At 37.5% G+C, this 72089-nt stretch overlaps 6 protein-coding genes and 1 long non-coding RNA gene across 9 annotated transcripts; 4 read left to right on the top strand and 3 right to left on the bottom strand.

Moving 5' to 3' along the window:
* Positions 1-22859: 22859 nt before the first annotated feature.
* On the top strand, positions 22860-27286 carry LOC110873261 (probable prefoldin subunit 2). Of its 2 annotated transcripts, none has more exons than XM_022122194.2 (2): positions 22860-23003; positions 26680-27286. In XM_022122194.2, the coding sequence occupies exon 2, from the start codon at positions 26684-26686 to the stop codon at positions 27122-27124; it is 441 nt and encodes a 146-aa protein (XP_021977886.1). In that variant the 5' UTR covers positions 22860-23003; positions 26680-26683; the 3' UTR covers positions 27125-27286. The 2 variants fall into 2 exon arrangements, with proteins under 2 accessions (XP_021977886.1, XP_035832558.1); XM_035976665.1 differs by lacking the exon at positions 22860-23003 and adding an exon at positions 23064-23189.
* Positions 27287-28857: 1571 nt separating this feature from the next.
* LOC110873262 (preprotein translocase subunit SECE1) lies at positions 28858-29649 on the bottom strand. Its single transcript, XM_022122195.2, has one exon. It carries the CDS (start codon positions 29482-29484, stop codon positions 28984-28986), a length of 501 nt encoding a protein of 166 aa, XP_021977887.1. The 5' UTR covers positions 29485-29649; the 3' UTR covers positions 28858-28983.
* A 2351-nt stretch (positions 29650-32000) lies between these two features.
* Positions 32001-35249, top strand: LOC110873263 (protein DOUBLE-STRAND BREAK FORMATION). 2 transcript variants are annotated; one of them, XM_022122197.1, is made up of 5 exons: positions 32001-32108; positions 32190-32397; positions 32472-32615; positions 34626-34770; positions 34909-35249. In XM_022122197.1, exons 1-5 carry the CDS (start codon positions 32056-32058, stop codon positions 35019-35021), a joined length of 663 nt encoding a protein of 220 aa, XP_021977889.1. In that variant the 5' UTR covers positions 32001-32055; the 3' UTR covers positions 35022-35249. The 2 variants fall into 2 exon arrangements, with proteins under 2 accessions (XP_021977889.1, XP_021977888.1); XM_022122196.1 differs by having other exon boundaries at positions 32002-32108; positions 34904-35249.
* Positions 33860-34508, bottom strand: LOC110873264. Its single transcript, XR_002555007.1, has 3 exons — positions 34487-34508; positions 34150-34275; positions 33860-34013 (listed from the first exon to the last, which is right to left on the bottom strand). It is a non-coding gene; the product is annotated as an uncharacterized LOC110873264 (long non-coding RNA).
* A 1252-nt stretch (positions 35250-36501) lies between the features above and the next one.
* On the top strand, positions 36502-42537 carry LOC118481265. Its single transcript, XM_035976664.1, has 2 exons — positions 36502-41529; positions 41824-42537. The coding sequence occupies exons 1-2, from the start codon at positions 40834-40836 to the stop codon at positions 42082-42084; spliced, it is 957 nt and encodes a 318-aa protein (XP_035832557.1). The 5' UTR covers positions 36502-40833; the 3' UTR covers positions 42085-42537.
* LOC110870273 lies at positions 38226-39164 on the bottom strand. The gene has a single exon (XM_022119462.1). The coding sequence runs from the start codon at positions 39162-39164 to the stop codon at positions 38226-38228; it is 939 nt and encodes a 312-aa protein (XP_021975154.1).
* Positions 42538-70335: 27798 nt separating the features above from the next.
* Positions 70336-71643, top strand: LOC110873265 (LOB domain-containing protein 12). The gene is made up of 2 exons (XM_022122198.2): positions 70336-70606; positions 71163-71643. Exons 1-2 carry the CDS (start codon positions 70448-70450, stop codon positions 71517-71519), a joined length of 516 nt encoding a protein of 171 aa, XP_021977890.1. The 5' UTR covers positions 70336-70447; the 3' UTR covers positions 71520-71643.
* Positions 71644-72089: the final 446 nt, after the last annotated feature.

Genomic DNA, 72089 nt, shown 5'->3' with positions numbered 1-72089 from the left:
TGCAAGCAGGCGGGTTGTTCTGATTCTGATTCGCTTGTTGCCTAATAAACGAAAATGAAAGATACAACACACGGGTAAGAGTTGTGTACGCGACACAAGAATAAAGAAGATTTGGAATATATCGTACCAGCTTGATAGGCTGCCAATGCCTCAGCCACACGTGTGTTGATCAAGTTTGTCAACTCGGCCTGAGTCATCGCAATGTGACCACGTCCATGACCTCGTCCGCTCATGATTCTACATACGAGAAAAGGGAAATGTTAAGGGTCGAGATAAGGTAGGAGTCAAAGCTCACGAAGACTTCTACAGACTACTAAGTTTATATCAAACAACAGAGCGAAACCCCTTTCACATTCGTTAGGGCTCACTGGGACTCACATGCACCCCACATTATTATTATGTGTGCACCCATAATAACAATGCGATTTGCATGTTTATCTCAGCTCCCCCTAACTTATTCTAAAAGGTTCCTCAAATCCGAGTAGCAAGACACAAGACACCACAAAATGTAAACCACGAAAGTCTAACGAGATATCACACCGTGACTCTATCATTAGGCAAATACACGTGAGTTCAGTCTGTTGTGCTAAGTGTGCAATCACGTGCAACATCATGCATTAGTGTACCTTAGACATGCTATGCAATAAGTAAACGAGAAACGAACCTTGCAATCTGGAGCTGAGTGTCATGGTCGATTTTCGAAGCTGTTCGGTTATAGTCTGGTTTTATGAAAACGTTTTAAAACATAGTTCACTATAACTAGTGGCTCTGATACCAAACTGTCACACCCCCAAAATACCACATGTGGAAACAACGCAGGATGTGTGACGTACCAGGATCCAAGCCACCAATCACATTGAACTAATAATAAATATTTAAGTAAAACATTCGATTCATTTCATAACATAATTCCCAATCATAAGTTAAAACCAAAGTAAACGTTCAACGGAAGCATAATATAAATTGTTAATCAATTGTTTCAAAACAAGTGTTCAAAACCAACAAAACAAGTATCCAAGAGTCTCGTCCCATGACCACTCCAGCACTCCCAGATAGCAAGTCCATAACCAAGAATCTAACAACCTGCAAGCATGCAGACAAGTGTGTCAGATGACGCTGGTGAGTTCAAAGTTTGTTAACACGTTTTAGTTACCAGATATACGTATAAAACAATTCAATGATTTGATGTTGTTAATAACTCGATTACCGCAGATGGCTCCAGATTATTTGCCCTATTCCCTAAAGCCTCTATCAAAGCAATGGTCAAGATTGGGGTCATTAGTTCACTTCCGACCTTCCCCGGTGCGGTGTGAGGGTGCCAAACCTAAATAGCGCTATTAACTAATACCCTGTTGCCTTCCCAGAAACAATCGGTAGAAGGGACTTAAATGATACATATGAGTGTATTAACCAACATCCCAATAACCCGACATTCCTCCCCGGAACGTTTACCAGATGTCCCTCCCTGGGACGCATGCTTAGAAAAGAGTAGTGAACTCACCTTGGTTTGCTCGGTATTTATCAAGTTACCAGTTCCAGTTAATCAACCAACCCTACCGTAGTTTACAATACTTATCAGTCTCATAATCACCCAAGTCACATATCTTATACAAATTGCATTCATCACAGAGTTACTGTACAATTATTAGCATGCATATCACGAAATAACCAATAACATCTGTATTGTCCAGTCACACAAGTTGGATCATGCTGCTCATTCCTAGTTAACATCGTTAGCATGTAACAGATGGAGTTTCGAAATCATCACAGTCTGTTCTCATTTACAACACTCTCCACGAAAGACTGGTCTTTCGTGGAAAGTCTCTCTGGCGAAACACCCATGACGAAAGATGGTCTTTCGTCGAGAGAGTGGGTGACGAAAGATCCCAATGTTTCGTCGAGAGCCCAATTAACGAAAAACCTAGTTTTTCGTCACGACCCCTAACAGATACAGTTCCTTTCATTCAGCCGTAACGTATGCTATCAAGTTCATCAATACTCAACAGTAACCACAGATTAATTGATAATCATGCATTCTAGTTAAGAATCACCACTCATACCAAACGTATCAGTTAATCATCACGCATCAACCTTGCACTCTAAGCATAACAGTTTACAATCGGTTACTATGCAACCCTAGCCATTAACTTAACATGCGATCACCGTGATATAGCAAACAATTCATCAGTTGGACATAACACAGAATTACGAATTACGTATAAGCAATCATCAACCGTAGGGTTTTCTAACCACTACCTACAACATGAACTAACACCAAAATCATTCATCCATTCTAACGACATAACGACACAGACGAAACCCTAATGCATCAGAAACAATCATCCACAAAACAAACATTACATAACATTATGTGTGATAAAGTGCTAACCGATCGACGAGATAGTCACAAGAGTGCAAGAAAGGCTTCGAGGGATATGAGTAGCGCTGCCGACATTTACAGTGGAGGAGAAAGGTCTAGGGTTAAGCAGGTGAAGAAACACTAGATAAACGACCGGAATCGAAATATCTAGGGGGTTTGGATCTGCATAAAAGGGTTTGTTCTCTCTCGTTTGATTCGATGTAGCCGATCTTCCTCTCCGATAAACTCTGCAAAACAAAACACCGTTAGCCTCGTCAAGGGGAGAAGGAGGTTCTCTCCTTGACCCGACTCCGGCGTGAGAATAAGTATGTGTTTATGAAGAAGAAGAAGTATTGAAGAAGTGTGTGTGTAACTTGAATTTCATACATGAATTGTTCTCATATTTATAGCCGGGAGTTTTTTGGGTGGGAAAATGTGTTGGTGAAATGTTGACGGAAGATGTTAACCCCGTAAGCGGTTATATTTCCTTCCGTTAAGCTTCTTGATCCGTTGTGGGTGCACACGGATCGTGGTTTAGATCTATGGTTGGGGGTTTGCCACGTGGAAAGTGATCAAGTGGAGGTTTCTCTCCAATTACATGCTATCATCGTGATTTTAGAGACCCCTGAGGTGCTAACACGTGTCCATTCGGTTGTAACCGTTTAGTGGTGCACGATTGGGTCTCTTCTAGAAGATTACTACTGTAATCTGGTGTGACTCCTTATTGTGTGGAGTCAGCTGAATAAATAAATCCCAAATCTGGGTATTATTAAGCAGAAGTGCTTAACTTAGGGTTTTCATCCTTTGTTTATGGAAGAAAGCGCAGGGATTTATGATTTCCTTTTGGTGGGCAGGTGTTGTCTGCTATTTGTTTCTTAATCCCTTTTTTGTAGGACCAGTGCGCGGCCGCGCAAGGTCGAGAAGGGCTGAAAGACAAGGTTGTGGTATGGTCCTAAGTGCCTGTTACAAGGTTTTTAGGACCTTACCCCTTCAAGTCCCCCTAGTCTAGTGTTGCTCTTATGCAAGTAAGTGGAGCACTGGACTTTATGAGAGGGAAATGCTTTTTGGCGTGAAAGTTGGGAATCTTCTATGAGAAGATTTCTCTTTTGGTCATTATGAAGATTTTGGAAATCTTTGACTTTAGATGGGGCTGGTACAGTAAGGACTGAGTGACAGGCTATCACTGTCAGTTGACCCCTACTGTCCGTGCTTTGCACGCGCGCGTGTACTTGCGTTTGTGTTGATTGTTACTCGCTCCTGTCGCTTGGATAACTGTGATATCCTGAAAAGGTGCTATGGCAGTTACCGATGCTATTTATTGCGGTGAGTATATAAATTCGTTTGAGTTGCCCCTTTCTGTTCATTATTACTTTGTTGAAACTTTTCCCGTTCCTTTCTTCATTGTCTGTAAAAAAACTGCTACTTCTTCTTCTTATGTCAACCGGAGAACACCAAGGAGACTTATCCGAAGAAATGTCTGCTGAACTTCCATCGTTAAAGTGGCCCAGAGCAACTTTTGATGGTTTGGTTCGAAATTTTAGATTCCCGGAGAACTGGGGTTCCCTGTACCCTGAGGAGGGTCAGACGGCGGCAGATGCTCCGGCTGGATATATCACTCTCTTTTGGGATTTTTTCTGTGAAGGCAACTTTCGCTTGCCTGTGACGAAATTTTTCATTGAAATCCTTGAGTATTATAAGTTTCATATCTCCCAATTGCACCATATTGGTATGGTCAGGGTTCGACATTTCGAGTTTGTGTGTCAGACGATGCATATTGAGCCGACAGTCCTTCGATTTAGGGTTTTTCACCAGATGCACTATACCCAAGGGTTTTACTCGTTTGTGCATAGAGTGTCTGCAAAGAAGATTTTGCAGCATCCTCCAAAATCTTTCCATGATTGGAAACAAAAGTTTTTCTTTATTAAGGCAGGGGTGATTCCGATAAGGATGGTTCTAAGGGGAAAAGAAGACGTCCCTACTGAAACGATGCAGGCCCCTGTTGACGAGAATTGGTATCAAGATCTGAAGGACGTTCCTAACATTGTTTTGCGGCAGAAAGCCCTTGTCGGTGCTAGTATGAGTTTAAATTGGAAAATGGATCGTGATGACAAGCCAGTGTACATCGAGGATGGTAAAGGTAAATTTGGGATTTTTGCCCCCTTTTTTTTGTCTTTTTCCTTCTCTTCATTTTCTTTGAAACTCTTTTTCTCCTGCAGTTGTTTCGTTTATGTTGTTGCATATAGGAGATAGGGCGGAAAAAATGAGTACCATTCAGAAAAAACCTGATGAAGAGCTGTGGTACCATCGGATTGTTGGGAATTTTGTATTTCCTCAAGAGGCTGATTTATCTGCCCAACCTGCTGCTGGTGTTGGTGAGCTTGCGCATTTTGTTGGTTGTTTGCTTTCTGTTATGCGCCTGATCAAACTTTATTTTGCGCTTTCATAGGTGAATTGTCAAACTTGGGCATAGGCCCTGAGAAGAAGAAGCGCACGACAACCAGTAACGTCGCGCCTAAAAAGGGTGATGCAGAGAGCACTTATTCAAAAATGTTGGAAAAGAGAAGAAAGGTATGCGCCGTTCCTCTGACTCCTGGTGTGATTATGTGGTAGTTTCTGACTCTATGGAGGGTCTTGCGCCTGCAGTTACTGTTAGGAGACCAAAACCTGAACCAAGAGATACTGCTGATATCCCTCCGTCCAACCCAAATGATCCTATCGACTTGGAATCTAGTCCTGAACACTTAGTGCAGAGGAATGCTGGTAAAAGGAAACAGGTTAATACTGATGCTGAGGGTCAGCCCCCAAAGAAGATCCAGAGGAAGAAAATTACCAGGAAAGGCAATCTGGATGCATTTATTCCTGAGTCTGCTCCTAGTAGGTGTTGTTTTTGCTTTTTCCTCCTTATGCGTATAGATATTTGCAGGCTTTGTTGTTTTTTTTAGAAACTCCTGTTTCCCCTGTCCCCACGGAGCCGCAGCCTGTGGTTAATGAAGAGTTTCCACCCTCCCCTCCGCGTGCTCCTGTTACTGATCAGTTAGAGACTACGGAGGTTTCTGATGGTCGTGCGAAGAAAACTATTGAGGTTGACAAGCCTGTTGATGTTGCTGTGGAAGCTGAAAAGGTTGTTACTCCAGAAGTTGTGGATGGCGCTGATAACGCGCGAGCTTCTGAGACTGTTGCTCGAGACTTGGAGAAAGAAGAAATTGTTGAGGAGACTCCTGCTTCAACTTTTTCTCCTGAACCTTCTAATGTTTTACCTGAACGTGTTGAGAGGGTTAATGTTGAGGAGCCAGGTTCATTTTCTGGTGCTGACAAAAATTCTCCAATCCGCCCAGAGGAAACCCTGGGGGATTATTATTATAGAACTTATTCGGAGAAAGACGCTTCTGAGCTTCATGCCCCGGTTTGGAATTTGAAAAAAGGTGATACTTTCTCGGATTGGCGCGTGTGTCAAGATTGGTTGCAGGGGATATTTCCGCCTGGGGAGATCAAGTTGCAAGAAAGCCGGTCTCACGAGCAAACTTATCATGCTTACCTTGAGGAAGCTGCCTCTCATGCGTCGACTACTCATTGAATAGTGCGCAAATGGCACAGTATGCACAAGGAGTGGGATGCTTTCCAGGTATCGAAGAAGAAATTTGCTGTGGATGAAAACCGGATTGCTCAGTTAAAAGCTAAATTGGAAGCTGATCGAGCCAAGTTTGAGGCTGATCGAAAGACCGAGGAGTGGTCTGTTGCTGGTTGGAAGATGAAAGCGGAAGCTGAAGCTGCCCTCCTTTCTGAAGAACGCAAGAACTGGAAGAAGATATGTGAAAAAGATAACTCTGAGAAGATGAACATCCGCACTGCTATTAATAATCTCAAGGCTGTGGTTGAGAAGTTGAAAAGCAGGATGTGGAAATTGAAAGGCTGAAAAAGGAGAAAGCTGATGTAGAAGCTGCATTAACAGAGGCGCGTTCTCATAGGGAGCGTAGTGAGCAACGAGAGGTACAGACTTGCGCCACTTTTGCTCTTAGAGATAAAGAGTTGGAAGAACTTACTGCTTTGCTTTCTAATCCGGAACAACTCAAGAAAGATCTGGAACTTGCGCGTTCCGAGAAAACCGAGATCTCGCGCCGTTTTGAGGAAAAATTGGAAACTTCCGAAACGGCGCGGGCCACAATAGAGAGGGAGTTGGAGCCCCTGAACAATGATATGTTGTGGTTGAAAGAGCACGGGATTGCCTGTGTAAGTTACTTTTCCTTTCTGCTTTGCGCCTTCCTTTTATTTACCTTTGTTTTGTAGGTTGCTGAGTTAGTGTTGAATTCGGAAGAGCTGGATAAGACTGTAGCGCGTCTGGTAATTTCCGCGCAGAAAGATGGGTATTCCCAAGGTTATGCTGAGTGTTCTCAGCATGTGAATAGCGCTTTGAAGGTTGATTGGGATACTAGCAAGTCCGCGACTCATGGTGTCAACACTGATGCTGAGCTTACAGCTTTGAAGGCTGAATTCAACAACTTGCAACTTCCCGTTATGGATCTGATAAATGTGGCGCTGCAATCTGACGATCATGTGGCACAACTAAAGGAAATCTTTCCGGATGAGGGTGAAGATTTAGCATAGTTTTACTTTTGAAATTGTTTTGAACAATTTTCAATGGTTTTTGGGATGTGTATCCCTTTTTTGTTGATGCGCTGCTGCGCAAGTAACTAAAACACTGCCGTGTTTGATAGCTTTTGGGGCGTATTCGTACGCTGATAATAGTATGTCGTTTTTTTAGTTTACAATATATTGCATGAGTACAATTACTTTTATTGAGTAAGGCGAATAAAGTTGGTATTAAGCTCATGTGTGAACTTATGGTCATTTGTGACGTAATCACTGACTGTTCATGAGGCTTTGTTTTTGTAATTACCATAATGTTTTTGCGCTTAGTAAAAGAAATTGCATGCACTTTGTAAGAAAAAACACAATGATGATAAAGAAACTTTGTTGTTTATTTCTGGATAGGGCACATAGGCCATTACAAAGTTTGCTAATATAAATAGACGAAACTTAACTTACTCTCTATTTTTCCCGCTGTATCTTGATAACCATGTTTTCCCGCGGAGAAATCATAGAGTTGCTTTTTAAGTTTTCGCCCTCTTGCTTGGGCCCTCCTCACCCCGAGTTATCTGCTTTATTTCTTTGCGCACATTTTGAAGCAAATGTGTAAGCTCGCCGCTCTTAAGAGCTTTTTCTATTTCTGTGCGTAAAGAAATGCAGTTGTTAGTAGTATGACCACTGTCCTTGTGATACTCACAATATTGGGCAAGGTCTTGTCCACGCTTGTTTTTCATGGGGATCGGGGGTTTGAACTGATAGTCTTCAGTGCTCAAAACTTCCGCCGGGGTCTTAGTTAAGGGGGTCCACTGCCTCTCCCTATTCTCTTGTTTGGTCTCCCTCTGCGCGGTAAGTTTGTTGATCATTGCTCGAGCATCTTCGGATGAATGGTTTCCTGAGCCAGAATCACGCCATGATTTTTTAAACTTCCTCCCGCCAGTGGAGCCTAAGTCCGCGGGTCTATTATGTGGTGGCGGCGACCTATTTGTGGTAAGGTTCTTTTCAGTTTGAGCGTAAACCTTTGCCGCTACCATCACCTTCTCCCAGCTCTTTGGGAGGCCTTCTGTTCCGGATAAGACCTTAATCATGTCATCGCACCTAACCGCGTATTTGAATTGAGCGCGAATTAGTTGCTCGTGAACACCGCCAATCTCCAGTACCTCTTTGTTGTATCTGGTAATAAAGTCCTCCAGATTTTCGTCGTCGCGACGGCAAATGTTCATTACATCAGATGTATCGCGGATAGAACGCCGTTGCTGGCTAAAATGTGTCAGAAACTTTTCACGCAGATCTTTCCACGATGTGATTTTTCCAATTGGTAAGTTATCGAATCAAATTCTTGTTGCGCCGGTTAGGGTTTGTACGAATAGGTGGCACCATAATGGTAGGGTCCAGCCCCCGACCAACCCTGCGCTTGTAAACACTCTTAAATGATCGTCCGGGTCTGTCAACCCGTTGAACTTTCCCACATTAGATGGTAATTTTGCTTTCTCAGGCGGCGCGAGAGCGATTTCCATGATGAATTTCGAATTTTCCGCTTCTTCCGTAGGGCGGTAAATCAGATCGTAATTATGCTCGGCCTTAGGGTTGTAAACCGCACGAGGTCTGCACTTGTTGTAATTGGGCTGCAAGCGACTAAACACACTGGTATTCCCACTCACACGATAGGTTGGATCAGATTCATCGGTGTGGGTGTTTCGTTGAGAACCCAGCCAAGTATGAACCGATTGTCTTCGGTGGGGTTGTAGTTTACCACGATACTCTCTCTGATGACTTCCTGATTCAGTGTATTCATTCCTTGATGTAGATCTGGAGTAAACTTCTGTATTCTCGTAAGATGACTCTTCCCGTTGGGAAGCATGAGCACGAGATCCTGGCCTTCGTGATTGGGTTAAGGGTGCAGTTTGTGCACACAGCTGTGTGTATACTGCATTTAGTGCCCCTTGAGACCTGACGTACCAGGAGATTGGGGTTTCTCCTGGTGGTAAAATCGAGTGAACAGGGTCTGCTGGTAGCATTCCTGGAACAACAGGTTCGTTTACTCGATTGGATTGAACCTCATTATCATCGGAGACTTCTTCCGGAATTCCTTCAGGTTGGACATTGTTACCAAAGTTCGGCCGAGGGCCGGTTTGGCGATGAGCTGATGTTTCTTCCATATGTAAATGGAATCAACGAAGTGGGTCGAAAAACGAGAGAAAAAATGGATGAAACAGAGAAAAAACGGTGGGCGCCAATGAAGAAACACTAGATAAACGACCGGAATCGAAATATCTAGGGGGTTGGATCTGCATAAAAGGGTTTGTTCTCTCTCGTTTGATTCGATGTAGCCGATCTTCCTCTCTGATAAACTCTGCAAAACAAAACACCGTTAGCCTCGTCAAGGGGAGAAGGAGGTCCTCTCCTTGACCCGACTCCGGCGTGAGAATAAGTATGTGTTTATGAAGAAGAAGAAGTATTGAAGAAGTGTGTGTGTAACTTGAATTTCATACCTGAATTGTTCTCATATTTATAGCCGGGAGTTTTTTGGGCGGGAAAATCTGTTGGTGAAATGTTGACGGAAGATGCTAACCCCGTAAGCGGTTACATTTCCTTCTGTTAAGCTTCTTGATCCGTTGTGGGTGCACATGAAGAAACACTAGATAAACGACCGGAATCGAAATATCTAGGGGGTTTGGATCTGCATAAAAGGGTTTGTTCTCTCTCGTTTGATTCGATGTAGCCGATCTTCCTCTCCGATAAACTCTGCAAAACAAAACACCGTTAGCCTCGTCAAGGGGAGAAGGAGGTTCTCTCCTTGACCCGACTCCGGCGTGAGAATAAGTATGTGTTTATGAAGAAGAAGAAATGTGTGTGTAACTTAAATTTCATACCTGAATTGTTCTCATATTTATAGCCGGGAGTTTTTTGGGCGGGAAAATCTGTTGGTGAAATGTTGACGGGAGATGCTAACCCCGTAAGCGGTTACATTTCCTTCCGTTAAGCTTCTTGATCCGTTGTGGGTGCACACGGATCGTGGTTTAGATCTATGACTGGGGGTTTGCCACGTGGAAAGTGATCAAGTGGAGGTTTCTCTCCAATTACATGCTATCATCGTGATTTTAGAGACCCCTGAGGTGCTGACACGTGTCCATTCGGTTGTAACCGTTTAGTGGTGCACGATTGGGTCTCTTCTAGAAGATTACTGCTGTAATCTGGTGTGACTCCTTATTGTGTGGAGTCAGCTGAATAAATAAATCCCAAATCTGGGTATTATTAAGCGGAAGTGCTTAACTTAGGGTTTTCATCCTTTGTTTATGGAAGAAAGCGCAGGGATTTATGATTTCCTTTTGGTGGGCAGGTGTTGTCTGCTATTTGTTTCTTAATCCCTTTTTTGTAGGACCAGTGCGCGGCCGCGCAAGGTCGAGAAGGGCTTAAAGACAAGGTTGTGGTATGGTCCTAAGTGCCTGTAACAAGGTTTTTAGGACCTTACCCCTTCAGCAGGTTTATATTTAAATAGTGTTAGCGGCGTGTCTGGGTTCCATTTGGGCCAAAGCCCATTTCGGTGAATATTATTCCCGACGAAAAACCCATCTCGACGAATAACAATTTTTCGTCGAGCCCATTCTTCGTCGAGCCCACATGTCTATTTTTCGTCGGGCTGTGGTTTTGTTCATAACAGGTTTTTATTAAACAATCACCAATGCACTTACATTCACAATGCACCATTAAATATTCATTAGGATCAATCTTTCAAACTGTTACACATTACATAACCTAAATAAATTATCAAAACAGGATTCTGACACAAGAGATACGTAATTGAAGGACTTGGAATCTCGGGTCGTCACACCACTCCTCATAAGTCAACAATAACTGATCATTTCTAATGGTTGCTCCTTATCTTCAAGGTTGACGCGTTCCTCATAGGCTATAAGACGACCTACGACATCATCAAATCCAACTGTCTTAAGGTCAATGTGTCACAGCCCCCGATACCTAGTTTCCGGGAACGGGCGGCCGTGAGCCAGTTTCGGTGGTATCACTTTTATTTATTCAATTTGGCAGCGGAAATTTTCATCAGGACCGTAGTTAGGAAATATTTAATCAGAGTAAACCACCTCGTTTAATAATATTAAACATATGGGAAAAACCCAAGTTTTCAATACACACGTTTCATAGGAATAAATCCTATTTATTTATTAAAAACATCTCTTTTATTCTTAGGTAACTTTATTGCCACTTTTCCAAGCCTTCAGTGTTGTCCAGCTGGCTTCTATTTGGCTTTCACATATTGTTACCTGAAACGCGTTTTAAAAACATTTTGTCAGTGGGAAATACTGGTGAGTGAATCCCAGTTTAATCAAGTTTATATAAAAACAATTTCACAGTGAACAGTATTGAGGGCGCATCCGCAATTACATTTGTTTCCAAGTTATATCAATTACCACCACACGGTAATGTCATTCCGACTTATGGTCATGTTACTCCTTTACCAGGTGGTAACAAATTTTGTATACAAAACCCCAAATTTACCGACTGTAATTATATTCTTACAAATACTCAATAACTGTCATTCGCATGGAAATATATTTAAGGTTTTGTAAAAACAGTTAACAAAAAGATTTACAAAAAGTGGATCAACTCACATTGTTGTCTTAGGTTATTCTTTAGGGTTTCCTGGTGAATATCTATAAATTACACAAATGCACGTGTGTTAGTATAATAACCCATTTTAACATTAGTAATACCCTCCCCGAGACGGCATTCCAACGACTACGTCGGGCAGAACCACGACAGCCGTTACGGAACCCTAGATCAATCGGGCAGCGTATCTAATACGTCTCCAGGGGTTATAATACTTACATCGTAGCAGAACCTCGCTATTTTAGGGGGTATAATGCCCGGGTATAATAACGCCACTATAGAAATTAAGTTTAAGAAGTGAATTGTGAACGAAACGGACTGAAGACCCGATGCGTGCTATTTATAGGGCTGAAATCGGACTTCCTCGCGGCCCGCGTGGGATATGGGCAGGGCTTACGCGGCCCGCATTGACTCCGGTCAACTGCGTAGCTTGGCCCGGTCATCGTATAGCTCCGCCGTGTGTTGGGCCACGTGGCGGCCCAGGGCTGCGCCACAATTCAGGACACTCGCGGCCCGCATGGACTTAAGCGAGATCATACGCGGCCCGCATGAACTTAAGGTTTTGGCGAAGTCTGGTTATACCTTGATGCGGCCCGCATGAGCTTGAGGTGAGGTCCTACGCGGCCCGCCTCAGCTTATCTTTTAGGGTTTTTAATTTATTTTATATGTTATTTTGTATTTTGGGTTCGGTTTTCACATACGGGGCACATACAAAAACATATTGGGGTATTTTAAGATATATTAGGGTGTCAGAAATATTATGAGGGTGTCGGTTTTACCGAGGGTTGTTATATCCTCCCCACCTTGTTTCAGAGCTCGTCCTCGAGATCTATTGGAACAAGTGTGGATATTTCTTTTGCATTTCTGATTCAAGCTCCCATGTGTATTCAGGTCCTCTTTTGGAGTCCCACTTCACTTTGACCAGAACTAATCTCTTATGCTTGAGATTCTTAATTTTCCTATCTTCAATCTGTAGAGGCCTCTCTACAAATTTGAGTTGTTCATTAACCTCTATATCCTTGAGAGGTACTACGAGTGATTCATCAGCTAGACACTTTTTTAGATTAGATACATGAAATACATCATGTATTCCTGCCATTTTCTCTGGCAGTTGTAGCTGATAGGCTACAGGTCCTATTCTTTTAAGAATTTTGAAAGGTCCAATATACCTGGGACTAAGCTTTCCTCTTTTAATGAACCTTACTACTCCTTTCCAAGGAGAGACTTTTAATAAGACTTTATCTCCTACTTGAAATTCCAATGGTTTACGTCTGTTGTCAGCGTAGCTCTTTTGTCGATCACGTGCTGCTTTCAGTCGTTCCTTGACTTGAATGATTTTGTCAGTTGTTTCTTGTACTATCTCAGGTCCAGATAATTGTTTTTCCCCAATTTCTGCCCAACAAACTGGGGTTCTGCACTTTCGTCCATAAAGTGCTTCGAATGGTGCAGCATTGATACTTGTGTGATAACTGTTATTATAAGAAAATTCTATTAAAGGTAAGTGTTCGTCCCAATTACCTCCGAAATCAATTACACAAGCTCTAAGCATGTCTTCCATTGTCTGGATTGTCCTTTCGCTTTGGCCGTCCGTTTGAGGATGATAAGCTGTGCTTAGATTTAACCTGGTTCCCATTGCTTTTTGGAAACTTGACCAAAAATGAGAGGTAAATCGGCTATCTCTATCAGAAACAATTGATAAAGGAATTCCATGTAATGAAACAATTTCATTTACATATAATTTGTCTAATTGTTCCATACTAAAGGTTTCCTTCATTGGTAAGAAATGAGCTGACTTGGTTAGCCTATCTACAATCACCCAGATTGTATCATTACCTTTTCTTGTTTTAGGTAATTTGGTAACAAAATCCATTGTTATCAATTCCCATTTCCAGACTGGCATTTCTAATTGTTGTAACAAACCTGAGGGTTTCTGATGTTCAGCTTTAATTTGTGAGCAAGTTAAACATTTAGAAACATAAGCTGCTATGTCCTTTTTCATTCCTATCCACCAGAAATTTTTCCTTAAATCCTGGTACATTTTATCACTTCCTGGATGCATCGTATATTTAGACTTATGGGCTTCTTCTAATATACGGTGACGTAAATTTCCTAATTTAGGTATCCATATTCTCTTTTTATGGAACCTCCAAATTCCATCTGTTCCTTGTTCTAATTCTTTAATCATTCCTTTTAATTTTTCAGTATCTTCCTTGATTACTGATTCTTGAACTTTCCTAATCTGATCATTTAAATCTACTTGAAGATTTAATTTAAGAGAACGTACCCTTTTTGGCTTTTCATGATACTTTCGACTTAAAGCATCTGCCACTACATTTGCTTTTCCTGCATGATACTGGATATCACAATCATAATCACTAAGTAATTCCATCCAGCGTCTTTGTCTCATATTCAACTCTTTTTGCCCGAAGACATACCTTAAACTCTTATGATCTGTGAAAATAGTAAACTTACTACCATAAAGATAATGTCTCCAAATCTTAAGGGCAAAAATTATAGCTCCTAGTTCCAAATCATGGGTTGAATAATTTTCTTCATGATTCTTAAGCTGTCTAGAGGCGTAAGCTATAACCTTTTGACGTTGCATTAATACACATCCATATCCTAACTTTGAAGCGTCACAAAAGACTACAAAGTCTTCAGTTCCTTCTGGTAACGCCAGTATGGGTGTATGGGTCAATCTTTGCTTAAGGATTCTAAAGGCTTCTTCTTGTTTTGGTCCCCATTCAAATTTAACAGATTTACAGGTTAACTTTGTTAAAGGGATGGCTATTCTAGAAAAATCTCGGATAAATCTTCTATAATAACCGGCCAATCCTAAGAAACTTCTAACCTCAGTTGGTGACTCTGGGGTTTTACATTTGGTAATTGCCTCGATCTTTGTTGGATCTACATGAATTCCTTCATGGTTAACTAAATGTCCGAGGAATTGCACCTGTTCTAACCAAAATTCGCACTTTGAAAACTTAGCATAAAGCTTTTCTTTTCTCAATAAACTTAAAAGTAATTGCAAATGCTTTGCATGTTCTTCTTTACTTTTAGGGTAAATTAGAATATCATCTATGAAGACAATTATGAATTTATCCAAATATGGCTTACATATTCGGTTCATCATGTCCATAAATGCGGCTGGGGCATTGGTTAAACCAAATGGCATGACAGTAAATTCATAATGACCATACCTGGTTCTGAATGCGGTTTTAGGAATATCCTCTTCCTGTACCTTTAATTGATGATATCCTGATCTTAAATCAATTTTAGAGAAAAATCGAGCTCCTTGAAGTTGATCAAACAAATCATCGATTCTTGGTAATGGATACCGATTCTTAATCGTGACTTTGTTCAATTCACGGTAGTCAATGCACATACGCATTGATCCGTCCTTCTTTTAAACGAATAAAATCGGTGCTCCCCATGGTGATGAGCTTGGCTGTATAAATCTCTTCTCCAACAATTCGTCTAATTGTTTCTTCAGTTCTTGCATTTCAGCGGGTGCCAAACGATAAGGTGCTTTGGCAATTGGTGCTGTTCCTGGTAGCAGGTGAATTCTGAATTCAACTTCCCTGTCGGGTGGTAGTCCTGGCAATTCTTCTGGAAAGACATCTGAAAACTGGGACACTACTGGAATGTCTTTTAATTCTTTTCCTTTCGTGTTAGTGATTATAGAAATCAAATACACTATAGATCCTTTCCTTATATAACTTGCAGTTTTCATCACAGAGATGAATTTAGTGGATCTAGATGGTTTATCTCCTTTAATTGTGATATTTTCACCTCTTGGTGATTTTATCTAAATAGACTTTTGATCACATAAGATATTGGCTTTATTGGCTATTAACCAATCCATTCCTAACACGATATCAAATCCTACTAGATTCATTGGGTAAAGGTTTGCAATAAACTTTTGATTAAAAATTTCTATTCTTGCTCCTTGCAAGATTTCCGAAATTTTAACGGTTTCTCCATTTGCTGTCTCTACTAGACATTCTTGTGGTAGTTTAGTTAATGATTGATTTAGGAGTTTGCAAAATGAAGTATTAATAAAACTTTGGTTGGCGCCAGAGTCAAATAATACTTTAGCAAAAATATCATTAACTAAAAACGTACCAGCAATGACGTCCGGAATTAGTCTAGCTTCGTCTGCAGTTAGAACGAATGCTCTAGCATTTTTCGTGTTCTTGTTGTTTGCAGCTGGGGCTAACTTTGGACAGTTTGGCTTGATATGACCTTTTTCTCCACAATTGAAGTACATTCCATTAGTTGGTTTTCTTCTACATGTCTCCTCCTTATGTCCTGGTGCTTTGCAGAAATTGCAGTAAGTAGAGCATCTTCCAGAATGCTTCTTTTTGCAGGCTTTGCAGTATGGTGCAGAGGTAGAACCTATATTCCTACGGTTGGAATTCCCAGAACGGAATTCTTGAGTAAGCCTTTGGGTTAGGGTTCTCCTCTGATCTTCTTCTCTAGTTCTCACTAGTTCATCAGTCAAGGTATTGGCTAGTTCTACAGCTTCTTCTATAGTTTGGGGTCTAGCTGCCTTGACTACATGTCTAATCTCTCCAATTAATCCCCAGATGTAACGGGAGATTAACACTGGTTCAGGTGATGCAAGGGTAGGTACTATCCTAGCATATTCAAAGAATGTGGTAGTGTAACCCTTACTGTCTACCCCGACCATTCTAAGATTCAGAAACTTATTTGCTATTTGTTCTTTTTCATTAGGAGGGCATAATTTCCTTTCTACCATATTTTTGAATTCCTCCCATTCCATGCTATAAATTCTATCACTTCCTCTTGACTGGAGGATAGTGTTCCACCATTCTAAGGCTGCGTTTTTAAACAGATTTGAAGCAAACATTATCTTATCTTCTTCAGCACACTTGCTTATTTTCAGAACGGCCTCAGTTTTCTCTATCCAGCGTAGGGCTGCAATGGGTCCTTCATTTCCCGAGAATTCTATTGGTTTACAGGACCAGAATTCTTTGTAAGAACAACCATATGGCATGGTTCTTCTTCTTTTGGGAATGGGCGCTTGAAGTACGGGTCCATTGTTCACGCTGTTTTCCAGTTCACTGGGTCGTTTACTGCTATGCTACTTTTATTATTTGCTTCTTGAACTGTTTGAATAATAAATGGCATTGCATCTATAATTCCTTGTGCCACTATATGTTGAATGGCACTATTATCCATTTGGTTTCCATTGTTGTTTGGATTCTCATTAACCACGTTATTGTTACTCTGGTTATCGTTATTCAGATTATCTTGATTTTCCTCGTCGGCCATCTGAATTTTAAACAATTACCAAATATTAATATCACAATTAATATTTGAATATAGCCAATCACATGACACGCACTTTTAACCAAAAGCGTCGAGCATTGCGACTTTTACTCTATTTATATAGTATGCATCATTACACACAAGTACTAAAATTTAAATTACAATACCGACTGAAATGTAAAGCTACAATACTAATAGCAGGCATCCGTAGGTTTTTTTTTTCTAACACATACACACATATATTATTTTATTATTATTATTACTACTACCGTTCCTGTCATCACATTCACTGATATGGATTCATCCAAAAATCCATATTACGCTCATCGTATTTCCATACGAGGCGTTCTCCCACCTGTCGCATTCTATCACTGCTTTCTAAAATTTCCTCCCCAAAAGTCCTAAGTTCTTGGACATTTTCTGCACTCATTGGGGGTGCAGGTTCTAGGATTGGGTTTGGAAACTGGGGTACGGGTTCCTGATACGGAGGCATAGGGGCTTGGTACGGGTATGGATTCTCTAAAATTTCCCTAACATATGCATCACTAATGTTGTAGGGATCTTGAGGATCAAACCCTAGGTAAGCTCCTAAGTTGGGCATTGGCACATTTTCCTGTATTGGGTTTTGTTGCACGTAGTCCCTAACATCATCCCACCAGGGGTCGTAGTAGTTTGGGTCTAGGGGATCTGGTGCAGGTACCCTAGGTATCTCCTCCGGGTTGTAATCAGGCATTTCTATCTGGTTTTCTACTTCCATGGGTTGGTCAGGATTTTGTGGTTGGGGTGCTAGCATTTGTTCCAGGTTTGGGTCAGCAGCAGTGGTTGCTAAAATATGGATATTAGCGATACCCCTATTGAGCATATCCTGATTATAAGCATCAGTCTCTCTTTTTGCTGCGGCTAACACTCGCTGCTCCTGCAACTTTTTCATTCTTTTCCTACGCTCGTGCGCTCCCCTACTGAACCATCCCCTCTTTTTCTGAGGAAATGGCTCTTCAGATTGAGCCTTAAACACAAAGATTCCTTCTTCTGTGTCAGCAGAATACCCCGAGAGGGCAGGCTGAGAAGAGGAGGTGCCTTCGCTCCTAGGCGAACCAGACAGTTGACGATAGGCGTCAGAAGGTCCTTGGTCGCTCATACTGTAAACTAACAAATAGTCAGATAACACATAGCAAGAAATACAATTATACACGTATTTCCATAATTTATTTCCTAACACTTTGAATTTTGATGTCAGCAGAACACTTCTGTGGCTGAATCAGTGGCATAGCTCTGATACCACCTTCTGTCACAGCCCCCGATCCTTAGTTTCCGGGAACGGGCGACCGTGAGCCAGTTTCAGTGGTATCACTTTTATTTATTCAATTTGGCAGCGGAAATTTTCATCAGGACCGTAGTTAGGAAATATTTAATCAGAGTAAACCACCTCGTTTAATAATATTAAACATATGGGAAAAAACTAAGTTTTCAATACACACGTTTCATAGGAATAAATCCTATTTATTTATTAAAAACATCTCTTTTATTCTTAGGTAACTTTATTGCCACTTTTCCAAGCCTTCAGTGCTGTCCAGCTGGCTTCTATCTGGCTTTCACATATTGTTACCTGAAACGCGTTTTAAAAACATTTTGTCAGTGGGAAATACTGGTGAGTGAATCCCAGTTTAATCAAGTTTATATAAAAACAATTTCACAGTGAACAGTATTGAGGGCGCATCCGTAATTACATTTGTTTTCAAGTAATATCAATTACCACCACACGGTAATGTCGTTCCGACTTATGGTCATGTTACTCCTTTACCAGGTAGTAACAAATTTTGTATACAAAACCCCAAATTTACCGACTGTAATTGTATTCTTACAAATACTCAATAACTGTCATTCGCATGGAAAGATATTTAAGGTTTTGTAAAAACAGTTAACAAAAAGATTTACAAAAAGTGGATCAACTCACATTGCTGTCTTAGGTTATTCTTTAGGGTTTCCTGGTGAATATCTATAAATTACACAAATGCACGTGTGTTAGTATAATAACCCATTTTAACATTAGTAATACCCTCCCCGAGACGGCATTCCAACGACTACGTCGGGCAGAACCACGACAGCCGTTACGGAACCCTAGATCAATCGGGCAGCGTATCTAATACGTCTCCAGGGGTTATAATACTTACATCGTAGCAGAACCTCGCTATTTTAGGGGGTATAATGCCCGGGTATAATAACGCCACTATAGAAATTAAGTTTAAGAAGTGAATTGTGAACGAAACGGACTGAAGACCCGATGCGTGCTATTTATAGGGCTGAAATCGGACTTCCTCGCGGCCCGCGTGGGATATGGGCAGGGCTTACGCGGCCCGCATTGACTCCGGTCAACTGCGTAGCTTGGCCCGGTCATCGTATAGCTCCGCCGTGTGTTGGGCCACGTGGCGGCCCAGGGCTGCGCCACAATTCAGGACACTCGCGGCCCGCATGGACTTAAGCGAGATCATACGCGACCCGCATGAACTTAAGGTTTTGGCGAAGTCTGGTTATACCTTGATGCGGCCCACATGAGCTTGAGGTGAGGTCCTACGCGGCCCGCCTCAGCTTATCTTTTAGGGTTTTTAATTTATTTTATATGTTATTTTGTATTTTGGGTTCGGTTTTCACATACGGGGCACATACAAAAACATATTGGGGTATTTTAAGATATATTAGGGTGTCAGAAATATTATGAGGGTGTCGGTTTTACCGAGGGTTGTTATACAGTGGATTGCTCAAGAGAGGCAACCATGTGAATAAACCTTTTTGGGAAACCGTGTAGAAACCTTTTAACCAGCTTCTCTTCTTTAATCACTATTCCAAGAGAAGCAGATCTTGAAGCAATCCCTGAAATCTTTCCTGCGAACATCGTACTTGGTTCCTTCATCTTCAAAACCTCAAATTCCGACATTAAGGTTTGAAGTCTTGCTTCTTTCACACGTTCAGCACCTTGATTGCGAGATTTCACTGCTTCCCACATCTCTTTTGCTGAATCATTGTTCCCAATCTGCAACACTAGCTCTTCGGGTAACCCTTGGAATAGCAAAGCGATTGCTATAGAATCTTTGTGAGTATCGATGGTCGTTCCTGGGTCAATCACATCCCATACCTTGTAAACCTTGAAGATTACCTTCATCTTCATAGTCCAAGCGGTGTAGTTTGTATCCGTAAGCATTGGACATGGAAGACTAGGCATCGGTTCCTTCGTTGGAGGTACTCGGTTCGTGTTATCACCCATCCTTCGGTTTCTTCTACTGTATGTTAACGGAGTGCTAGGACTTGAATCAATCTTCTAACCTCAAATTGATTCCTCCTTAGAACAAAAGACTAGCTTCTTCCTTTTGTTTCCTTTTAATCACACAAAATCAATTCCTGATGACTTTTGTGATTTCTTTCTCTTCCACGATTAAACCCACAAGATCCCACTGTTACTTTATTATGTGATTTTCAAATTGTTACCTAATGGGAAAAACAAATTACCTGTTGACTTTTCTTAATTCTTGTTCAAAGAATAAAACCAATTAAACAAATCCACCTGTTCCTTTTTTCTTTTAAATCGCAAGTTTTAGGAATAACAAATCCTTCTGTTTTCCTTTTAATTGCTACTAAAAAAAATAAATCTTTGTTTTGATTGCTTCAAGAATAAGAATAAGAATACTTAAGCCCCTCTTGGTGTACTATTTTTCCTTTTATTAAAATAGAGCTTAAAGACCAAAACGAATCCTTCCTTTGCTCCCGTTTAACTTTATTTTTAAATTATTGATCAAGAAAAACACACTTTTTACCGTAAATAAAACGATGCTCTGAGAAAGAAACCACCTGTTCTTTTTTGATCGTGGCTTTAAAAAAATCCCAGCCACCTCAGCAAGAAACAAATCCTTCTGTTTCTTTTCTGATCGATTTCTTCAATACAAATTGAAAATTACTACAGTGAACAATAACGTTAACAGGATCCTTCTCTTCGATCTTGTCGTCAAGAACTTGCGCGCCAATTCTCTTCGGTCACTGCCTTCTGTGATCACAAGAACCCGTTGCAAGATCTTCTCAACCACAGCCCTTCAACGATTGCTTCTCTCTTGCCGGACTCCAAGATGGACAGTCTTGAACGTGGATCGAACTCCTTAGATCTCTGATACCAATTTGTTAGAATTGGATACCAAAGAACGTATTGAATCAAAACTTGTTTATTGATAATTGGTACAATTAGGGTGTAGGGTGTGGGGGGCGGAAAACCCCATTCACCGATTCGGTGAGTAGTGGCAAAGCAATGCCAAAGAAGTTTACCGATCAAATCTTCACCAATTCGGTGAGTGGTAGCCGATTCGGGGAAGGGAGGAAGGAGAGAGAGAGGGTATTGTGGGTGGGGTCCATTCCTATCTCAACCAATCACAACTTTTTCCTTTTTAAAAAAAAATAGTTTACCACTTTACCAAGTGTATAAACCATTGCCAACACTTTTCACCAAAGTTTAAACACTTTTGACTGATTGACATGGCGCGCTCTGATTGGTCGGTTTGCCACTCCAAAGTGTTTAACCACTCCTTACACCCTTAGGGTTACAAATAAATCCTTCTATTTATAAGCCTAATAACTTGTTCAACAAGTAAACCTATTTGACTCAAACCAGGATTAAAAAACTATCTCAAAAAAACCCAAGTTTATAACCCGGTCACTTTTTACCCGAACTTTGTAAGTCGGTCATTTTTAACCTGAACTTACGCATAGTATGCAAGATAAGTCTAACACTCCGGTCCTTACTTTCTCTCTCTAAACAAACACTTATTACGTCGGTGGTCGTAGAGTGCCCTTCCTTTTTATAAAATTTGTAGAGTTAAATGCTTGGTTGGTCCCTGTGGTTTGCAAAAATTGCAGACTTGGTCCCAGTGGTTTACTAATTACACGCATGGTCCCAAAACTTGTCAAAAATGCACTCGGTTGGTCCCCAGCCCTAACTTCAGTTAAATTTCTCAGTTAAGTCCATATTAAATGACCAAAATACCCTTGCTTATTAACTCTCTTTATAACTGCATCATCACCACCACTTAGACCCCTTTTCAATTCTCTGCACCTTTTGAAGCCTCATATGCATCAAATTACTAAAAATCTGAATATTTCTATGTAAACTGAACAGTTAACTTCTTTCTCAAGGAATAATGCACCTCCAAAAACCTAGAATTTCTGATTCCAGAACAATGTGGATTCTAAACGGCAAATCTCATAAAAATGAAGTAAATCCAGTGAACTGAAGAACCTAATTCAGCTGATCCATACTCAAACAAACCCTAGGTTTTCATCAATAACACTCGAGTTCGTCAATCGAAAACAACAACAGTTTGCTTCAATTTACGTCACAATCCTTTTTCACATCACATTTCGCATCATATTTCGTCAAACAACACGCAATCGCAAGGATTACAGCTTCAAAACCCTAGCAAATGCATCTGCGTATTTTCGAACAATCTGGAAGCTAAAACTGTAACAACCGTATGAAATTGCATAAACTTACCAGCTCCGGCGATCGTGAAACCGTAACTATGTGTGTTTGATGTTTCTTCTTCTTCAGATGAACACAAACTTCTTCTTCTTCTGATTCGAACAGTTTCTCGAGAAATAAGACTCAAGATATTCACTAATGAAGCTGAAACGATTGATGTGTGAATGTGAATTAAGAACGTAAAGAAGCGTTGCAATCGAATCGTGTGATTAGTGAGAGAATGAAGAATGAGGTTCATGAAACATTGATGAAGTGACGCAGGGACTTAAAGATGATGCAGATTATAAAGAGAGTTAATAAGCAAGGGTATTTTGGTCATTTAATATGGACATAACTGAGAAATTTAACTGAAGTTAGGGCTGGGGACCAACCGAGTGCATTTTTGACAAGTTTTGGGACCACGCGTGTAATTAGTAAACCACTGGGAACAAGTCTGCAATTTTTGCAAACCACAGGGACCAACCAAGCATTTAACTCAAATTTGTATGGATAGGAATAATTAGACTAGTTAAGAATTTAACTAATCTAGATTCTAGAGCCCTTTAGTTATTTCTTGACGTCTACTTTGACAATTTAGGGTTTCCGAATCGGACATCATCTCTCGCTCGTCGATCACCGGAAGTCGCAGTAAGCTGTTTCCTCCTCTTCTTACTTTACTTGATTGTTATTATGTCTTCTTTTCTTACGACAGTTAGCAATTAATGCTATGCAAACTATATTGCTCAAAAGAATCACTCTATGCTGCCTAACTGTTCGATGAAATGCCTCAAACAAGTTGAATTTGACGCACCCCAATTTTGATGGCACAGAAGGGTATTTTAATCATGTTTTGTTCAAGTTCTATTGATTGTTGTTACTTGTTAGTGTTATGTTATCAAGTTTGCAACCTCAATTGAAATTTGAATCCACTTGTTAGCTTAGCAGTTCAAACTCAACTTTTTTTCACATTGTTGTTGGTAAGTTGGTTGTATGCTACTTGTCATTTGAGCAGCTTATCTTTTGGGCTTAGGCTTCAGAGTTCACAGACACTTGGTTTAACAAAGCGCGAAGCGCACAAAAACGACAAGGTCTAAAATCAAAGCGCAAATCGCAAAAGCGGAGGGCTTTTCGTATGCAAGGCGCAAGGTGCTTATCTTGGTTTTAAAATGCGCGCATAATGCGTAATACGTCCGATGCGCTGATGAGAGCGCATCACAACGGCTGATGCGATGCGATTACGTGGTGCGAGAATATTGCGCCGATTTTGCATAATGCGCTTGTCGCATAATGCGCTGATGCACGCAGCATTGTTTATTATGTTTTTTTTTCCAGATTTTATGAAATGAGTTGAGTTTTCTCAATAATTAATATCTTAGTATGCTTGATTTGGACCATTATGGTTCCTAAACACTTTTTGTGGTTCTAGAAACATTTTAGTATGCTTGGTTTGAACTAAAAAGCACAACTCTTATCTTCTTATTAGTTATTACGTTAGTTGTTGTGTATAAATAATTTTTCTATTACTTTTTTATAAAGAGCGCGTCACATACGTGATGCGCTCGCATCGCGCATCAGATTTTTGGACCAAACGCATCGGAGCGAATCACGCAATTTAAAACCAAGGTGCTTATATATATTTTTTAAATATATTCTATAGGCTTTTAGCATCCCTTACCCAAATGTATAGTTATAAATAAGGTTTACATATGATTTAATGTATTAATCATTTAAAAGTACAACCATTTTAGCAACATGTATAACATTTTAAAGCACAAAAACACCTTCTGTACAAAAAGCGTGTGCCTCAGTGGGATATTTTTTTCCAACAAGCTCACTTTTTTGTACAGAGCTCGCCTTATGTCACACAAGGCGCAGCTCTTTGCGCCTAGGGTCGCTTTGCGCTTAAGCGCCTTAAGGCGCGCATTTTTAAACCAAGCACAGACATAAGTTGCTTTCACTTAGAATGTGAGAAAAAAGACACGCATCAAATCTATGAACCATACGCCTCATGGGTGATGGGTGTTGCATTGGTTAAAATTAGTCACAGATATCTTTGGTTAGAGGTCACTCTATGCTATCTATTAGTAGGGTGCTTTTCGGGATTTCTTCTTTGTCGTCACATTATGTGACATGATTGCACTCTGTTCAAAAACTAATTCCACTTTTCTTTACATTTGGTGTTTCCATTTGAATTCATGTCCCAAAATTATTAGTTCCATTTTACTAAACGCCAGTTTCTCAAGTTCAACATAAACTATATATTTAATGCTTGTATGTTTTATGAAATGAACTTGCATATTTTACAAAAAAAAAAAAAGGATTTTATAAGCTGCTTTGTTATCTATTTATATATGCAGTCTATTTAACCACTTATTTCTAGATAAAAAGAGCAATTTTGTTTTGTCACCCAACAACACTAAGACTACATGTACTGGGGCGCGGTGAAGGCCATAGCGCCGGTATGGAGCCCCCCACACCGCCCCCAGGGGCGCCATGATCAAAAAAAAGAAAACCGGCGTGAAAAAATTCGCGGCGCGAGAAGGTGGGCATTTTCCACTTTGGTCCCTGCATTTTACAATTTGGTCCCTGCATTAAAACACTTTGGTCCCTGCATTTTACACTTTGGTCCCTGCATTTTACACTTTGGTTATGATGAGGTAGGGCTTTATGACTACGGCCTCAAGCCCCATAAAGCCCCGGGGTGACGTGGCATGCCACATGGCGCATAACGCCCCTTTGGGGGCTTTATGACTACACATGGCCTAAGACCATGCGTAGTGGGCAATATTCACCCTTGGGCGTTTTGCGCCATGTGGCAGCCCAGTCAGCAATGGGGCATTATGGGGCGTTTTCTAAAATGGGTGTAGTGGGGATGTGGGGATTGTGGGGCATTATGTTTGTAATAAAATAAAATAAAAAAAAAACATTTATAAAATCTTATTGGCCAAATAATGTAAGCTCAAATGTGATTGGACAAGATTTCCCCCCACCCGGCGTGATTTATAAAACGCCCAAACCAAAAAAAAGCCAATCACGCCCATGCGTAGTGGCAAAGGGGCGATATTGGGCGTGATCTTGGACAAAAAACGCCCCTTTGGGCAACCACTACGGGTGGTCTAAAAAGGGATTTTTTTATGTAAAACATATCAATAGGGTAGATTTGTCACCTTTTTTTGAAGGCGGCATTTTTTACCACTGGACAATATAACATTTTGTTATTGAAGAGTGGCATATGAGTGTCTTTTTGATGTTGGTGACCTGGTGTTTTCACGTGGAATATATACTGGTTTGATACGATGTATTTTTGTCAATTGTGCGATAGTAAGATTATGCAAAAATAAAATTGATAAAAGAGGACACGTGAGGTTTGCGTGGGATAGATCATAGAACTGAGGATAAATTGATGGAATCCTATGTGTTTTTCTGGTCGATATGTTAAAGACTTGGGCATGGTAAGTAGAGATTTTTAATTTATGTGAACAACTCAAAATTTGATCTTCTCCTTATAATGCACAGTTGTAGATCATTCAACCAACTAGAAACCCAATTTGAATTTCTCTCTTTCTGGTTATTTTAGTATTTGATTTTCAAATCATATGTTAGCTGTCATTTCGCGTATACTGAATTTTGGTTTACTTCAGTTAGTTCTATGGTATTTATTTCTGAATTGTTTGAGTCGTTCAACCTGAACGTTACTTCTAAAGCTGGCACGATAGGCCGGTTGGTTTGGGCTAGGTAACAGGGTAAATCGGGTTGACCCACTACCATTTCTTCATAATTTTAGTTCTAGTTTTTCAAATAAGTAAAGTATTATATATCAATAACAAAAATTGTACTATTAAAAAACAAATATAACTTTTGGAATAGAACAGTTTAAAATTTTTTGTAAGGATTTAAATACATTGATGTTCGACCTGTTTGACACATTACAATTACGTTTCCAGCCGATTAAAAGTTTCCCCATTTGACCCTTTGGTTTAAAAAGCGTGAGGCGCATGTTTTTATATATATCAGCCTCCTACACACCTAAGCTTGATCGAATTGACCCAGAAGTACATGAGGCGTCGCCTCAAGCCCCTGATGCGTTCTCCTTCGCGAATCGTGCATCAGGCACGGTTTTTAAAACCAAACTTGACCTGTTTTTAAGTGTACTCGTTTGACCCCCCCCCCCCCCCCTTTTTAAAGTTTGCCCATTTGACGCGTTCACCTTGAACGATAACTCAAATATGTAACCTATAGATGCTACAGTTAGTTTAAATCTTTATTCTTCATTGCTACAGTTTGTTATAGTTTTGAAATCTAATATGTATTTTTTAAACGTCAGTATCATGGCGGGTGTTTCTGGAAGTGAACACAGGGAGCCGATAAACGAGCAAGAAGTTGCAGCCAAGTATGGCAGCATAAGAACAGAGATGAATCAAATTTACTCCAAAATCACAGAACTCGAGATGGAAGTAAGCGAACACTCGTTGGTCATTAACGCCATACAGCCACTCGATCCTACAAGGCGTTGCTACAGAATGATTGGCGGCGTGCTCGTTGAAAGAACGATCAAGGAAGTTTTGCCAGCTGTCCAACAAAACAAGGAAGGAATTGAAGTGGTAATTGCTCGACTTAATGAAGCGTTGGAGAGGAAGAAGAAAGAGTTGACTGATTTTGAAACTAAGTACAAGATTCGGATTAGGAAAAATGATGGTGAGTCTGTGGATGATAATAGCAAGAAAGAAGGGTCTGCACAGGGTGTTCTTGTGGGTCCCGCTAATGCGTAATGTTTTGTGTTCGTTTAATTGATTTCGTTCAGGTTATTGTGTGTTCATAGACGATGAACATGAACATGATATGAAGGTTTGTAGTAGTTGGGGGTTCTTTAGTTTTTGCTACTTTTGGTGTTTTAAATTTGAACTTATGAGCTAGCTTTATGATGGTTTGATTTTTTGGCTTATAAACAATGGGTTGGTTTTGATAAAACGCTGAACCGTTAAATACCTTTTCTCGAAACTGAGAACCAAACTAGTCGGGTTGAACGGTTAGCTGGACTGTGTGGTTTTAAGTTTTAACTTAGGTTCCTAATAACTCAATATATTGTGATTGTTTTGATACGAATACGTAAGTAATGCACTTCTCAAATCCTTCAAACGAATAATGATAGTGACTATGTAGGTAGTGGTTTAACTAAAAAATGAGAGAGTTCATACCATATAGGTAGTGTTTTAACTAATTAAATCATAAAAAAATGTGCAGTGGTTCACTTTACTGGAATAATGTTTAAATTAAATAAATAAAAACTAAATTAAGATAAAAAGGGTTTAGATGTAATTTTTTTGTTTGGGTTAGAAAGTTAAATGTGAATGTAAAAAGGGGGCAAGGGGCATTATGGATCTCACGCCTTTCACGTGTAAGTGTAAATGGTTGACGTGTCTTGGGCGATTAGAAAAACATTCCTTTGTAAATGATTGACGTGTAAATGGGTGGTCTAATGTATCTATGCCTTTGGGCTCGAATAGAAAAACATGATTCGGTAGTTCAATACACCAAATGTCAAATAATTGAATAGCAATTTAATATTGGAAGAATCGGATTTGTTATTTAAAAGAGGATTGCAATGCACCTTGTTGCATGTTACTTGAGTTTTCTTTGTAAATTTTCCGGTTCTAACGTGATTTTCAATAAAAAAAACTATGAGATTGAAAAATAATAAAGACATTATTTTCATTTGTAAACTATTTTAAAGTTTATACTATAAGGTTAAACATATAAAAATGCCTATGCTACCGATCCCGTCCCGATACCGATAATCCCGATCCCGAAATTTCATGAATACTTGATATCGATACCAAAACATGTCGGTTCGGTACAGTATCGGTATTTTGAGGGTAAAAGTCGGTATTTTACCGATACCGTACCGATACCGAAAAACCCAAAATGTGGATACCGTTTCCGATACCTAAACATGTCGGGATCGAGATTATCGGTATCGGGATTGGGATGGGATCGGTATTTTATACCATTTGCTCAATGCCAAGTTGTACCAAATACTTACAGAGTTTTTTTAAAAAAAATTTGATAGTACACTTTTAACCCACAATCATTTGATTTTTTACTTTTAACCCAAAAATTTTCATATTTTGCAATTTAACCTCACAATTTTTTTACTTTTAACCCAAAAATTTTCATATTTTGCAATTTAACCTCACAATTTTTTTACTTTTAACTTTGTTCCTCTGTACTTTTCATATTTCGCAAATTTTTTGTTTTACGATTTCTAAATTTTGCAAGTTAACACATTTTTGTGTGGTTCAACGTTTTTACGTTTCGTTCTAATTTTTTCGAGTTAACACGGCCCAACGTGTGTGTGCGGGTTAACGTGTTTACGTCGCCTATTTTTTTTGCATTAACACGCCACAACCTCAGTGTTAATGATCGTTAACAGTTGTGTAACATTAGTGCTATTTGACTTAGTTTTACGCCCCCACCGCAACGCGGAAAAAGGAGGACTTAACACTAGTAAGAACAAAATAGAAAATCTCCCTGTTTCATTTCTTTTCAGCCAACACAAGTTAAAACAACTAAAAATCCCGCAGACCACAGTAACCACATACACCCCCCCCGCACCCAATCCCGCAACCCCTTATCCAAAAAAATCCTGAACCCCACGTCCGGCGAACACCCGATCAGAAAGCTCAGCCAAAACGGCATTAACAGTAAGCAAAACGACACTGGAACCGGCAATAACCCCCAGCACAACCCCTGTTGTCCCTAACACCTTATTAAACGCCGGCCACTCAATCCGGCCAATCTCCTCCGCTACTCCGCCCCATATACTCTCATCTTTCTTAACCTCGTCTCTATCCATCATGGCCTTCTTGATCTCTGCACCCAGTTCCGATAATTCCTCATCCGACGGTGGTTGTTGTTGTTGTTGAGTTGTTTCGGATTCTGTGGTTGTGGGTTTTTGTTGTTGTTCTTCTGCGGCGTTGCGGATGAGGGTGAATCGGTGGTGGTGGTTGTTGATTTTTACGGTGGTGGTGGTGGTGAAATTGGATTTGAATGTTGTTGAGAGTTTTGTGGTGGTGGGTTTTGTTGGTGGTGATGCGGTGGGGAGTGGGAATTGTGTGAGAGAGAATGCCATTGTTGGTGGTGAAACTGGAAATTTGGTTGTGTAAAAATTGGGGATATTATTGGGTGGCCTTTAACCCCCAAAACGACAGCGTTCGGCAAAAGAATCTGCTAATAAAATAGGGATTTCATGTTTTAACGCTTAATTTGTTAGTCTAACCGTCGTGGGCTTTTTGACGTTTTTCCCCAAAAAGAAATGCCTCACATCCGCCCCCTTGGCTTTTTTTTTCAAAAAAAATTCCCTAGACGTGCTTTAAAAAACGCTCCGATCTTGCCCCTTTTCAAATTATGACCAATGACATTTTTTGATTGTTTTTTTTTTCATTTAATTCTATTACATAATGCCTCACAATGTCCACATCTACATTACACCTATTTTAGAAAAAAACGTTATATAATGCCTTATTGCTGACTGGACTGCCACATAATGTAAAACGTCCAAAGGTGAGGGCATTATTTGTGTCTTTCACTACACATGGTCTTAATTGTTATTTTGTCCAAAGGGTTATACGTACTAATGTTGTGAGCTAGATATATAGTTTTTAAATGATTTAATTTTGCTATTAAAAAAAGGGGTAGTAGCATAGCATAGCTTGTTACTCGTTTACTTTCTATTTCAATGTTTATTTGAAAAAATAGTGAAAGTTTTATCACAATCGGACATAAAATGAGGTGTTTTTTTATAATACAATGAATTTAAGTGATAGTATTTACATTCAATTAGGAATTGTACCCACCCTTCGCCACAGTGATAGTATTTACATTCAACTAGTAATTGTACCTCACCCTTCGCCGCGGGTTTACCAAGTTGGACACTTATGTATCACTTGTTGGTGATAAATTAGAACTAAAAGATTTGATTTCTTACTTTTGTATCGTTGCAGATTTACTAAGTTGGACACTTCTGTATTACTTGATGATAAATTAGAATTAAAAGCTTTGATTTCTTCTTATTTGGGCATTTTTTGTCTTGATAAGAAATTTGTGTCATGTATTATGCTTTTATGACACAAACACAAAATGACTTGAACTCATTAATACAACCAAATCCAATGATGACAAGCTTCGATTTCTTCTAATTTGGACATTTTTTTTGTCTTGATAAGAAATTAGTGTCATGTATTCTGCTCTTATGACACAAACACAAAATGACTTGAACTCATTGATACAACCATATCCAATGACAAGCTCGACCAGGCTCGAGCTCGAACTCTTTTAACATATGAAAGCTCGAGCTCGAACTCGTTTAACATATGAAAGCTCGAGCTCGAGCTCGGCTCGATTCGAGCTTTATTTCTAAAGCTCGAGCTCGGTTCGAAGGTAATTTTTCAAGCTCGGGCTCGACTCGTTTAGTATTTATTAATTAATTTATATTAATGATAATTATTATACATATAATTGAGTTATTTTTTTATATTTATATAAATGGTAATTATTATTATATAAATATATGTTTAATATGTTAATAAAAAATATATAAACAGAAAGCTCGTTTAGGCTCGCGAGCCGGCTCGAGCTCGATAAGCGAAGCTCGGGGCTCGGGCTCGTTTGCTAAACGAGCTTGTTTTTTAGGCTCGGGCTCGAGCTCGAGCTCGTTTAAGCTTGGCTGAGTAGCTCACGAGTAGCTCGGTTCCTCTTATGACACAAACACATAATGACTTGCACTTATTCATACAACCAAATCCAATGACAAGCTTTGATTTCTTCTTATTTGGACATTTTTTTGTCTTGAAAATAAATTTGTGCCATGTATTATGCTCTTATGACGCAAACACATAATGATTTGAACTCATTCATACGCGTTACACGCGTAACCAAATCCAATCAAAAGTTGTTACGACCTAAAATTAAAAAAAAAAACAGTTAATCTCAAGCTATCCATGTTCGTCTAAATGGCAATCTATAAACATCACCGCTAATAACAATTTTAACTTTACCAAATCATAGCAGCTTACCTTTTCTATTAGCATTCTATACCACCTCTGTTATTCTTCAATATTTAAAAAAAAAATTGAATATTTTCATAATAGAGTCATGCTTGCTACGAACAAAGTTGTACGGAAGGTAAATGATCGCCTACTGTCATTGCTTCCCGACAAAGAAATAGAATACCCAGGTTATGTAAATTTGTGTATGTATAAAAATAATTCACTTATGTAAATTTGTGCGGACATTGTAAAGTTACATGATTTTTATCTTTAAATTCGTGTAATACACAAGTTTATAATCTAGTAATTAACAAATGATTATCTCTAAAGCAATGATCATAACGCAAAATATTTTATAGATATATGAAATATCACTAGAGCAGCAAACAAACTAACAAACTGAACAACACGAATAAGGCGTTGTTTGTGTTCATTTATCAAAGAAATAAATGTGTTCACGAATACTTCCGAACAAGATCATCTGTTCATGTTCATCCGATAATTAACGTGTTTGTGTTCGTTCGTTAATTTTTGATAACGAATACAAACAAACGTAACCGAACATAAACAAACGTTCATACACGCAAAATGAGCAGAAACAAACGTTCATGAACATATATATTTAAATTTCTAAATTCACAAACTTAGTTGAGAAAATGTGCATCTCCCACCAAATCTCTCTGTTCTGCTCTCTCATACAAGCTAGAAGGTAACTTTTTCAACATTTTAATCCACCAAACCCTAGAATTCGCTCCGGTTAACTCACAATTTCCGATTTCGAGTTCTTCAGATTCGACGACGGAACTTTACGCATTCTGGAGTCGATTTTAACCACCAGAGACGTCAAATCATTGCTAGATCTGCAACACAGCCTGAAAAACTTCATGAGACGTGAATCTGTAACCGTTCTTCGTGAAATTAACGAACTACATGTTGATCACAAGCTTCTGATCCTTGAATTCTTCGTTTGCGCATTTGCAATTACCGGAGATCTAGAGGCATGTTGTTCGTTCTAGTTTTGCTAGTTATTTTGTTGATTTTATGAGTTTTGATGGATATTTGTTGTTTTCAGAGCTGTTTGGCGTTGAGATATGAGGCGTTGGTTTTGCGAGAGGTGAATTGTGGTGTAGATCAGCGGTTACATGTTTCGTATAGCGAATGGTTTGCGTTTGCTGAGCATGCTGTTGAGAATAGGTTTTATGCCATTGCCAGAAAGGTATATGTTCTAATAGTTTAAATTATATGAATACAGTAAGGTGGATTTGTTTTGGATTTTACGTGTATTCGTATGAGTTATGTTTTGGATTTTACGTGTATTCGTATGAGTTATGCATGACTTATTTGTTTGATCGGTTCGGTTTTGTGTTTGAGTAGGAATAAATGACATTCTAGTTGTAATTAAGTGTTATGAAAGTTTTATTGTTGGAGTACTTTGACTGTAGATTAGTTTCAGTAGCTGTGACTGGCATGTTCTTTTGTTTGATGTTTTCATACTATATAATAAGCATGGAAAAACTGCGTTAGGTCGAGGTTGTTAGCCGATCAAACTAGTTCCGATCAAAACTAGTTATTTAAAAAAAGTTTTAATCTGTTTGGTCTAGGCTAAGGTTGAAACTGGTCGTTTTAGAAAAAATATCAAAATGCGTCCACCAGCTATATTTTTATATACCAGCTAGTGGTGACAGCAGGCAAAGGCGGTGGCATGATGCGAATATGCGATCGCAGTGGTGGTTTCGGAAGCAGCAAGTAGGTAGTGGTGGTAGACAATGGTGGCGGGTGGTGATGGCCCGTTTCTTATAGTATTTTTCTGTTGGTTTTCTGTTATATGTCATGTAATTCATTTGATGGTAGTAGCCTCAGTTTAAACCAGATTTAGGGATCTGAAGTAGCCATTAAGTTATTATGCAGTGTATATATGTTTGTGAGGCCTTTACACCTAGTTCTTTTACATTATCAGTCATCATTAATACCTTTGAATTTTCATTTTTATTAAAGCAATTTAATAAAAATAAAAATTTTCCAACCTGACCTGGCAGCTCGACCCCAGCCAGGGGCTGCCGCCCCTTGGAACCCCCGTAGAGTACGGGCTCCGCCCGTACACTTCGAATAATAATAACTCAAACAAGCGTGCACTCCTGCACCTCCTAACTTGCTTGATGTGTATTATTATTCGCTTTGATCACCAAGTCAATCCCCGATTACACTAAAATATCTAACAACTTCTGTTATTTACAAGCTTAGATTTATACTAAAACAATCTTTAGTGTTAAAGAAAAAAGACAAAATGATACCTTCGGTATTTCTTTGGTTGAAACAGTAGCATCACTTGGCGAATTGGTTGGAATATCTCTTGTATTTCTTTCTACTTCCTAGAAGAATTACCTCAAAATGTGATTAAACTAACACCACACGATGATACCATTTGATATATGCCGAAACATACATACATATATTTAAATACCTGTTCTTTAGCACCTTCGGACTGCATATGGTTGATTATACCATCAACTGTCCAATCTTTAACGGTTTCTACTTGAGATGATAGTGGTAAAAGCATCTCAACAGCAGCCCGGTTACCTCGAGCAGCTGCAACTTGTACAGGCTTTAAGCCATCCTAAAATAGCAAGAGAATAAAAGGAGCCGATATTTTTAACAAATGGGGACCAAAAAGTGACAGTGAAGTAGCTACTAACATATGATTAAAAAATTGAATTTCTAAAAATAAGAGTGGCTACTTTCTTAAGGCTCACCTCATCGGTCATATTGGGATCAGCGCCAGCTTTAAGCAAGCATGTGATCAATTCTGAGTTACCAATATCAGCGGCGATATGTAGTGGGGTTGCTCCACCAGCAATAATATTTACTTTAGCACCTGCCTGTAGTCCAACACAAATAAGTACTACTAACTAACACTTGACAAATAAACCTATGATGAACACTTGAAATTTAAATATAGGCACGACACTGCATTTTGAGATATGATGCATAATTATAGTTCTTACATATAATAGCTTAGAAAGAAACACTCGTCTAGCTAGGGTGAGTAGTAGACACATATACAGTCTGATAGTAGAGAAATGGGTGTACCTGAATTAACAGCTCTAAACATCTAGCTAAATTTCATAAAATCAATTAACATCTAGCTATAGTTTCGTTAATCTATCTGACTATTTCTAAATTTTGTTTGTTTTAAAGAAATACCTTTGAATTTTCATTTGTTCTGCAGGCATGTGAGAAAGCACTTGCATGCTTTCAAACAAACGATAAACTTAAAACAAAAGATGCAGATACATTATCTGAACACATGGAAGCGATTAGAAAAGTCAAGAGACTGAAGGACCTTGCTACGGTCAGAGGTTCTTCACAATCCGGTACGCTTTATATCATTGAAATACTTTGGTAATGCTTCCATTATGGTGTTTTAGTGGATATCATAGTTGTTGAACTTTTATTCAAAATTTTGTGGTGCTAAGTTCTCATTGTAGTTGTTTTATGAGAAATCAGTTCAGGCACAAACAGTCGAATACTTGAAAACAAAAATAATCCAACACGACAAAGCTTCCACACGTGTTATAAAAGAAAAACAACCTTCAGCCAGCTTTCTGTTCAGGAATGGAATTAAGAAGCATAACGCGCGTAAGCTGCAAGAATTGCAAAGGCTATAGCAGAAGATATATCGTCAGACCACACGCGACTAAGGCCTAGGTGCTTACTTCCTTACATGAACTTTTCTAATGATTTTAATCTCTCTATAAACTAACTTGATTGTAACAAAAAACCACAATAAGTAACATGCTTTATTTCATAATTCATAGGGTAATAAATGATAATGCATTTCATTGCATCCAAACTCAAAGCCCACTAGATTATGGCCCATTAATACTCTCTGCTTGGCATTGCTCTCTTGTTTTATTTGTTTGTACCACTACCATGTCCTTTTCTCTTTAATGTGGGTTATTGATGGGGTGGGCCTGAGAATTTTTGGCCCAACAAATATCCTTTTCACTATTAGATCAAAAGAAATGGGCCTAGTGAGTGGAATGTATCCCAAAGTATAGTTTAAATGCTATCAAATCATTTTATAAAAGAAAATGGATAGTTTTAAGATGTATAATGTTACCATTTAATTTTTACACTAATTTAAAAAATATTTTTTTGATGAAAAAGTGTTTCTTGTCAACCTCACCTTTTTCGACCCCATTGTAAATTTACCGTTTTTGACCCATTATCCAACCCGCACTATATTCTCACCTCTACTAAAATGGAAAGAATGATCAGGTACTTATTTTGCATCATCTTAATCGATGAAACATAGCGACCCTGTATTTAAAAAGTATGATATTTTGGCTCTATTGATACTTTATTTTTATTTGAGTAAATTGCCAAAATCGTCCCTGAGGTTTGGGCATGTTTGCTATTTTCATCCAAAACAACTTTTTTCTACAATATAGTCCCTCACATTTGGGATTTTTTGCCATTTTAATCCAAACATCTAATTTGCTTTATTTTTCTATCAAACATTTGGATGAAAATGACAAAAAATCTCAGATCTCAGGGACGATTTTGGCAAAAAAAAGTCAGACATTTGGATGAAAATGGCAAAAAATCCCAAAAGTGAAGGACTGACTATATGGTACAAAAAAATAGTTTTGGATGAAAATGGCAAACATACCCAAACCTCGGACGATTTTGGCAATTTACTCTTTTTATTTTATCAGTTGGTTATCATGATAACTTCAGATCTCAGTGATTAAGTTCATAAACTTATGGGTCAGTTTACTCAAGCAACCTAAGATTACAAAAGCATAACATAGAAGATGCAACACTTCTTAGCAATCCAATTTTTGGTCATTAACCTTAGCTTCACAGGATTATACTAATATGTAATTAATGACCCTCTTATGATCTTATCTAAGAGTTTAAAAGAGTAAATCCTGCAGCAACATAATAGTATGGTCCCTCAGCCCATGGAATCACAATATCACATGCCTCTTGCTTCTGCCACACCTGTCAACTATTATTAAAACTATTATTGTATTGTTATTAATATTACTTGGTATTATTTACTTCTCTTCATAAATGGTATAGACGACATTTTGCAGTTTTGGAAATTTTGAATAGAACCCTGTCTGTCTTCCATTGGAAATTCCAATCTCCTTCTGTTCCGGCAATTGGAATTCAGGTCTGTCTTTTGCTGCTCAATGAATGCTGTTGTAGGGTTGTTAACTAATATATCTGTTTCTTTTGTTTCCAAAAAACAATTTTAACAGACATAAATATTGGTAGTATAAAAAAATAGAAATAACCCGATAAGGCGGTAGACCGAAATTAGAGTAGACCTATATTTTTTTTTAACTTAACAATTTTTTTACTCCTAAATACCATCTAGTCAACCTGTAGTTTTAACGATTTGAATTCACATTGCATATGTGAAGGGCAATCACCGTTGTTACTAGCCCATAAGGTCATGGGCAAAGTAGACATATATTACATGTCTACGGACGATATAAGTGATCATGTAAAATCATCTATCGTTTAGCAAAATACTTTTGCTTATCACGTCGGTTGATAATGTTATGTTATGTTATACTATCAATATTAGGCCATAAATTATAAGTTAGTGTCTTGTGGTGACATACATCTTGCTACACTTTTTCGTACAACCATGCTACAAGCCCTTTGTTTTTTTAAAAGAAAACACATTCCCCTTAAATTTTTTCCTAAAATCCACCTAATGCTCATTTTGTGGGATTCGAAATATACACACTAAATACCACTAGGCTAAATAATTTTAAAAAATGTGAAACTACATACAAATCTTGTTGTGTGAATATGCACTGTTAACAAATATGTTGTCTTACCTTCAGGTCTAGTACACCGGGTCAAGCGATACAACTAGTAACCAATCGATTCAAATAGAAGCACTTTAAATAAAGGATATTGGATTTAAATAACCACAACTTTCACCAATTGGCTAATAACGCTTTTAACTTTTTATTTATACCACATCACTCTCAACTTTCAACTTATTTTCCTATGGCACTCCCAAACTAAATTAACTGAACCCTAACTATATTAGCTAACTTCAGATGTCAGGTCACTAAATATTGCCACATCAGATGCTACATAATAAAAATGCCACGTCATCAAAAAATGCTACGTTAGATGACGCGTCACCAAATGAGTGCCACATCAGATGCCACGTCAGCAAAAAGGCCACCTCAGATGCCACATCACAAAATAAAGTGCTACATCAGCAAAAAACTAACTGGGTTAGGGTTCAGTTAGTTTGGGAGTGCCAAAGGAACATAAGTTAAAAGTTGAAAGTGGTGTGGTACAAATCGAAAGTTAAGGGTGCTATTGGTCAATTAGTGAAAGTTGAACTTATTTAAATTCAGTATCCCTTTAAATAACCGGTTTCAGGTCCGTATTCTGTTTCTTGTCCGAATAGTCCGGCCCGTTACCGGTATAGTGATATATAGTCTTCATTTGTGTACGTAAAATAATGAATATAAGATTAAGCACCCACGCACATCCCCATAACCGAATCTTCCAAATCATCAAAGGTGCATTCAATGCTTGCATTGGAGGTCTCACGTTTTATATTTCTTCAAGACGGGGAAAGATGTCTGTTTTTCTTCATATTTTATTACATCAATTTTGATAAAATTACACACACTCATACTCACTCACTTAGGTTCCTTTTTTTTTTTTTTTTTTTTTTTTTTGAACGGCCGACAAAATTTTATTATTTGTAGCAAGATGCTACCACCAAATATTACAAACATAGCATTCACCAGTACATTACATACTTATATATCACCAGCTAGCGAAAACAAAATCTTCCCCAATCCTCCCATGTTAACATTCCCATTTTAGATCTATTCTTAATCCAAAGATACGCCATCGATTTTATCTCATCCAAAGTCTTTGCGTAGTTCGGAACTCCTTGTCTGAATACCATCTCATTCCTTAGTTTCCATATGCACCATATAGCCACCAACACCACTGCATGGACCGCCTTTCTCTTCTTCGACGATCCGGAACTAATTTCGTGTATACTAAGTAGATCATTAATCCCAAAAGCTATGATCGGCTGAATATTACACCACTCCGCGATACTTAACCATATAGATTGTGCGAAATGGCAAGCAACGAACAAATGTTCACTTGTCTCGGAAACCTCGCCACAAAACACACAATCCTGAACTTGAACCGGGATATTGCGAGCCACAAGTGCACACTTAGTCGGAAGCCGTTCCATTTCTGCCCTCCATGCCACAATCGCGACCTTTTTCGGAACCCAATTATTCCATTCAAAAGCTCGTACAGGGCTGTCCCGGTTAACGGAGCTTAAAATCTTCTTGATACCGGCCACGGTAAAACATCCATTTGCATCGTACTTCCAAGACCACTTGTCCGACCCCATGTTCACAGCTAAAGAATCAATCAAAGTCTTCATATGTTGTAACTGAAGGATTACCGGGTCATCGAGTATAGGCCGCTCCCAATCCCATGAATACATCGGCCCCGAGTCACCCAGATCCACCCGGTCTTCCACCAGACATTCTTTATTTCTTTCAGCCTTAAATAGCTCTGGGAATTTAACATAAAATGGTATCGGGTCGGCCCAACTATCCAACCAGAACTGGATATTATTCCCACTAGCCCATGTTGCTGAAGCGGCATTTTTGAGGTCTATATCCGCATGTAGTACCAATTGCCCCACACTTATGATGTTCTTCCAAGGTCCTGCTAACGTCATTCTTACCGGAATATCGCTCCATCCCCTTGTATTATGATGAATAGCCCAAATTATCCTACGCCATAAACCTTTTTTTTTTCTTTTTTTTTTTCCCGTTTTGAATCTCCACCACCACTTCGCCAATAAAGCCAAGTTTGTATCCCTAAGAGAACCAAAGCCCAACCCCCCGTATTCAACCGGAGCGGTCGTTTTTTCCCAAGCAACCCAATTCATTTTCGCTTTTTCTTCCGAACCACCCCAAAAGAAAATTCTTCTAATTCTATCCAACGCGTTTAGGACTTTAAGCGGGGCTCTAAACAGTGATAGATAGTAGGTTGGGAGAGAATTGAGCACTGATTTAATCAATGTTATCCTCCCACCATAAGATAATGTCTTTGCTTTCCATATGGAGAGGCGACTTTTAAAAACTTCCAAAACCATATCCCAATTTTTTGACAAGTTCATATTTGCACCTACACTTAAGCCAAGATAGCTACCCATTGAAACAACCCTAAAAGTTGTGGGTGGTTAGGTAGTGTTTTGACTTTTCTTTTTTGAAAAAATAGAGCTAAATTGTTTTCAGTAGAATGGGTAAATTGGTTTGCCTTTACTTTCGCTTAGTTTGTATGTCTGATGTATTGTTTTGTGTTTTTAATAAAATCTGCCGTTCAAAAAAAAAAGTAGTGTCTTGACTTTTCTTTTTATAGGAAATACAACATTTTACTTGTGTCACATTTTATAATACTCAGCTAAACCATCTATTCAACAATTTTCGGTTACAAGTACTGTAATACGCCTCTTTATAGGGTCTATTCTGTGTTGTAAAAATCGCGAATAGTTGGTAATTAATTGCTAGTCGGCTAGTAATTGAGTAATTTTTCGTTAATCAGTCCATTAATCGCTAGTCAGGCCTAATCAGACCTAGTCAGACCTAGTTTGACCTACTCAGCGGGCCAAAAATCGGCGATTCCGGTATCAAAACCTGTATATTCCGGTCAAAATCTGTAAATTAGTTAGTTTCCAACCAAATCATGTGAATTCCAACAATTAATCTTATATACTTAAAAAAAGAGTTGAGAAAGAGTTAAAACTCGTCTACGTATAATATTTACTTATAAAAATGTGTATATGTATACACAAAACTGAAAATTACATATTAAAAACCCGATCCGATTAATCTCGGGTAGTCGCTAGTCCCACCTTACCGGCCGACTAGCGAATTCTCCAACCTTGGGTCTATTAACACCATCTTTTTTCTTTGTTACTTTTGTTAAACGACGTCGTATAACTTTTTTGGTTGCAAGACTTTTAATACTGGATAAAGTATCACTAAAATTACATAAGGATGACAGGTAAACGGGTAACAAACTGCGCTGTAATGGGACTCGGGGCGGTCCCGTGATACATGATCATCACTCGTTGAAGTGCAACGGAACACCGCCGCCGCCTCAAGAATCACGCGTTATATATGTAACGCGTTACACCCACAACGCGTTGAACTTTTGATTTTCGACCGTTTGAAAATGACCGTTGGTAATTTTTTTTGACCGTTTGAATGATTTTGATTCTTTTTTTTATATAAATCCAACATATTTCAATACAAAAACTCAAAAAACTCTCAACTATTCTCACACTCGATACAAAAAATTAAAACACTCTCCAACTCAATCTAAATAATTTTACAAGAAATATGGAAGGTTCAAGCAAGAGAGGTGGGGGATCGAAAAAAAGAGGTTTGGGTACGAAGAAAAATCCCGTAAGGCCCAAGGTTCGAGCGAATCTTGGTGAGCCGGCGCGCTTTAGGTTGCAAGACGAACCCGACCAAGTCCCACCCTTTCAAACCCAACAATATCCACCCTTTCAAACCCAACAATATCCACCCTTTCAATCGCAAACGTACCATAACCAACCGTTCGTTCCACCGTTTCAACCTCACCAATTTCAATCGCAAACGTATCAAACCCAACCCCACACACTCGACCCACTACTAGAAGACAACACCCTCATTCATCATTTTGCAAAAGCGTGGCGTGAACCACGTGAACCACAACAAAGTCTTGACGAGGACGAGGAAGAGGAAGAGGAAGAAGAAGCGGAGGAAGAGGAAGAGGAAGAAGAACAAAATGATGACGTTCAAGAAATCGTTCCAATCGGCCGACAACCTTGGACGAGCGAGGAGGAGGTGTCCTTGACGAAGGCGTATTTGCACATCTCGGAGAGTAGGAAACATGGGAACGAGCAACGAAAGGATGCGTTTTGGAGACGGGTCATTAATCATTTTAGGCAACTTCCCGGTGTAAGGATACGAAACATGGACCAAATGACATCGAAGTGGACGGATTTGAACGGGAAAATTAGCAAGTTCAACGCTTGTTTCATTCAAAAGGTATGTTTTTTTATTAAAGTTTAAAAAAAACAGTTTTTATAAAAAAAACAGTTTTTATAAAAAAAATAGTTTTATAAAAAACAGTTTAAAAAAACAGTTTTTATAAAAAAACAGTTTTTATAAAAAAACAGTTTTTATAAAAAAAACAGTTTTTATAAAAAACAGTTTTAATTAAAAAAACAGTTTTAATAAAAAAAACAGTTTTAATAAAAAAAAACAGTTTTCTAAAAAAAACAGTTTAAATAAAAACAGATTTTTTTTAAGAAAAAACATAACATTTTATATTTTTTGTAGAACCGAAACCCACAAAGTGGAGCGAGCGAGGCGACGATCATGCAACAAGCCACCGCAGAGTATTGCCGAGTGTACAAAAAGAGAACTTTTCCACACGTGGGGGCATGGGAAGTTGCGAGACATCACCCGAAGTGGGTCCCCGTTGAGTTGGTTGACATGCATGGTCCTAGGCTCCAAAAAAACGAGGCGGTTCGAAAAGATCAAAGACATCCGAGTCGGGGAACTACACGACTTCCGCGTCGGATAACTTGCCCCAAATGAACTTAAACGACGACCCTCTTGACGAACCCGATCAACCCCTTGACGAGCCCGTTGAGGAAGATACACCCACAAGGCCACGACGTAGACGAGGTGGTGAATCGTCAAGCAAAGGGAAGGAGGCGGTGGCGGAGTCGATCTTCAGAATCGAAGAGGAGAAAATGACCCAGTTCAAGAAGGCCGAACAAAGAAAAGAAACAATGATGTCCCTAAAAGTTGAACGCGAGCAGGCGTACAAGGAACACTTGAAAACGATTGAAAGACAAAATGATTTAAAAATCTTGTGTGAAAACCACGCCCATCTCGACGAACCGTTCAAGTCAGTTGTCATTCAACAAAAGCGCGCGATTTGCGCAAAGTGGGGTTGGGAGATGCCACCCGTCTAGTTGTTTTTTTATTTGGCTATGTAATTTATTTTTAAAGTTTAATGAAATTTATAATTTAATGTTTTATTTTTAATTTCTAATTTTAAAATGAAAATTAAAAAAATTGGGAGTGATAGAATTCCATCACTAGGGATTCCACCCCTCCTACATTTCTATCACTAGTGATAGAAATTTGGTTGATGACATGACATGATTTGATTGGAGAGTGAGAGTGATAGAATCTATCACTAGTGAACCACCCCTAATCTCCTAACCCCTTTTAGGTAACGGTTCAAACAGGTACAAAACCAAATGGTATTTTGTCTTGTTGTTTTCCCATTTTCGATAAAAAAGAACATAGACAGTTGCATTGGTTATGAGACGAATTTTGTGGTATCTAAAATCCAAAAAAGACAACTAGGGAAGTGTTTTTTCTTGGAATGGAAGATTAGAAGCTTGGAATCATGTGGAACTCATTAATTGCAGTCTCTCTAGAGAATCGTTTTCAGGGTTCAACGATTCCTGAGTACCATTAAAATATACAATTTCAGAATCCTCGTCAGACTTATTATACACACACATACATATACATATCTGTGTGGGGATGGGGTTGCGGGAAATAATGATACGTTTAGCACAACTTTTGGATGTGGCTAAATGTACCCTCATGTATGCTTAACGCACCATCTATGAGATAAAGTAGAGTGACGATGTGACTAAGTTAGGGGCTGTTTGTTTCAGCTTTTAATGACTTCTTAATGGTTTAGACCTCTTACTGGTTCAACACTTAATATTTCAGACTGTTTGTTTCACGAGCAGATGTCTGAATGGTTCAAACATTTGTCTTTGAATGGTTAAGCATTATACTCACTCTTAATAGTTCAGACATCTTACTGGTTCAACATCTAATGGTTTAGACCTCTTACTGGTTCTGTGGTTCAGCACTTACCCATTCAAAAGTTATCAAATAGCCCCTTGATATGGGACAGGCACATTCAATAATAAACATACGGGTGGGCATATGTTGAACCCATAAATTAGGTCTTAATCTATATATTTGTACCTAGAAATCTTTTGAGTTTTAAAATGTATTAAGACTTCAGCCTCATGTCGGATCTCGTTTACTGGTTTGCATTAATTGTGTATTTCTGTAGACATTAGAAGCCATGTTCGTTCATATGGTGGGTTAGATTCCCTTTAGTTTACTATATAGTTTTAATAATTATGAGGATGTTTGCAAGCCAAGGTCATGTGACTCCTTAATTGCCATTTGACTCTCATAAATAATATCATACCAATGTTATGTTAGTTGTCGTTTCAGTCAAGTGTATTTTCTTAGTCTTTACATGAAACTCATGTTTTGTTAAAAAAAAATGACATGCATGTGCTTTTGTTTTTGGACCAAGTACAATTTATTAGTTTTTGAGAAAAACCGAAATAAATAATTTAAATAACATATAAGGTATAGAAATATATTACCATACAAACGAACTATTACTTGTTTGGTGGTGGTCTATTGGTAAAGACAAAGCCTTTAAAAACACTTAAGTTGGGAAGAGTAAAGTCTTGGGTTTAAGTCCTACAAACGACAGGGGATTAAAGAAATTAGCCGTTCAAAAAAAAAAAAAAAAAGAGAAGCTAGTTAGAAGTCTGGTCAGTCTGGCTCCGATGAAGGTTGAGGACTTTATTGTGCATCCACTTCTTTATCAAGAGTTATCTTCATTACCAACAGTGTATATGTAAATACACATGTTACAACGTTTCAATAACATAGTAGTAATCTAAACACTCTTTTGGGTTGGTTTATACCCTTTACTTCTCATTTACTTCTCACTTACACTTGGAAGGGTCACCAATTATATTATATTATATTATACATATGAATGGAAAGAGCTCATGAATAGTATTTGCTCTTGATTTTTTCTATCACGTGGATCATTGTATTATAAAAAGATTGAAATGAAAAGGGCTAAATTCGCAAAACCAATTTGATTGTAGCCGCAGTGGCGGATCCATAATTTTTTTCATTGGGGTCCATTTTTTGTGTAAGGATTTTTCACAATCAAACATTAAAATTTTCGGGCCGGGACTAGGAAATAATGTAAAAGCATTTAGTGGACATGAAACCACTACGGTATATGTTGGAAATTTTATTTGGTAATCAAGTGTTAAATAAAATCGACTTTCAATTTATCATTTTAAAAAAGCAAATTAGAGGGTGAATGAGTGGTTGTGCTCTTTTAAAACACTAGTTTAATTTTGATAGAAAAAAAAATAAACTAAAAAAACAAGACTATTAAGACTTGAATTTGAGATGTATTTGTTGGAACACAAGAGGATTTATTATTATACCATCTTTGCTTTTAATACTATGGGGTCCAATTAATTTATTTTATAGGTTACTTGAAAAATTAACATACCAGTTCTACTATTTTCTAAAAAAAGATTGGGGTCCGTAAACCCCGACCTGAACCATATGGGTCTGCCCGGTGCTTGATTTTCCAGTGATCTCACACATACTTAATTAATATTACCTACAATGGATAAACATTTTATTACACATTTAAAAGTTATATATTAAAAAGAAACATGATGAAAAGAGGGATTTAAAAAAAATATATGCCATCTATTATTTGATTTAACTTTTTATTTGATAACATACATGCATTAATCGTACCGTCATAATAGGTACATTGTTCGATTTGTGTTTTTACTCCTTTTTGATTTGGGGTTTGACGAACAACACTGTACTAGTATCAAAATTATCGACACCGGTACCAATATTCATTTTTATGGTTTTCTATCGATGTAAAACATGTGTTGATATCGTTTTGGGAATATCACAACCTTATTTTTTGTGTTTTTTCGGTTGCTATAAAGAGGGTCAAGACCATAACGAACGAACTGATACAGACCAAGTTCCTGTCGCGTGGCGCAGGGGAGCTTGACTAGTTTATATGAATTACAAGTAATGAGTTGCTAAGTGTAACAACTCTCACTAAAATTAATACTTAGTATGATAATCATCTAAAAAGAAAACCCTAATTGAGACACCCAAGTAATTCTGCATAAACCCTAAAATTTTCAGAACAATCAGAATCAGGATCAGGGCCCCTAAAACTCAGGGGGGGGGGGGGTAAAACCTAGCCAACGATTATCAACATAATTCGTTGTCAAAATTTTAAAATCAAAATCTGTCAAGTCAGCATGCCTAGTTCCGAACCTAGCTACCCTATAAATAGACTGCTTCCCTTACGGACCGTAAGGGATAAGGCTTACGGTCCGTAAGCATGTCCCAAAAATTTGTATAAATAGCCGACATTGGGACTTGCATTCTGTCTTTGGAACGACGAAAGAATTCGCTATATGTGCTGAGTTATACTCTGTATAATATCAAAACACACACGGATCACTAATCAACGCCGCAATCAGGGTAATAACTCGATCGCTATTACGATTCAACGTCCGATTGATTGAAACTATCCAACGATTGTTTGAGTGCCGCTCAAATTGAGTTTATACTTTGTTATTCATCGTGATTTCGACTGGAATGTTTGAGTGCTGTCTGAATTCGGACTATACTCTGTAATTCGTTGTGAATCCGCTGAATTGTTAAGTATTGCACTTTGTTAATCGTTGTGAGGGTTTAAATCTCGTGAATTGACGTAACTGCTGTATTAGTTACTAACCTCGTTTGCGTGTATTTGAATTAAAATAGGTTAATCAAAGGCTAATCAGCAGGCTTATACTCTGCTCGTTAAATCTACAACGTGAGTCATTCTCTTTTTATCAACTGTTTTACAATACTCCAAATTATTTTCAAAAGTTATAATTACAGTGATTAAGTTTATGTAATCACCAAGTTACAGCCGGTATGTGGGGTATTGTGCACATTACTATTGTTGTAATCACTTTAGGTGGGCGAACCTAATTAGTGATACCCGTCACCATTGGGGCAGCCAATGGGGGATATGACCACAGTCACCGAAGCGAGTCGAGTGACAAATACTGTGGGTAGTTGGTTTGATATCAGAAACATTGTAATCTCTCTTAATACTGTGAATTATAACAAATGAGTCGTTTTAGTAAAACTGAATGATTCATTCAGTATTTCCCCGCTGACAAAACCTTTTTCAAACATGTTTCAGGTGATCTGTTGTGAGCAAAGAAAAGTGTCGTGGAGCACTACCAGCTTAGAAAAGTGGCTCAATGTAAATAAATAAAGAAACATGTTTTGAGAAAATAAAGATTTCCCAGAGAAATCACCTTATTGTAAATTATGGGATTTATCCCTAAGTTATGAAACGGGCAGTTTTAATATTAAAGATCCTGTTTTATAATAAGACTTCCGCTGTCGCTTAAAATTTAATACCACAGGATTTCCTGCCTCGCGGCTCTGGACCTGGTCAAACCGGGGCCGAGGGCCGTGACAGGAAAAAGGTGGTATCAGAGCCACTGATTTAAGCTTACTATTGATTTTAGCCTATTAAAGTAATTGAAAAATACTTAGGAATTTCAATTACCATTCTGTGAATATGTGTTTTATTAACTGATTAATTGTTAAGTTACAGTATGGGTAAACAAAGACTTTCTGCTATCTATCACAAATTAGATACTGCACCCACAAGAAAAGGAACCTCTTCCTCCAAAAACCCAGCAAATATGGAAGAAGGAATTTTTGTCCGTAAAGCACAATATGAGAATCCTCTTACACCAGAGAAGAGAAATTCGATTATTAGGAAAAGCCAGAAACCCCAAGCCAAGAAAGTGAGGTTTAATCCAGGAATCCAGGAATTTGATACTAGTCCACCTTGGGAGGACGAATTAGATGAAAAATGGGCAAATCTTTATATGCTAGCTACCGTAGCAGAAAATGCAAACCTCTAAACCACCAATAAGCCTGATCTAGTAGAAAATCACTACTCCGTAAATAAATAAATCAATCCTAAGTGCGTTCTCTTTCCTGTTATCCTTTGTACGAATTAGTATGCAATAAAACTTCAATGTTTATTTGTTAAACTTTGTTCCAAAGTTTTAACTTAGCATTTTTGTGCATTTTGCATATATGCTACACAACATGAGTGAGCTATCTGAAGCGTTTCAGAATCTCAACCTCTACCCAGTACCAATTGAAGTCTCCCACAACTTCACTGGTTACATTGCCGACTTGGAGGAACCTATGGAATTCAAAGCTCCACCTCCGGAGAAAGCAAAACCAAAGAAAAGGAGATATGTAGGGTGGAGGAAAGTGCGCAGGAGAAAACCCACAACTAGGAGACATCCTAAAATAGAAAATCCCATGAATAAAGGAAAAGAAATAGAGACTGGAGAAAGTTCCAAACAAGCAGAAATAGAAATAAGGGAAGATACTAGGCAAAAGGGAATAGAGATCGGAGAGAGTTCTAGACAATCTGAAGAGATCATATTTCAAGACGAAATACGTCTACTGGCAAATTGTGATGTCATAGACCCTATCAACAATAATCTCTACTCTTACCCTGCCGCAGCCCAATTCCCAATAAACCTAGAACCAGCTATTCCAGACCCACTAATCCACACACGACCTTTAGGCCAAATGGAAGAATGGTGGACAAATGACTGGCAATTCCAAAACATGATAAATAGTCCTTATACTTTACTTCCTCAATTTGATCCAGAACCTATCCCCAATCCTCCAATGAGTAACGAAAACCTGGCCGAACTTCGTCAGTTTGGTGAAGAACTGATAGGTACAGGGAATAGGATCCGGGAAATAGGGGAACAAATCTCCTGGAAGTACGACGAGAGGGTGCGTCACTACTGAACTGCCAGTTGGTCAAAGAATAGTGGGGTTGGAAAGTATGTCTGTATAATAACAGTAATAGTAAAATCTAACTCTGTAAAATGGGAAATAAAACAGTGTAAGATAGATAGTGTGTATTGACGCCTATATAATCTATAAAACAAAATAGAAGTCGAGAAAATCGACAATTTTGACTATATATATGTGTGTTGTAAGATTTTATGTGCTTATGTGTAATTATTCTGTTATCAATTATTAAATACTAATAATTCATATCAACGCTAATTATCAGATGGAAAACGCTAATAATGAACCAGTTAATGAAGTAAACCAATCTGAGCAAAATCAGGAAAATCAGTATATGACTCGACAAGATATCGAGAACATTGTTGCTCAAGGGATAGCCAATGCTATTCCAGAAATTATGGTTGCTGCTCAAAAACCTGCGAAACCACAACAAATAATTCCTAGCAAACGTACTCCGGAAGATAACGGCAGTAATAGCATAAATGGAGGTAGTAATCATGACGATCATGACCCACGCCAGGCCCCACTCCCTAAGAAAATGAAAGCTGCAACGTCTGGTTGCACTTACAAAGAATTTCTTGCCTGTAAACCAGCGGAAGTTGCAGGTAATGAAGGGGCAATTGCAACACTGCGTTGGTTAGAGAAAACCGAAGCAGTAATTGCAATAAGTAAGTGTGCCGAAGAAGATCAAGTCATGTATGCTTCAAATTTGTTCAAAGAAGGGGCGCTAGAGTGGTGGAACACTGTATTACAAGCGAAAGGAAGAAGGATGGCCTATGCTATGAACTGGGAAGAATTTAAGAATCTTGTAGAAAGAAAATTCTGTCCCGAATATGAAAAGGAACAAATGGCGAACAAGTTCCTAAGCCATCTTATGATAGGTGTAGAGTGTCGCGGTTATACTTCAACATTCTTTGAATATGCTAGAGTGGTACCAACCCTGGCTTCGCCAGAACCGGTACTCATTTCTCGCTATATTTGGGGACTAATTAGTGAAATCCGTAACATCGTTAAGGCTGCACGACCACGCACTATTGACGATGCTGTGGAATTAGCTAATACCCTAACCGATGAACTGGTGCGCACAAGAGATGAAAACAGAAATAAGGATTTGGCTCAAAAGATTACCCAAGGATTTCGTATGGGTAATACAAAGAAAAGAGGAACAGGGCAATCCTCAAATCCTCCTTTTTGCAGAAATTGTAGGAAGCAGCACTTTGGAAGGTGCAATGTGACCTGCAATTTTTGCAAATCTGTGGGACATAGCGAAGAAAACTGCAAAAAGAAAACCATCGTCTGCTATAACTGTGGAGAAACAGGACATTACAAAACAGAATGTCCTAAATTGATCAAAACCACAGACAATAAAGGCAAACCAACTAATGGAACCACAAAGAAGAATGCTCGAGCATTCCAGCTAACCACCCAGGAAGCAGAACTCATTCCAGATGTGATAGCCGGTACGTTCTTAGTTCAGGATGTGTTTGCAAAAGTATTATTTGACTCTAGTGCAAACCAAAGTTTTATCAATACTTCATTCTGCCAAGCTCTTAACTTACCTTTAACCACCCTTAGGCATATTTTTACAGTCGAAACGGCGGATGGGAATTCTATTAACATAGATAAGGTTTTGCAAGAAGGAAAGATAGAACTATTAGGCCATAAGTTTTCTGCAAACCTGTTACCTATGAAATTAGCCGGATTCGATGTAGTGATAGGAATGGATTGGTTAGTAGCCAACCATGCTCGAATCCTGTGTGATAAAAATTCCGTAGAAATCCGTACCCCCCAGGAGAAGTAATTTTAATTACAGGAGATAAACCTCGAAAAACACTGAAATTTATTTCAGTAATGAAGTTGGCTAGTTATTCGAGAAAACAAGAAATGGTGTATATGATTTCTGTAATCATTAACACTAAAAGTAAGGAACTCCAGGACATCCCTATAGTCTCAGAATACCCAGATGTCTTTCCAGAAGAATTACCTAGATTACCACCCGATAGAGAAGTAGAGTTTAGAATTCATTTAATTCCGGGTACTACACCAATAGCCAAGGCACCATACCGATTAGCACCCACCGAAATGCTAGAATTGAAAAAGCAATTAGATGAATTACTAAGCAAAGGATTTATACAACCTAGTTCATCCCCTTGGGGAGCACCAGTGTTGTTTGTGAAAAAGAAAGATGGATCGATGAGAATGTGTATCGATTATAGGGAATTGAATAAGGTTACAATTAAGAATCGATACCCATTACCTAGAATTGATGATCTTTTTGATCAATTACAAGGAGCTAGATATTTTTCTAAGATAGACTTGCGCTCTGGATATCATCAATTGAAGGTACAAGAAGAAGACATACCTAAAACTGCTTTCAGAACTAGGTATGGCCATTATGAGTTTACAGTCATGCCCTTTGGACTAACAAATGCTCCAGCAGCATTTATGGACATGATGAATAGGATCTGTAAACCATACTTGGATAAATTTGTAATCGTTTTCATTGACGATATACTCATTTATTCCAAAAGTCAGGAAGAACATTGTGAGCACCTACATGCACTCTTAACTTTGTTAAGAAAGGAAAAGCTTTACGCCAAATTCTCGAAGTGTGAATTTTGGCTACAAGAAGTGCAATTTTTAGGTCATATGGTGAATCACGAAGGAATTCACGTAGATTCTGCTAAAATAGAAACAATCATCAAATGGAAGGTCCCGCAAACAGCTATGGAAATTAGAAGTTTTCTAGGTTTAGCTGGATACTACAGATGATTTATTAAAGATTTCTCTAAGATAGTTGTACCTTTAACTAAGTTAACCTGTAAAGCCGTTAAGTTTGAATGGGGACCTAGACAAGAAGAAGCTTTTAAGATTTTAAAGCACCGATTGACGAATGCTCCAATTTTAGCCTTACCCGAAGGAACAGAAGATTTTGAAGTATATTGTGATACTTCAAAATTAGGATTCGGATGTGTGTTGATGCAACACAAGAAGGTAATTGCGTATGCCTCCCGACAGTTAAAGAAGCACGAGGAAAATTATGCGACTCATGATTTAGAGTTAGGAGCCATAATTTTTGCCCTAAAGATTTGGAGACATTATCTGTATGGAAGTAAGTTTACTGTTTATACAGATCATAAAAGTTTAAGATACATATTTAGGCAAAAAGAATTAAATATGAGGCAAAGAAGATGGATGGAAATCCTAAGCGATTACGACTGTGATATTCAGTATCACGAAGGAAAGGCAAACGTAGTTGCAGACGCCTTAAGTCGTAAATATCATGAGAAGCAAAAGCGAGTCCGTGCTCTTAGATTAAATCTACAAGTAGATTTAATGGAACAATTAAAGGAAATTCAGGAAACAGCAATCAAGGATGATGCTAAAGGAATGAAAGGTTACATAAAAGAACTAGAGCAAGGAAATGATGGAATTTTGAGATTCCACAAGAAAAGAATTTGGATACCTAAGCAAGGAAAATTAAGAAATAAGATTTTAGAAGAAGCTCATAAATCTAGGTATACCGTACATCCAGGAAACAATAAGATGTATCAAGATTTAAGAAACAATTTCTGGTGGATAGGAATGAAAAAGGACATAGCTGAATATGTATCTAAATGCCTTACTTGTTCACAAGTTAAAGCCGAACACCAGAAACCTTCAGGACTACTACAATAGTTGGAAATACCTGTATGGAAATGGGAACTCATAACAATGGATTTTGTTACTAAGTTACCCAAAACAAGAAAAGGTAATGATGCAATTTGGGTAATTGTGGATCGATTAACCAAATCAGCTCATTTTATACCTATGAAGGAAACCTTTAGCATGGAAAGGCTAGCCAAGTTGTATGTAGATGAAGTGGTATCTTTACATGGAGTCCCACTCTCCATTGTATCGGATAGGGATAGTCGTTTCACTTCCCATTTCTGGACTAGTTTCCAAAAAGCAATGGGAACCCGACTAAATTTAAGTACTGCATATCATCCTCAAACAGACGGACAAAGTGAAAGGACGATACAAACCCTGGAAGACATGCTCCGAGCATGTGTAATTGATTTTGGTGGTAATTGGGATAACCACTTACCCTTAATTGAATTCTCCTATAACAATAGTTATCATTCAAGCATTGAAACTGCTCCATTCGAAGCACTGTATGGACGCAAGTGCCGAACTCCAGTTTGTTGGGCAGAAATAGGAGAAAGTCAATTATCAGGTCCTGAAATCGTACAAGAAACCACTGACAAGATAACCCAAATCAAAGAAAGATTGAAGACAGCTCGAGATCGCCAGAAAAGCTATGCAGACAATCGCCGCAAACCACTAGAATTTCAAGTCGGAGACAAGGTACTTTTGAAAGTTTCTCCTTGGAAAGGAGTAGTACGATTTGGTAAGAAAGGAAAACTGAGTCCAAGATACGTCGGACCATTTCCAGTAATCCAACGAATAGGACCAGTTGCTTATCATTTACAACTACCAGAAGAACTAGCTGGAGTACATGATGTGTTTCATGTATCCAATCTCAAGAAATGTCTATCTGACGAATCCCTGGTAGTACCTCTTCAAGATGTAGAGGTAAACGAAAAACTGAAATTCATAGGAAAACCACTACAGATCGAAGATAGAAAAGTCAAGTTTCTCAAGCACAAACGTCTAGTGCTAGTGAAAGTCAAGTGGAATTCAAAGAGAGGACCAGAATATACTTGGGAGCTGGAATAAAAAATGAAGCGAAAATACCCTCATCTATTTCAGTGAATCTCGAGGACGAGATTTTTCTTAAGGTGGGGAGGATGTAACAACTCTCACTAAAATTAATACTTAGTATGATAATCATCTAAAAAGAAAACCCTAATTGAGACACCCAAGTAATTCTGCATAAACCCTAAAATTTTCAGAACAAATAACCCTGTAAACCCTAAATTAGAAACCCCCAATTCACACAACCAAAAACCAAAAATTGCACCAAAAACCTTAATTAAAGATGGCATCCAAAGCAATTGCATGTTTTCGGAGTGAACGGGCAGAACCCAAACGGCCGATTTGGGATATTGCAACTTATCGCGTAACAACACGGCGAAGGCGTACAATATTTACCGCCACCGGCGCCGGAGTTGCAGCGTGCAGTATTCCGTCTTCCGGGCTCTTTTAACAGCACCATTGAATAATGAGTATAATCGCAATCTGCCCCTCATTTCCATCTGCAGTTTCAATTCCGAAGGTTAAAATTCCATTGGAATTTGTTTGTGGATTTGTGAGAAATTGAACTTACATTGATTTTCAACATCGTATGTCCACTCATAAGTGATCCCTTCAGATTGTCATGGCTGGGTTAATGTGTCCTCCTGTTATACATCAAATAGTAATTTAGGTGGGTGGTCACGGCTAGGTTTGACTTATATAAGGTCAACTGAAGTTGTATTTGCTTCAGAATTGATACATACACTTTAAATTTTTGGGATGAAGAAGAGGTTGAGATCGGTCACGTGACGGAGAGGTTGACGAGGCTCTGTAGGTGGTGGATGTCGGTGGAGAGGGTTCCGGTGAGGTTGAGATCGGTCTCGTGACGAAGAGATCCGCAGGTGACGTCGGACCAGGTGCACAGTGACCGCTAACCAGTGGGATATGGTGGTGGTGGAGATGAGTTGCAGGTGGTGAAAGGAAGAGGTGAGGGTGGGGAAGAGCCCACAAGGCTTTATTTTAATTAAATTGTTTTAGTTAATGGTGGGGCCCATTAAATTTTAAATATTAGTGTTTAATTTTATTTTTTAAGTAAGGGTATTTTTGTAATTTCACACCAACTTAACTGAGAAAACTAACCCCTATCCACGCCAGGGACTATCCGGGAACGAAATTGGAAAAATTGGGGAATATAGCTGTAATTTTAGAAAGTTAAGGACTAAAGGTGAAAAAAGAGCAAACCACAAGGACTATCCGAGCATTTTTCTCTTTGATTTTATAAACTAATGTTTGGCTTACCTTTTCAAAATAACTTATGACTTTTTGAAAAAAGAGTAAACTGCAATTTTACCCCTGGGGTTTAGGCCAATTGGCACTCTGACCCCCCTAACGAAATAATTGCAATTTACCCCCCCCCCCCAAAGTTGATGTTATATCGCAAGTTTACCCCCCGGCGTCAAATTTACTAACAGATCTGTTAACTTTAATGTGAAATGACTATCTTACCCTTTAATATTACCCCCCAACATTCTTGTTATGTCGCACAATTACCCCCCACTGGTAAATTACTAAATTATCCTTTCTTATTACCCCCTATACTTTGTGTTAAGCAACAATATTACCCCCTGCAACTTCCAAAACCCTTCCCGCCAAAAACGTTTGACCCCCCAAAGTCAAGTAGACATGGAAATTCACAAGAAATCTGAATACAAACTAATGGATCAGGTCTGAATACAAACACTTGTAGTTGAACACTAAAGAATCATCTGAATGGACATGAATCTGCTGATAAACACACTAATGGATCATCTGAATGGACATGAAATGCTTATGGACATGAAACTGCTGATAAACACACTAATGAAACTGTAATGCAAATGCACCTGAATCCTATGGAAATGCACGTGAATCCAAACTGCTGATAAACAAATCAAACTGTAATGCAAATGCACATGAATCTAATTGCAACAGCCAACAAAACATCAAACATAACTGCACATCCAACAAAACATCAAACATAACTGCACATCCTAAATGACATGCTGCAAAAGTCTAAGCTTCTGTAAATGATCATTTTGACCTTTTACCTTAGTCAAACTTCTGGACATCTAATCTGTATGATCATGTAACTGTCATCAACTGCACATTTTGATCCTAACTGCAGTTAGGACTGCACATATTCAACAACTAACATGCTGCACATTTTGATCAAATGGACATCTAACCTGTAGAAAATATAACACCCTATAACCTGCTGCACATTTCAACAACTAACCTGCTGCACATTTCAACAACCTATAACTGCAGTTAGGACTGCACATGCTGCAAACTGTAATCCTAATCAAACATCAAAACATCAAACATTAAAACATCAAACATCAAACTTCTGGGATTAAACAGCATTTTCATCAACATACAAAATGATGGATTAAACATCATTTTCATCAACATACAAAATGATGATTGTCTAACTTGCTAAGCTGCTGCAAATGTTATCCTACTTCAAAGTTAAGTTAACCTACAAAATACACATTACTATTCCTACATAACTACTAACTTGTCATCCGCTCAACTTTCCGGTGGATAATGGAAGATGAGGACATGCCTACCAAACATGGAGACCACCAGGTGGAACACCACTGATGAGCTTGATAGGCTCATCGTCAGGTCAACTGTAAAAAAACACCAAATATCACAAAATTAACATGGAAATTAGATTCAATCAAACTAACAGTGAACAAAATCCGACCCTGTTTAACATAAGACACAATCAGACACAAATCCGACCCTAACCCTGTTTATAAACATGATAATAACTAACAGTGAACCAAATCCGACCCTGATTAACTAACATTGGGCGATTATACCTGCGGTGTGGCGGATGACATAGCGGATCAGCCAACAAACAACCGACATTGTAAGGTCTGAACGAGGTGTCAACGGAGGAGGTGGTGTCGCCGGAGGATGTGGTGTCGCCGGAGAAGCCTGATCGCAGGAGAAGGTGTGCTGCCGTAGAAGCCTGATCGCCGGAGAAGGATCGATTGTAGGAGGATGGTGGGAAGGTGAGGGGTAATTATGCTTTCATATGTTACTTATAGGGTGTTGTAATGAAGAAGCTTCACAATGGTTTCGCACAATTACCTATTTACCCTTTGACCCTCACCTTGTTATGTTGACTGTTAAGCAAATTTGACGCCGGGTGGTAAACTTGCGACATAACATCAACGTTGGGGGGGGGGGTAAATTGCAATTATTTCGTTAGAGGGGGGTCAGAGTGCCAATTGACCTAAACCCCAGGGGGTAAAATTGCAGTTTACTCTTGAAAAAATTAACAAGTCACAATGGAGTGACTTATTAACTTTTCCCCTCACATAACAATTTCATGCCAAACACATTTTAAGTAAATAAGCTAATAAATCACTAAATTAAGCTAACAAATCATTAAAATAATCAATCAGAAACACCCGTTAGAATATAAAACCAAGAGAAATTCATCGTTTTTGATATCATTTCATGGCTTAAAACTGGATTCTTCTTCATAATTATATATTACGCACGCACATACGCATTCGCTTGAATTCTATATATTATACTCATTTTTGCAAACCGACTCTAGTCTCTGGATTTTTATCGAACAATTTATTAACCGGATGTTGACCACAAAATTAGGTAATTTATTCTTAATCTCAATTTTGTAATTTTAAAACACTTTAATACAATTTCTAAAATAATTATATTTGAAATTAGACCAACACAATATGAACGAGAACTTAACAATATAATAGAGTAAAATAAGCACTTTAAAATATATTAAAAAATTAAAATGTTAAAAAGGAAATCTTTGTTAGTATCACCAACAGAAGGATGCATTTCAGACCACCCGTAATGAAGGGTTTTTGGGCGGTTTTCCCCAAAAAACACCCCTTAATGCCCATCAACCGCCCCCAGGGTGTCTTAAAAAAAAGCATGGCGTCCTTTTTTCTACGTCTCTTCTTGAATTGTTTGGCCAATGACATGTGTTCTACTTTTTGGTTGGCCAATACCTTTTTTAATGGTTTTTTTATTTAATTTTTTACACCCCTTGTAACATAATGTCCACATCACTACTACTCTCATTTTAGAAAAACGCTCATAATGCTCTATTCCTGACTGAACTGACACATGACACAAAACACCTAAGGGTAAGGTGTCTTCCACTACACATGGTCTCGGTATATGTTTCACACGATGCCTATAGATAATCTCAATGATCACCCAATGATGTTCAAATATATTTGATGTGCCCTATAAATCTAAAATATTTAGCTTGATGACACACACACATAATGATTTATTTTAAACAACTTAACTTATAAATCTATGTGTTATGATTTTTTAATGTCAAAATCAGGTTATCATATTCTAAAAATATGTATTACACATTAAGGATGCTTTAATGTGTACATTGGGTGCAGTTTAACGAACGAGCTAAGCCAAGCAATTATGAAATCGAGTTCGAATTTATTAATAATAAAAGTAGATATGTCTTGACTTGTAATTTTCAATCTGAGCTACATGTTATTGAGCTAGTATGCAACTTGTAGTTAACTTGAGCCAACTTCTGACTTGGTAAGTTTGACCCGTTTTTTAAAATTATAATGATTTTGTATATGTATTTTATACAAGTCTTAAATAACATGTTAACAACAATATCAAATTATAGAAAAATTAGAATATCAGAATACTAAACCATCAATATAGAAGGAAAGTCAGGAATAAAATTACGTCGACTGAGCTTAGTCTTGAAGTTGACTGGAATGCACATTTATACTAACGAAATAGCTCAAGCAAATAAAGTTACGAATGTTATCAACGGCATCCAGCTTTCATTATTCTTATATAAAATTACGTGTGTTGACGTTTCGCGAAGACATTAATTTATTTGCACGTGCGATATTTAAAGTTACGAAGGTTATTAACGACGTTCAGGTTTTGTTTTTCTGATATAAAGTTATATATGTCGACGTTTCGACGTTAATTTTTTCATGGTTTTATGCCATCTCTTTATGTTGTTATACCGAGTACCGGTACCATATTGATACCATAATGAAACAAACCAATACCAATTAAATTCTCGCTTCATTGCGTGAGATTAAAACACTAGTTAGAAATTATTGGATATAATATTAAATACATATGAAGTCGAAATCATATAAAAAGATAATAGAAAACGTATTTTAAAAATTACTCAACTTCAAACATAAGTTACATATTCCAAAATGTAATAGGTGTAGCAAAAGCATTGTCTTCCCCTCAAATCCAACCCCTAAATCCCAAATGCCACCCTTCCATATTGTTAAATGCTGCATGAAGAGATTCTAAGCACACACTTCCATAAATTCATGGATATCTTTCAATGGATAAAAAATATAAACATTATCTTGGTCCATGAAATGAGGGTGTGGGGAAGCCTCATAGGGTTATTATAGGAATTTCACGCCACTTCTCCTTTTCATCAAACAAATAAAATCAACAAACAACAAAACTTTAATGAAAATGCATTTAACTCCAAAGTTTTCCAAGTATCCTTGTGAATGTCTTGCCAACCAACATTCACGTTGAACCCATCTTTGTGATATGTGGGTCCACGTTTGGGCTTTGCACAACCCCACTATGTTCTATTGTTCTAATTTTGTATCACTCTTTGCTAAACCCTAGTTCCATTTCTTTGTTTTTATTTTTTATTTTATCAAGAATATATATATATATATATATGCATACACACGTACACACATAGATTAATATATATATATATATATACATATATATATATATATATATGTATGTTTGTATTTGTAAACATACACATACCTCATACACACATATGTTCGTTAATTAAGAAATGTAACTACATACATGAACTAATAGATGCAAATTTCAATCAAATCTTGCTTGTTTCATTGTTTTGCCTTTTTTATTTTAAAATTAATTAAGAAAATGATATGAAATCCGAAGAATATTGATTTTTAACTCATGTCATGAATCATGATGAACTAGACAATGTATTGCCATGTCTCTACTCTCAACATTTTGGTTCGTTGTACATGGACTTTGGTTGACTTAGTATGGAAGATTTGATGTAGACCTTTAAAGAATCACAATGTAATACCAACGGACTTTGACTACACTACTTATTTAACTTGTGAATAATGAAACACGACAAATCAAACAATGTGCTAATTACCAACAGACATTGAAAGAATAGGCGTTGGCATTAAAATAACAACAATGTATTGATTACCAATGAAAGTTGGCTTGATACTAATTTTCTCGTGATACCTAGAATACGACAAACTAGATAATCTATCGTGTTTGAACCATTTGATTTCTTGTATTTAGACCTAGAATAGGTTTAGCAACTTTGATATCAATATATTGCCAACAAATGGTTATTTTATAACTTATCTCTTTGTGAATTAGAGCACAATTAACTAGGCATGCATTAACATGCTAGAAAATTCTGATTAGAGTACACTAAGATGTTGACCACACTAAATATTTAACTTGTGAATAATAATACATGACAAATCAAACAATGTGCTAAATACTAACAAGCGTTGAAAGAATAGGCATTGGCATAAAAATAACCACAAAGTATTGATTACCAACGAAAATTGGCTTTAGACTAATTTTCTCGTGAAGTCCTTGAAGGGGTATGGTCCCAAAAACCCTTCGCAAGCGCAGAGGACCATACCATAATTACACTCCAAATTCATCTCAAAAGACCTTGCACGGCCACACAACGAGTCTAAGGAAGATTTGGAATGATCAGTCTTCAGTAATCATGCGTTAGAGAAAGGAAAGATAAATATTCAATTAACACCCTTGCGCGGGCCCGCACAAGGGTACAATTAAGCTTGAAGATTTAACAACAAAAGACAAGTCTTGAACATATCCGCGCACATGAAATAAAGACTTGAACAAAAGGAATCTTTTCTGTTATAACAGAATGGACACGTGGCAAATAATCAATGGTTTACAGCTGTAGATCTTCTAGAAGGCATTAAATGTATAACAACCCTCATAAAACCCCTAACATAACCCTAAACATCCCAAAATATACCCCGTATACGAAAAACAGGCCTAGAATACCTTTATATTTATAAAAAAACAAATAAAACAAAATCTGGGAGTCGCTCGCGGGGCACGAACCCCTTGGCCACATCTGTCACGGGGCGCGAGCCCTTTGTTTGCTGGACAAGGCATTGCGCCACGTGTCCTAACATGTGTCGAGGCTAGTATGATGACCGGACAAGGCTAGAGCCTAGCTAACCTGTCTCGCGGGCCGCGAAAGTGACAGGGGTGGGATTCGCGGGCCGCGAGCCGCCCTTCGTCAGGCCTATATAAAAGGCCTCAGGCCTTATTCAGTCGTTGCTCATTTCTTTTCTTTCTCTCAAAACCTCTGATAGTCTAAATACTCGGGAATAATACCCCTATAAAAGCGAAGCTCTGCCTCGTTGTAAGTATTATAACCCTATTTGTTACCCTACATGATCGATCTAAGGCTCCGTAACGCATGTCAAGGCTCTGCCTGACTCAGTCGTTGGAATTCTGTCTCGAGATTGGTTGCCAAAGGGTTTAACCAAAGAGAAGGGTTGGACTTTGGTGAAACTTTTTCACCTGTAGTTAAAATGACAACTGTTAGAGTGGTGTTAAAAATTGCTGTTAATAATGGTTGGCCTCTTTATCAAATGGATGTTAATAATGCTTTCTTATATGGCATGTTATCTGAGGATGTTTATATGGTTCAACCACAAGGTTATAGTTCAAATGATAATAGAGTTTGTAAATTAGTTAAGTCCTTGTATGGTCTCAAGCAGGCTCCTAGGCAGTGGAATGAAAAGTTAACTTCTGTGTTAACATCTATGGGTTTTGTTCAAAGTATGTGTGATTATTCCCTGTTTATTTTGTCTAAGTCAGATGTGTTTGTTGTATTACTGGTGTATGTGGATGATATAGTTATTACTGGAAATAATAAGGCTGCTATTGAACATGTTAAAAATAGTTTAAGGGAAAATTTTCATATTAAAGATCTTGGGTTGCTTCGATATTTCTTAGGTATTGAAGTTTTATATTCTGATAATAGTATTTGTTTGTCACAAAGGAAATATTGTCTTGAGTTGTTGAATGAGTTTGGCTATTTGGGTTGTAAACCAGTTACAACACCAATTGAACAAAGTTTTTTAGTCACTAACAAATGTAAAAATGATCAAAAAATTTTAGAAAATGTTAATGGCTTCCAGAGGTTGATAGGAAAGCTGATATACTTGTCTTTAACTAGACCAGATATCAGTTATACCGTTCAATTTCTAAGCCAGTTTATGCATAGTCCATGTCAGTCTCATCTTGATATTGCTCTGCGATTGTTAAGATACTTAAAATTGTCTCCTGGAAAAGGGATCAGTTTTAAGAAGTCTGATAGTATGGTGTTGACTGGATTTGTTGATAGTGACTGGGCTAAGTGTCTTAAGACTCGAAAGTCTGTTACTGGATATGGTATATTTTAGGCGAAACTCTTATTTCATGGAAGAGTAAAAAACAATCTGTGGTTTCTAGGTCTACTGCGGAAGCTGAGTACAGAGCTATGTGCTCAGCTACCTGTGAAATTATGTGGATATTGAATGTTTTGTCTGAGTTGAAAGTTGATTATATTTTACCTGTTAGTCTGTACTGTGATAGTAAATCAGCCATATCTATTTCTCAAAATCCTGTGTTCCATGAACGAACAAAACATTTCGAGTTGGATTTACATTTTTTAAGAGAAAAAATAGCTGCTGGTGTTATAAAATCTGAGAAAATCAGTACAGAAAAACAGGTTGCAGACATTTTTACAAAGGGCTTGAATGCTGCCCAACATCAGGCTCTTTGTGAAAAATTGTGTCTTGAAAACATGTTCGCTACATGAATTAAGGGGGCATGTTAAATTAAGTTATGGCAATATGTTGTTAATTCATGTTGCTACATTTTAATATCTTGAAAGTTGTCAAGCCCTCGTGCAACACTTAAAGGGAACAACTCTGTTAGAGAGGGACAATCTGTAATATAGTTTGAGTATTTGTAATTCTACCATTACTGCCGGTATGTTGGGGTTTTGTATATATTACTTGAAAATCGTTACTATTGCGCATAGTAGCATGACCACAAGTCATGATTGACAGTACCAAAGGGGTAACTGGATAGATATAAACAATGTAAATGCGGATGCTCTCAATTACTGTAAAGATTAAAAACTATTTTGATTAAACTGGGATGCACTCGCCAATATTTCTTGCTGACAAAACCTTTTTAAAACGCGTTTTAGGTAACTTAGTGTGAAGCTAATAGAAGCCAGCTGGAGAGCACTAAAGGCTTAAAGTTGTGGCTATAAAAGTTACCAAGTAAAGAAACGGAGTTTATATTTTTCAATAATTAGGGTTTATCCCTACAAATGTATTATCAAATGAACTTGGGTTTTATCCCATTTATTATTATAAAAGTTCGGTGTTTAACTCTGATAAAAATATTTCCTAACTACGGTCCTGATGTATTCCGCTGCCAAATTAATAAACACCGATACCACCAGCTCTGAGTCTCGCGGCACCCACTTCCGGGCAAGGGTCAGGGACTGCGACAAAATGTCCATCGTGCACATCCTCACTTGGTTATAACCAAATATGACGTGGCACCATCTGGAACCTTCATCTAAGTTATGATGATGGCAACAATTTACATGCAAATCAAGATCAAGCTACTTTCCATGTGGCATCTCCCCAGCCATTGATCAAAATTGCGATCCGTGTGCATGGATGGGAAGGTAACTGTTAACAGAAAAGAAGATTCCGTTATTTCCTCTGTGATATTTTTGGCGCCAAACTTCGGTTGTAAATATGAGAATTCAGGTACACGTTCTTCATTCACTTTCACTTACTCTCACTTTTACTACTTCATCTTCTTGAGATTACTGTACTTATTCTCATGCCGGAGGGTGGTCACGGAGAAAACTCTCATTCTCCCCGTGGCGAGGCTAACGACGTTTCTGTTTTGCAGTGATTTCCGGCGAAGTAGTTCCCATCAGTTATCGGCGAGAGGATTAACCTTTTCATGCAGAAACCCTACCCCCAGATCTGAACTGATTCCGGTCATTTAGATCCAGTGTTTCTTCAGTCCTACAATACGACAAACGAGATAATCTATCCTGTTTGAACTAGTTAGAATTAGAATCTTTTAGCAAATTTGAAATGGATATATTACCAAAAGATGGTGATTAACTTATCTCTTTATGAATTAGAGCACAGTTAAGTAGGCATGCATCAACATGCCAGGAAATTCTTATTAGAGTAAGTAGTGTTTTTGTACTTGTGGTTTGTTGAAAATCTTGGTTTTAGTCTCTAAACTTTTTTGTTTGCTTATTACCCTCTACGATTTTGTTTCTTTCATGCTTTGTCTCCCAGGGCTAACTATGTCTATTTCCATTGTTAAATCTATTCACATGCCTCCCTCGTGAGGGTATTTCCATCTTTAACTTGAAAACACAAAAACGAAAATAGAAATAGAAGAAATTATGGAAACCCCACCCATTTAACCCTTCTCATAATACTTTGTATTCTTCTAGGGTTTCCATATGCACTACCTCCATAATCGATGTTCTCGATTACCAATATTGTTGGTTTCTATTTTCACCTAGTTTCTTGTAAAGATCAAAACACGAGGGTTCTGTGTTTGAATGATGTTTTGTTGGGAAAATAAGAGTTGATATTGCCCCTTTGTCATTCTCTTTACGATCATAAATAAAGATACTAATTTCAAGTATCTCGGTTTCTTCATCGCCTCAAGGTATTCGCCATGTTTCTATCCCATCTTTCACACATAAGTTCACGTGAAATTGTAATCTCAGTTGAGTACATGCAAAATTGCATCGTACAATCTTAGTTGAGTTCATGAACCCAAACAATTTTCTTGAACCCAAAATCCCCCACTCTCAAAGGCGATGTAATTTTTCAACAAATCATTCACCACCAACACAAATGTAATATCATGAACCCAAACATCGGTAACAACAACCGCAAGAATAATGAGCTCATAAAAAGTAGATAATGCACCAATAAGAGACATGTAGAATCATGTGCCAAGTGAAGATTTTCCAGGAGGTCGTCCATCCTGAAACTACTCCTACCTAAGCACGCTCAACGGTGGAGTTCTCCTCTCATCTACTAGCATGAAGCCCAAAACGCATTGGGTTGCCCATTTGTAACATCAGACCTCTCGTACCACCAATATTGTCCGCTATGCCCCCCGATGTGTTGCCCATCTAGAAACTCACAGATTTGTTTTTGGTTAACTCGATGTAGACTTCCTAGGAGGTCACCCATCTTAGTACTACTCCCACCTAATCACGTTTAACTGTGAAGTTTTCATGTGCTCCACAGCCAATTCGCTTAAAATGCGTTGGTGATTTAAGAGGCATGGCATTTCCTATGAACCAAGAATCTCTCCCAATCACAGTTGATGTGAGATTTTTCTAGGGTGTTACAATGGTGCATGTTAATCTCCTCTGTATCATTACATTAGTATTGCTAATGATGGTAATTTCTTCTTTCTCAGTCATCTCGATTTATCTAAACAACATCTTAATACTCTAACCCTTGTTTAATACTTGATACATGTTTATCCAACATAAAACAAACCTAACCAATTAGAACGAGTTTAGGGAACTTAAATTGGTAGTTAGGAAGGGGTGGGTTATGGCAGACCTGCTGGTCTACCCGACTCTTCTTACCACTACTTCCCATGCTCAAAACCTTTTCCACAGGTTTAACATCTTTTTAAAGTACATTATTGTTATCGTCCATGTGGTTTGTGAAAATAGCGAAATTCCCCTCACATAGGGGGAGCCTATGAATTGTATTCACAACTGAAAGAGACAAGTTAGTCTCAAGGAGTGAAATGACAAGAAATGGAAACTACGTTGTACGTAGGATCATAAGAAAAAATAGTTAGGACACCAAGCCGATATTTTGACAAACCACACGTACAAAAATAGTAATTTACTCCCCTGATTAACCATAGTGATTCCCAAATGGAAACTTACAAACTAAATCAAAACCAATTAAAACAAAAAGACCTAAAAGATGAATGAAGAGTAACAAGGCCGACCTTAGGGGTGTGCGAGACGCACCCCCGTCTTAGGCGTGTTTTCTTTAGGGCCTGTTTGTGTTATAAATATATTTTGAAAAAAAAACGCGAAAATGAGAAATTTATTGAACACTCTCTATAAAAGTTTAATTTTATAATTTATTGGGACTTAATAATCTTATTTTGATCCATATTCATTATTCAAACATCTATCTAATCGATCTAATTAATAATAAAAAGTAAAAAAAACTAAAAAAAAGAGAAAACGACATTGTTGTTTTTTTTCATTCCCGCGACTAACCGAAAATCATTACTTCATGCCACCGCCACAGCCACGCCGTCGACCATCGCAGACCATGAAGGTATGATTTTCTTTTTGTTGTTCCACTTTCTTGATTCACACAATGTTGCCTTAATTTCTAGTTGTTAATTTAGCCTTAAATTGGGTTTTTATATTGAATAATGAAACCGAAATTCAATGTGCTTTTTTATTCTTTTGAATGTTGAGCCCTAATTGGGTGTGTTGTTGTAGGATGTTGAGCTCTAAATTGGGTGTGGACCTAGAAATTACAATTGAGTAATTGTTAGATAATAATATAGAGCTGAGTAACGATTTTGACTTTTGAATTTGAATTTTAGAAATTGTGTATCCTAAACAGTTATCCGGAGCTTAAAAACGTAAAAAGAGAAAATTAGGTGAAGCATTGAAAAAGTCTCAAGCCGATGCTTTAAAGTTAATCTTCGTTTAAAGAAATAATATTTTAAAACTATATTGTTGCTATGTTTATTGTTGTACAGTTAATTGTCGTTTAAAAAAACAGTTTATCTAATTCGTTAGGCCAAATGGCCTTTCTTTTTTCGACACCGCCAAGTAGGGCTGCAACCGAACCAAACGTTTGGCGAATAGTTCGTGAATCGTTTGGCGGGAAGTTCGTTTGTGTTCGTTCGTTTACTAAACAAACGAACACGAACAAGAAATTTCGTTCGTTTAGTTAAATGAACAAACATGAACAGAGGTCGTGTTCGTTCGGTAACGTGTTCGTTTGTGTTCGATACTTCACTAGCGTTTTTAGTTTTTATATTTATTTAGATACTTCAAAATTCCGACAAATTAAATATCTAATAAGTGTCGGTGTATTATATATTATGTTCATGAACAATTGTTGTATGAACAATTGTTGTATTCGTTTGTTTCCATTTGTGTTAATGAACATTAGGTTGTGCTCATTTGTGTTTGTCAACGTTCGTTGCCTAAAATTAACAAACAAACACAAACGAACACGAACAAGTTCATATCCTTAACAAACGAACACGGACATAAAATCTCGTTCGATAATGTTCGTGAACGATTCACGAACACATATATTTCTTAACAAATGAACACGAACAAGGTCTTGTTCGTGTTCGTTTGGTTTGTTTGCAGCCCTACCGCCAAGGTACTTATATCCTTAGAGATGGTTGTACTCATCACTTGCTTAAAAATGGGGAATACTAAAAGAATTGGCGATGATGATTAAAGTTAATATTATTCTCTTAAAAAAGACAATGAAACTAGAAATTGTTAACCAACTTGTATGTAAACATGTACCTAGACAAAGAATGCACATATTCTTATCGATTGGTTCCCATGAGATTCATTTGATGTCTTACAGAAAGCCTCTCTCATATACATCCGACATACCTAATATCGCCGCGAATTCATTTTGTTCACAAATATATCGACCGACTATTGGTCGCTAGCACGCTAAATCTGCTGCAAGCTGTTTTGACCACAAAAAAGTTGTTGCAAATTAGATTGACTACACAAAACTTTTAGATTGAAATAATTTGTCTTTTCTAACTGTTTTAGTGGTCACAAACAGACAATTATTTAGTAGTTTCACCTTTAAAGAAATAAAAACAAATTATATGTCCATAGACCATAGTAGACTTGTAGAAGACACCTTTTTATTATTAGATCTTGCAAACTTTTACCTTTTGATATTAAATTACAATTTTTATAATCTTAGTATATAGTAAATTAATACACAATAGAGGATATGGTTTTTGGGTTATCTGAAAAAAAAGGAAAAAACACTTAAATTCAAAAGTGTAAGTGAAAGTTTAGTAAGAGTCAAAAACACGATGTGGAGACTAAAAAAACATAATCATAAAGAACAGGAAAAAAACGTAAAGAAAAAAAATGCATGGACATGGCCAACCTATTTACGCGCCTTGGCGGTGGTCAATGCCACTGGAATATGGATTTACTATATTACCCCTGTAAATTTTAGCAGACAAAAATTGTTTAAAATTCAAGTAAATTACTTAGATTTAATTTCACTAATAAATGTTTTTTTTTGAAAAAATAAAATAAAAATAAAATTAACAAATCTAAAATTAATGTTATAAAATATAAATTTCATACTTTCTACTTTGCAAGAAGGCTACATTATATGAAATGAAGCCTCTATAGGTTCTATTACGCCACGTAGATAGGGGGGTCTAAGAAGGCCCCCTAATCAAGCCGTTGAAGCTTGTTATTGTGCTCGCGAGTATTAAATAGCGCCCTCCTAATGGCTCTTGGGAAATGGGAGGGGGTTATTGGTCATTTTTTTTTTAAGGTGGAGGGGGCGACAACTTATACCATACAACCTTAAAGGTATACCAATTATTAATTTAGGGATGAGATCGATAACGTACTACTAAAAAAAATTGAAAAGAAATGGGTATTGAATACTATACAGAATATACGAGTACAGTACCAGTATTTTGGTACTTAACCACTTTGTACTGCTTTGATGTTTACTTTTTATTTTTTTCACCTAATGCATTTTTTTGAATGGTAAATTTAGATTAATTACGGATCACTGGAGTATTATCGTGTCATGAACGGAATCACCTGATCATATCCATCTCTATTAGACAATAATGTTTGACACCAATTCAGGAGAAAACCCAATAAATCTGAAAAAACTCCCATTATAATAATCGAACTCAAGATCTAGTGTCGTTGGCTTCATCTTTCCACTAAGTTTCCACTAACTTTCCTTGAGTATGGGATGTAGTTGTTCTCTTTAACTGTTTTAGAACATAAGAAATCTTTTACAATAAAAAAATAAAATAAAAAATAACGGTGTTATTTACAATCAAAATCCTTAACTCCAAAATCAAATAGGTCCATTCCATGTGGTAAATGGAAAACATTTGCCTTGCAACACGATAAGTAATCAAAACTTTTGATTTTTCTAACATATTGTTTGTTTCACGTTTAATGTACTTAATAAAATTTAAAGGCATGTTATTCCAAAATACATTCGCACAAAACCACCTTTCTCATAAATCGATTTTCCACAATACCATTCATATGGGGAACTAATTAAAAACCAAATCTGTTTTGTAAGAATCAAGTTTTTTATTTTAATTTTTTTTTTGAAAATTAACTTTCATTCACAAACCAGCCGACCCAAACCGGGCCGACCAAAAAACTACAAACCAACCAACAATTACATATTTACAAACGAACTCCAATCACCCCAATCTACCCCTTTGTATCTAGATCTATTCGAAAACTAAATAAACCCCATGGCCTTAATCTCGCTAACAATACTATCTATCTTGAACGGAGTGTTAGAAAAAATAAAATTATTCCTAGCTCTCCACAAACTCCAGCAAGTGATCCTTATAATGCCTTGAATTAATTAAGTTCGAAAAAACCCATTCCCGTTTCAAATCAGTACTAGTACTGAAATACCGAATAAACACCGGTACCAGTACTGCTTTTATCATATACCGAAATCAAGAAAATCTAATATTGGTACCGTTTTCTTAAAATAGTATTATTGATATCATGATATTTGAAATTACATTGAGACAGAAGGTAAACGGGCAACAACGTACCGTTTAAACACGCTCGATATGATACCAATACGGTGTTGGGCTTCAGAAAAAAAAGTCCCATCCCTATTTAACTTGTGTGTAACTATAATTATATATCAAGATAATATAATAGTTAGAAATATTGGGTAAAGTTCTTGTATAAATAATCTTAACATACTAAACATACAAATTGAAGGAAAACTCAAAAAGACAAGGTGACATTTTTGTAATTATCAATAACTATCAAAGTTACTCTACAAATATACCTAAAAAAACCTAACCCCTCCCCCCCCACCCAAAAAAAAAAAAAAAAAAAAAAAAATAAACCCCCCCCCCCCCACCCCTCAAAAACCTAACACCCCCACCCAAGCTAAAATGGTAAAAACTAAACCCCCAAAAAACCTAAAAAAATAAAAAAAAAACACACAAATTATTTTATTTTATTTTTTAACATTTTTTATTAAAAAATCGCTACTTTTAGTAGCAGCAATTTTTTTTTTTTTGCTAACGAAATATAGCGATTTTTTAATAAAAAATGTTAATTTTTTTTTTTTGTATTTTTTAGGTATTTTTGGTTGAGTTCACATTTGTATAGTAACTTTGATAGTTGGTGGTAATTACAAAAATGCAACCTTATCTTTTTGAGTTTTCTTTCAATTTGTATATTTAGTATGTTAAGATTATTTGTATTTGATGTTTTGCCTAGAAATATTATATAGTATAGATTAGTCAATGTTATATTTCGTAAACAACAAGAGATAATATTTCACATGCTTGTTATAGATGGGCATAAATGTAAACTCCATGTATAAAAGAGACAATTATCAAACTTTTTCAAACCGAAGCAAATCCCCTTTTTCCTCAAACTGTTCTTAGCTGGTTTTCAATCTTATTTTTGTTTAATCATTAATTTATCTTGGATTAATAAAATATATAAATGAGTTGTATCTGGCTTTCACACTTGATTTTGTGTTGACTTTATTTCTTTAAAACTCAATATTATTTTATACATTAAACTACATGTATGATGAATATAGTTAATTAAATGGTAACTTAATTATAAAAATACACCCAATAATCAATTAAAATACTTGATTTTTGTACTTAGTTTTTCAAATAGTGTATGTTTAAATGATTGTTGATAGTTTACGCGTAGTTAGAAAAGAATAACATTATACATGTCACATGTGTGTATACATGATGTATCATTATATATATGTATGGGCGGTGTTTTGAAAATATAATAGTTAAATATGGTATTCTATTAAACTAAGTGTACACATAAATTCTTAACTAGTTTGAATAGAAATGGAGCATTATTATAAATAATAAATAAATGTTTTGATTCATTCTACAAAGGCATTATAAATAGGGTGGTGGCAAAGCTCATTCTCTTCCAAACTACACTTTTTTTATACATTTGGTATTCTTTCTTTTTCATCTTCACCTTGCAGCCTGAGTTTCAAAGTTAATTGATTTAATTCCCAGAGGTTAATTTGCCAAACAAATGGGATCAGGAAGTTCACCATGTGCCTCTTGCAAATTGTTGAGGCGTCGTTGCGCGAAAGACTGCATCTTTGCTCCTTATTTCCCTCCTGATGATCCTCATAAGTTTGCCATTGTTCACAAAGTCTTTGGTGCTAGCAATGTTAGCAAGATGTTGCAGGTATTTCTCTCTCTAGATCATTCTTTACGACGATCTATATATGTTTGTATGCATTCGCGTGTGTGTTGTATTCTTTGTGTGATCAAGAACCTAAATCTTTTGAATTAGGGTTTTTATGGTGGGTGTGTGTTATTTGTCAAAAGATGTTTTAGGGTTCTTATGAGCCAATTATCAGTCTTATTTTCCTCAAACAAGACTGATAACCGTCAGAAAGAAACCCTTATTATGTCATGGTTTCTAAGATTTATTTATTGAAAAAGATTAATGAAAAATCATGAAACTTTCAAGAACTTGCGAAAATGGTAGAAAAGTTAAGAGACATAAAACATGTAGTATAGTTACCGTTGCTTGTCATAATAACAAGAAAGGTCGCGCTAAACATAACTTCGTCATTTTTACTTGTTGTACCTCATTTCAAGTTTTTAAAAACACAAAAAAAGCCCTTGATTTGGTATTTATATGTTGAGAACTGATGGGATACGTTTAACCAACCCCTATCTATATTAATTCTTTATTTGATATAAGTGTTAATTAACTTAATGTTTACGACATATAGGAGCTCCCGGTTCACCAGAGAGCAGATGCAGTTAGCAGTCTGGTGTATGAAGCGAACGCAAGAATGCGAGATCCAGTTTACGGATGTGTTGGCGCGATTTCTTACTTACAAAACCAAGTCTCTCAGTTACAAATGCAGCTTGCAGTGGCTCAAGCTGAGATCTTATGCATGATGCAGCCGGAGCCTGAGCTGCCTGTAATTCATCCATCAATGGTGGATTGCGACACGAAATCTATGCTGTTATCAGGCAATAATACTGGCGATTTTGGTGGCCAGATGCCACAGTTCTTGAGCTACACTTCTTCTAACAATAATGTAATCCAGGATCCTCTAAAAAGAGAGTCTCTTTGGACATAAATCTTGTGTTTCAGTTCCCACTTGTACTTGTGTTAGGTCTCAGTTAATTTCTAGCTAGTTTTATATGAATTTCGGTTTTCACCAACTGCTTTTGTTTATTAATATATTGCTTTTGGTGCTTTAATTCTTCTTCCTTGGTTACTAGATTGCTTCTTGATGTGTGTGTTTTTGACTTTTATCATATTATGATATACTCACCAAGCAATGTTATATATTTGTAATATATGTAACACATAAATTGAATTATCATATGATTCACATATGCTTTTAAAAAAATACGATTTACATTTAATTGTGTAATAATTAATTTTGTAAGCTATTCTGCATGTAGAGAGCTTTTTCAAAGAATGCATGTTACTCTTAAGAGGTTGTTTTCCACTTCGACCGAAATCCATACATACATCATAGATGATAATAATGGTTTTTTAAAGTTATTATTATTTAGTTGGATAGTTAAATTCATTTATAATAAATAGAGTGTTCTAGTGTTTTTCAAATATTATAAGTGTATATAGTCATATAGACCAATTAACAACTACAAAGAGTTTTTTTCCTTTAAAAGTAGGAAGT

The sequence above is a fragment of the Helianthus annuus genome, chromosome 8, assembly GCF_002127325.2.
Source record: "Helianthus annuus cultivar XRQ/B chromosome 8, HanXRQr2.0-SUNRISE, whole genome shotgun sequence".
NCBI lineage: Eukaryota > Viridiplantae > Streptophyta > Magnoliopsida > Asterales > Asteraceae > Helianthus > Helianthus annuus.
Note: the sequence above shows the minus strand (reverse complement) of the source record. Positions and strands in the feature narration are given on the sequence as shown.

What these genes read in the sequence shown, in the direction of transcription:
- LOC110870273 (XM_022119462.1), bottom strand. Translation starts at nt 39,164, where the DNA reads ATGACGTTAGCAGGACCTTGGAAGAACATCATAAGTGTGGGGCAATTG.
- LOC110873261 (XM_022122194.2), top strand. Translation starts at nt 26,684, where the DNA reads ATGGCGGGTGTTTCTGGAAGTGAACACAGGGAGCCGATAAACGAGCAA.
- LOC118481265 (XM_035976664.1), top strand. Translation starts at nt 40,834, where the DNA reads ATGGAAGGTTCAAGCAAGAGAGGTGGGGGATCGAAAAAAAGAGGTTTG. An exon ending in ACGCTTGTTTCATTCAAAAG is followed by an intron (nt 41,530 to 41,823) that starts GTATGTTTTTTT and finishes TATTTTTTGTAG; the next exon opens with AACCGAAACCCACAAAGTGG.
- LOC110873262 (XM_022122195.2), bottom strand. Translation starts at nt 29,484, where the DNA reads ATGGCATTCTCTCTCACACAATTCCCACTCCCCACCGCATCACCACCA.
- LOC110873265 (XM_022122198.2), top strand. Translation starts at nt 70,448, where the DNA reads ATGGGATCAGGAAGTTCACCATGTGCCTCTTGCAAATTGTTGAGGCGT. An exon ending in ATGTTAGCAAGATGTTGCAG is followed by an intron (nt 70,607 to 71,162) that starts GTATTTCTCTCT and finishes TACGACATATAG; the next exon opens with GAGCTCCCGGTTCACCAGAG.
- LOC110873263 (XM_022122196.1), top strand. Translation starts at nt 32,056, where the DNA reads ATGTGCATCTCCCACCAAATCTCTCTGTTCTGCTCTCTCATACAAGCT. An exon ending in TCTCTCATACAAGCTAGAAG is followed by an intron (nt 32,109 to 32,189) that starts GTAACTTTTTCA and finishes CGAGTTCTTCAG; the next exon opens with ATTCGACGACGGAACTTTAC. An exon ending in CAGAGGTTCTTCACAATCCG is followed by an intron (nt 34,771 to 34,903) that starts GTACGCTTTATA and finishes ATGAGAAATCAG; the next exon opens with TTCAGGCACAAACAGTCGAA.